Genomic DNA, 72,089 nt, shown 5'->3' on the forward strand with positions numbered 1-72,089 from the left:
AAATTTGCATTTTAATCACACGAAATAGGTTGTGTAGATCCAGGAGTGGTAGCACCCATAATGATTTTTACCATGCCACACATACCTAGGACTTGTAACCTATAACAATGCCGAAGGTTCACTTACCCAAACTCATAGATTTGTTAAATGAAAGAATAAGGATGGGTATTCTAGATCCCTCATCTACACAATATTCTTCACAATGCTTAAGAAGAATGGTACACTGAGGTTTATACATGATCTTTAGCCATTGAAAAAAGTGACAATTCAAAATGTGGGTGCAAGGCTAGTGTTGGGTGGATGAATTTACAAAAGCATTCACAAGGTAGAGCTATTTATTCTTTGGGAAATCTATAATTAGGATATGAGTAGTTCTAGCTTGCATTGGAGAGAGTAGATACTTGTGACTACAATAAAGACTTCACTTGGCTTGCTTCATTTGTGTATATTGCCGCAAGGAGCTACTCAAAGATTATATTCCAAGTCTCGACTATGCCATTCTGGATGATATGCCCATTAAGGGTGTGTAAAGAAAGAGAAAGATGAAGAGCTCAATGAGCAAAGTTGCAGAAAGTTTGTCAAAGATCATATATTAGATTATGAGAAAATCACTTTCCAGGTTAGAGGAAGTGAATTTTACCCTCTTAGGTCAAAAATTAGTATTTCACATCAACAAAGTATTGATAGTGGGGCATATATGCATTGTGGTAATTTCTTCTAGTTGAAAAAGGGGTGCTGAGTTATCATCTCAAACATAGTTTACCTAACCTATCACCTTAGATGCATTGCATTCAATTTAAAGGGTTTTTTGCAATTGTATAGAATTTTGAATAGTAATATAGATTTTTCTTGCATTTATCTATTTCTTGGCATCTACAGTATATTCGAGTGTTCTTAGTCTAGTATTTCTAACTTCCATCTATCTTTTCTTTTCCTTGATCCCCAGTAGATTTAGCCTAAACATTTCCAACCCCCCTGATACTTTGTCTACCCAAACTTGAACTCATTAGAGTGGAGGTGGTCCTTTGTAGCTTACCCATCTAGTTAAGTGTAAGCCTTCTTTCCATTCCCAAGATGCGTCTCAATCACATTTGCATGGATCCTATGAACACTTCCCTTCATGGGCATGTCACTTTCCATCGGTGGGACTAGATTTCCAAGGACATCACTGCATTGGACGAGATGTAAATATCATGTCTCTTATTTTGCCTTATCAAGTGATAGAAGATGTTACTCTGTCATTTCAAGATCATTCTTCATCTTTTGGATCAAAAGGAGGGCATGAAAAAGTGGATACCATGACCATACTCAAGGGAGAGGGCAATGGTAGATGCCTCATCATTATCCTAAGGCAATGAGTGCAAGGATCATGCATTGTTTATCACTGGAAGGAATGTAATTAAATGTGCATAGTATCTCTAGATGATCAATCACAATCCATAGAGGTGTTTGTACTCAATGGCCCAATTCGAGCAATCACAATAAGTAGTTTATATGATACCATGATACCAGGTGCTTGTAATCAATGTACTATGCATCTCAAAAACAACGTGGAATGTCATGCCGTAGTGTGAAAAACCTTGGATTGTATCATCATCCAGCTTTCTTATTATTCTAGAGATTCAATGTCATATTAGTCATTAGTGTTAGTGTCCATAGTATAGTTGGTTCAAAAATATAAGATTTTTAGATAATTTTAGTCTATTTTGGATATTATTTCGTATAAATATCCAAAAAAGATATAAAAAACTTCTAGAATAGGGTGACATGCAAAAAACAAGTTACTTTTTAACTAGTTTGGGAGATCTCATGTAAAAGGAAGGGCTCTCAAATTTGTGCAACATGCGATCACACTTTTTTAGGAAGTAAACAACACTCCAAATGAGAGGAGAGGAGAAGGAGCGATCTGCGAGAATTTTGGCTAGGTATCTTGAAGTTTTACCCCCCTTTCAGAGCCAACAAAACCATCAAATTTACCGTCCAAGCAATAAAGAAGAAGCTAGTATTTGGTGCATGTTTTTGGTATAACAGGGAGCTCCATGAGATTTAATGCCCGAATATTGCTTTCGAGTAGTAATAGACATTGTCTGGATAATCCAAGAATCATTTTTTGTAGAGTTTATCCATCAAACAATTAACTTATAATTGTTGTAATGATAACAAAACAAAAGATTGAAGTATATTTGGAGTTCCATACAAGGATTTTTTAAACCTTCTCAAGTTCTATCAATACATACTACTTTGAATCATTGAGCTTTGCCTTTATATTATGTAAAGGCTTTGGTAGATTTGGTAGAAGATTTTATGATTGATTCATGATGTATGGACATGTCTTGAAGAGAACTTTATTTTCAAAATTCTTGGGTTTCATTTGAATCTCTTGCCTATTTTTTTCTTCTTTTTTATCTTCTATTTTCTACTTCCTTATCTCTCTAATCCCCTGATGGATACGACCTTTTGACTAAAACCCCTTTGACAGTGGTGCCACTGAGAGAGACTGGATTTTAAGGCTAAAGTGAAGGAGAAGATGCATGGATTCAAGCAAGCAAGTAGCTTGTAAGAAACTCTCTCATTCTTCTACTCTTTCTCTTGGATAGTGCCTGTGGAGGCATCAGAAGCATGGCGAGAGAGTGAAAATATCAGATTGCTGTGAGATTTAGTGTGTAAGCAGAGCACTGTAAATTCTACAAATAAGTACTTTAAGGCTTTTTTGCCATCTCAAGTTCGTTTAGGCCCCATTTTGAACATATGAGGTTGCGGACAATGGCTTCAGGGCATACTCCGATTTTGGATGTGTCGGCCGAAAGTGAATGCACAAGTTATAGATTTTAAATCTATAATTTTTAAGGTGTTTAACAGGAAGTAAACATAAGTATTATTTGCAAATAGGTTGCAGATTACATGTATAATTGAGCCGTCAATGAAAAAGGTTGATTGGTATATTGTTTTGTACTTGTTGTGAAAGGTTGTAGAAGAATTGCTTGCTATTTTGTATCACTTTTGTGATAATGGCAGAGAACATTAGAAACCCCATCATTGAGATGCTGGACAAGAACAACTACCCATCATGGAAGTTCAATATGAAGAACTTTCTTATTGGAAAATGCCTTTATGAGTTTATTTTAAGTAAAGAAAAGGAGCTAGAGCTGAGTAACCTTGGGACTATGGATGAATTAAAGACATGAAAAGAATAGAATGCAAAGGACAAAAAGATGATGTATTGGCTATTTGTAGTCATTAATAGTACTATGTTAGGACATATAAAAAATACAAAAACTTCACATGCAGCTTGGATAAATTTTAAGAACATGTTTTCAGTAATACAAAGACATGGAAGATTAAAATCAAGCAAGAGTTGAATTTTTTGAAGAAAGGAAAATTTTCTATCAATGAGTATGTTTTAAAGGTGAGGAGCATTGCAGATGATTTGGCAATGATTTATGCAATGCTTGATGATGATGATTTGGTTCCATCTACTTTGGGTGGCCTTAATAATGAGAAGGCTTTAAAATCATCTTTCACTTCTGTATATCTACATAAGCCATTTTTAGATATTAATGAGTTGGTCTCTCTCATGATTAATGAAGAGATCAATATGTAGGGTGACTCATCTGAAAGAAATGGTAGACACATCCAAGCATTTACTCAAGTTTAGAAAGGAGACATGGTAGATCCTCTTTCAAAGGCCATGGTATAAGATATGTTGGTGATAAGTAGAAAAATATGTTGAATTAGCAATTCAGTGAAATGTAGGTTTTAGGAGGCTGTGGAAACTTTAGAGGCAGGGGGAGCTCTAGAGAAAGAGGTGGATGGCAAAAGAGAGGCTTTGACAATGCTAGTATTGTTTGTCACTATTGTGGCAAAACAACTCAATTGTAATTCATTGTTATGCTAAGAAAGATAATATCCATAATAATAAATTGTAGCAAGAAAACTATGCATCATCTTTATGATAGAATGAAGACAAAAATGAGGATATGTTTCTTATGGAGCATATGATGAATGATGTTACAAGATATGGAGCACATGATGATGTATGGTATGTTGATTCAGGTACATCTAATTATTTGACTAGTCATCATGCTAAATGGATTGGAGAGATGTAGGATTTACAAAATCGAGGTTATGTACAGATGGGTCATGATTCATAATACCACCCAATTTTACACATTGAAAATGTTCCCTTGTCCTTGCATGATGGCCATACAAAGATTCTATCAAATGTATTACATGTGCCATCACAATCACAAATAATTTAGTTTCTATTAGCCAAATGGTAGAGCAAGGGTTGTAGGCTTGGGGAAGTTACTATATGTATATCCTCTACATCACGTGCATTCAAGGCCTATTTATAAATATCCTTATCTCTGAATTTTTTTTGAATAAAACATAGCCCTTTTCTATTCAAACTGTAAATAATCCCTTTATATTATATCCTTTTTTATGTAAAAAATGTATAAAAATGGTATTATAAAAATACATTATTTTGAACCCACATGATGCACACATATATTCATGAGTAGCTTACCCGAGGTTGTAGGCTCAGTTTAATATAAAAGGTTTTTTTGTAGAAGACTTGAATGATAAGTGCAAGTTGATTGCAAAAAGAAGCAGAGTGAGATACATGTTTACTTTAGATGCTAGAATTCTTGCAATGAATGCTGCTATGTATGCTAAAGGAAAATAAGTGCATGTAGACATTGAAATATGGCATAAATGTATTGGACATACAAATGTACAAAAGCTGAAATTAATGCAGTCCAAAGGATTGATTATAAGGTTGCATGTTTTTAAAGTTGTATAATTTCATAAAGTGTATGAAGCATTGTTAGTTTGGTAATAAGCAGGCAAGACAACTTTTTTGCATGACATAGATGTGAGTAGAAATATACTTAATGTTGTACACACAAGTATTTGGGAGCCTACACAAAATATGTCTTGGTGGTAGCAAATATTTTGTTATGTTCATTGATGATAGTTCAAGGAAGGTGTGGGTATATTTCATGAAGAAAAAGAGTGTTGTATTTGAGCATTTCAAAACTTTCAAGGCTGTGGTTGAAACAAAAAAATGTTTTAAAGTTACATGCTTGAGATTAGACCGAAGAAGAGAGTACCTCTCTAATGATTTTGCCTTCTTGAGGTCTCATGGGATAAAGAGACCGTTTACTTGCATGCATATCCCATAGAAAAATGGGGTTGAAGAAAGAAAAAACAGGTGTATTGCAAAAGTTGCATGAACATTGATAGATAAAAAGAATATACCAAAACTTTTTTGGTTTAAAGTTGTTCATACTATTGTCTATATTATGAACAGAACTCGACAACTACAATTCAAGGCATACCCCCCAAAGAATGCTTTTCAAGCAAGAAGCCTGATGTGTCACACTTGAAAGTGTTTGGTTGTATTGCATATGTTCATATGCTAGATGAGCTACAAAAGAAGCTTGATCCAAAGGCTAAAAAATATATTTATTCTTATGACAATTTTACGTTTGTATCCAATATGTAGTCCAGCATTCACCTTCCCTTCTCCTTAGATGGAGATCCCATAACATATAGGCATAATGTCTCGTAATACACACATAGGGAAGCACCTCTCGGCGGCTGATTGCCGCGGTTCCACTGCGACTCTCCTACACCTCAGGGATTAGCCCCAAGATACATCCCTAACACATAAAACATTCGTACATACTCCACTTTTTCTAATTTAGTGTTCCAAGAGATTTGAAAAATAGATGTTTTCTCCATTTTTTGTTATTTTTCTCTATTTATTATTCATGAAAAATAGATGTTTTCTGCTTTATTTGTATTGACTCATTGTTTTGACTGAGATTTAACATTTTCTCTAGTTTTATTCCATTTTTATCCCTTTTCTCCAACTCAAAATAGAAAAAAACCACTAATTTCCACTAAAAACGACATTTTACGGGTTTTAAAGCATTAATAACGACTCTAAATCATTACGGGTTCTGTGTTTCTATAATTCCAGCCCTCATTCATGATGTAAAAAAGGTTCAAACAAAATTTCATTGCATATGAACAACATTTGGACCATGAAACAACAAAACAATCAAATTTTTTTGTAAAATTGAAGCATACCACGTATCTTGCATGTTGCAAGTTTTTTTAATCATTATTCTGAGCAGCCCACAGACTGACCAACAACCATTCTTCAGTGCTGAACCTCTTTTCTTAGCCTCCTCTTCATCTTGAAGCAATCCGATCACGGCTAGACAAGCATTCTTCAGCCCCTCTTCTTCTTGACTTCTTGCACGCGAATTCCCTCTATGCAGAAGAGAGAGGGAGGAGAGAGAAAGACTGATTTTTGTTCTCTTCACTCAGTACATCATTCTCCAATCGGTTTGTGGCAATGGAGGGCGAAGGATAGATGCATTCCAAGCGCAGGAGCATTCCTCCTGATTCACCCGGTCAGAAATCCATGATTTGGGGAGAAAAGAGGGGGCACAAAAAACTGACGCCCCCCCCCATCGTTTCAAATCGTGGGACCTTTTCCCATAAGCTCTTTTAGTTAGAGCTTCTAAACTCTAATACACTTAACTAGTTCATGCTTTTGCATTCACACTCGCGGTCAAGTGGTTTTTTCAGATTTGAGGGGGCAAACAACATCGGAATCGAGATCCGTCTAGATGGGTGGCTCCGTGACGTCGAAATCTACAAAGCTGGGGCCCCTCACGCTCTTTTGGGCTTCCCGATCCAGTAGCTACTTCTTCACAACCCTAAACCTTGCGGGGATTAAATGGGGGATCAAACGATCTAAAGATGCATATACCAAGCTTAACCTTGAACCCATTATCTAGGTCCCTACAACTGAATGCCTTTTGGGAGGGTACGAAAATGCATGCAATCTTACCTATTATTGCATTAGGTGATGCCACACGAAAAGGAATTGTGGACATGGGAGTAGGAGTTAGTGTGCTTAGCCACACAATTCTACAAGCTTGGAAAAACCTACTAGTGGAAACTACACAGTTTAAATTTACACTAGTGAATAGAATAAAAGTCAAATCATTTGAAGTGCTAAAAGATTGGCCTCTAAAGATAGCAGGATTTCGATTCTCAATTAACTTCATAATCATGAAGGGAGTGGACTATGATATTCTGTTGGGCGGCAGAAGATAGATGAGAAATGCTCGAGTGATAGAGGATTGGGGTAATGGCCTAATATTCTTGGGCAATAGAATAGAATATGTTCAAGTAGAGATGGACACTTGGAAAACCTCACCAGTTGACCTTGATGCTATCTCTGCAAAACCTTGCCTAAGTCTAAGAAGAACAATGGTACAGTAATGATGATCAAACAAGTAGACGTAACCAGGAGTGTGGAAGTTTTACTTAGCTTGGAGTTGGTTGAGAAAGCTCTAGGGTTGGAGGACAAGCTAGAAAAGAGGCCAGAGAGAGACATGTAAGGCATGCCGGGGATAACTAAGCAACAAGTGTACACAAATGATGGAATCAACATAGCCACTACAACATGTAGACCCAATAGCATCGTTTAAAGTGATAGAATTATTCATTGAAAAATTTTCCCCCGTCATCGCTATTAAAAAGAAGCAAGCAAACAAGGACAAGGTCAACCTGAGGTGTCTAGAGTGTGAAGTTACACATCTGTATATGTTGTATCCTAGATGGAAATCCTCCACTAGTATGACAATTGTGCCATCAATACAAGTGGGACTCTTTAGCATGGAAACACATGGTGATGAAGCCACACCAATTCCACTCAACCTCATGACCCGAGCCCATACAAACTAAGCTGGTATCTCATTACTTGGTCCTAACAACTTAGATGCAATGTCGGAGTAGGAGAAGGAAGAGGGTGGATGCCAAAATACTAGTGGAAACTGCACGATTTAATGTTACACTAGTGAATGGAATAAAAGTCAAATAATTTGGAGTGCTAAAAGGTTGGCATCTAAAGATAGGAGGAATTAGATTCTCAGTTAACTTCATAATCATGAAGGGAGTGGACTACGATATCTATTGGGCAGAAGATGGATGAGAAATGCTCAAGTGATAAAGGATTGGGGTAATGGCCTAATATTCTTGGGCAATAGAATAGAAGATATTCGAGTAGAGATGGGCACTTGGAAAACCTCACCAGTTGACCTTGATGCTATCTCTACAATGCTGAAGGGTCACTCACAAGGAAAGCATGAACATGGACCCTTATCTAAGTCTAGGAAGAATAGTGGTACAGTGATGATGATCAACAAACAAGGAGATGTAACCAGGAGTGTGGAAGTTGTGCTTAGCTTGGAGTTGGTTGAGAAAGCTCTAGGGTTGGAGGGCAAGCTAGAAAAGAGGCCAAAGAGAGATGTGTATGACATGTTGGGGATGAATAAGCAAGAAGTGTACACAAATGATGGAATCAACATACTAGCAAACATCCCCGATCCTACTATTAGATTGCAAACCAAGATGATGCATGCTCTCTTTTCGAGCCAAAGATAGAATGCACTCATAAATAGAATAGGGGTACCATTTCTTGAGAGCATTGTAGTCAAATCCATGGACAAAGTAAACCTGAGCTTCTATGTCTGAACAACAATCCTGGCCTCGGCAAAGGTAGTGGCATCAGCTCTAAGAGTCATGGATGGCAGAGAATCCCTAGTGTGATGAGGACTGAATCAGAAAGGAAAGAACTAGCATCCAAGGCATCAAACATAGGTTTTGGAGGAGTGCTAACAACCCTAATCCAAGAGGCCGTGGGGGAGATGGACTGAGAAAAGGAAGGGGAGGAAACAATAGAGTGTTCCTTCTGAAAGATCATCTATGTATCTCAATCACCTAATCCGGTCTCATATGCATCTTCTTCACATGGAAAATGATATCGTGGCTACAGATACCCTTCTAAGGCTATGGATCCCAAAGATGATAGCACATCTCACCAGCATCCCCATATCCAAGAAAGATGTATTTGATAGACTTTGAATCCAACTTATTGCACTTGCCTTTGGGAATATAGCAGAAAGCCTCACATCCAAATACTTGCAAGTATGTATATGAGGGAGGCTTACTAGGCCATACCTCCTCTTCTACAAGTCTACCACCAAGAACAATGCATGGGATTTATTAATGAGATGCATGACAATAGTAACTACCTCTACCTAAAAGTGGTGTGGTAAGCTTGTCTCACTAAGCATACTATGGACTCTTTCCTAAAAAGTCCTATTCATGCACCCTACAACACCATTTTGGGGTGGGGTATATGGGGTGGGCAATTGATAGTTAATATCCCTCTTATCACAAAGCTACCCAAAATCCTTAGAGACATAGTCACCCCCATTGTCAAACCATAGGTATCAAACTATAGGCGTTTCAGCCTATACCAAGAAACTGGTTCTCAACCATGGCAGCAAAGTATTGAAATATAGGCAAAGCATCTAAAACCTCATGCAAATAATCATCCATGAATGTAACAAAATACTTTGCTCCACCCAAGGGCTGACAAGGCATGGTACCACAAATATCAGGATGCACAAGAGCCAAAGGCTCATCCACGTGTGTAAAACCAGACTCAACAAAAAACTTTGTAACAATGTGATCTCCTTATTTGAATTTGATCTAGCTTATGTCATTTTGATTGAAAAGTCATTGAATAATGCACTTAGTAGTTGAGATCAATAAGCACTTGAGAAAGATAGGGTCTAAGTGTGAAGGGTGTTATGAACAAGAGTTGAAGATTTTTCCTTGGACAACGCTTTCTAAAAGAGGCCTCTCAAACACTATTAAGATGTTGATGTTGACCATTAACACTAGATTCAACGAGTGTGAGCTATGTCCCAACAATTGTCTATTCCATGTACCTCTCATAAACCCCTTTAAAATCTATTTGTTTGCAAAGGTTGATATTGCATCACTTTGACAAGTGTTGCAACTTATATAGTGTGCTTTGTCTTAGTCATGTCTTTTGAGAGTGCATCTGTTGAGTATGTCTTTTTAAAAAGAGTTTTACTCCTTCATCCACCTCTACTTTGATAATAGTATCATTTCTTTTATTAGTCAATGGATAGAAAAGATCTTGTGTTGGTGGTAGACACAATGCTAGAAAACCAATCTCTTCAGTGCATGTCACATGTACGATGGTTAAATACAAGTTTCTAACGAAATCTCTTTTCATTAATATTGGAACATTTCTATGTTTATTTGCGTAGGGTTATTGTTTGAGAAGACTTTCCCACAAACTTAGCCCCTTCATTATGGTTGAGATATCCACAAACATCGTATTAAGTTGTTCAATGAGCTTATATTTGTTTTTTCTTTCCTTTTCATTTTTCATTATCCCTTGTATACAATATTTGTTGTTCACAAAAAAAACCCTTTGTCATAACGTGTTCTCCTTACGTGAATTGGATCTATCTTAGGTCCTTTTGATTGAAAAGCCACTCAAAAACATAGGTCCTTTTGATTGAAAAGACACTAAAAAAAATACTTCCCTTGTTGTGGCTACTTTTTAGGAAATAGTCTAGTAGATCGTGTATAGGTGATTTGGGAGAATGAGGAGTTGAGAAAAAAGGGATTTAATTGTGATGGGTGTTATGAACAAAGAGTTTGAGATTTTTCCTTGGAAAACTCCTTCAATAAGAGGCCTTTTGAAACACTCTTAAGATGTACTTCTTCGTCCACCTCTACTTTGACAATAGTCTGATTGATTTTGTTAGTCAATGGATAGAAAATATCTTGTGTTGGTGATAGGCATAATGCTAAAAAACCAACCTCTTTATCAGTACATGTCTTTTGTACAATGGTTAAACACAAGTTTTTGGAGAAGTTTATTTTAGTTGATGTTGGGGCATTTCTATGTTTCTTTGCTTAGGGTTATTGAGAAGATTCTTTTGATGACAAACTTAACCCCTTCATTATGGTTGAGATGTCCACAAACACCTTATTAATTTGGTCAATAAGCTTATATTTGTTTTTTCTTTCCTTTTCTTTTTTCATTATCCCTTGTAGGTAAAATCTTTGTTGTTCACAAGGAAACCCTTTATGACACATGTTCTCCTTATGTGAATTTGATGATCCATATGTTAGGTCATTTTGATTGAAATACCATTAACTAACATACCTAGTCTTGTTAAGGGTACTTTATTAGAAAATAGGATATTAGATCAGCTCAAGGTGATCTAGATCAATGAAGAGTTGAGAAAAAATGTATTTTAAGTGTGAAAGTTGCTATGAACAAAGAGTTAGGCATTTTTCCATGGAATCCTTCAATATGGGGAGATTGAAACAATATTGAGATGTTGATGCTGGCCATAAACACTAGGTTCAACAATTGATGAGGGTGAGATAGATGCCAACAATTGTCTATTCCATGTACAAATGTCTATATTGCATTACTATGACAAAAAAAGTGTTTTTACTTATATAATGTGATTCTCTTGTTCATGTCTTTAGAGAGTGTGCAATTGTTGAGTATGGCTTATAAAAAAGAGTTGTACTTCATAATCCACCTCTACTTTGACAATAGTCTCATGGATTTTATTACTGAATGAATAGAAAAGATCTTGTGCTGGTTATAGGCACAATGCTAGAAAACCAACCTCTTTATTAGTGCATCTCACATGTAGGATGGTTAAATGAAAGTTTTTGCAAAAGTTTCATTTTATTGATGTTGAAAATTTTCTATGTTTCTTTGCCTAGGGTTATTGAGAAGGATTTCCCACAAAACATGGCCCCTTCATTATGGTTTATAGATCCACAAACTTCTTATTTACTTGTTTAATGAGCTTCTTCATTTTCTCTTTCCTTTTCGTTTTTCATTATCGATTGTATATAATCTTTGTTGTTCACAAGGAAACCCTTTGTGGCAATGTGTTATCATTATGTGATTTTGATGTATCTTAGTTCCTTTTGATTAAAAAGCCAATGATTAATATGCTTAGCGTTGTTGACACTACTTTATTAGAAATTAGGATATTAGATCTTCTAAAGGTGATCTAGATGAATAAGTTGAGAAAAAATGGATTTAAGTGTGAAGGGTGTTATGAATGTGTATAACCTTTGTTGTTCACAAAAAGGAAACTCTTTGTGACAGCCTATTCTCCTTATGTAAATTTCATGTATCTTAATTCATTTTGATTGAAATACCATTGACTAACATACTTAGTCTTGTTGAAGTTACTTTATTAATTAATAGGATATTAGATCATTCTAAGATGATCTAGATCAATAAGGAGTTGAGGCAAAAGGGATTTAACTGTGAAGCTTGTTATGAACAAAGAGTTGGATATTTTTCCATGGAAATTTCCTTGAGTAAGAGGCCTTCAAAACAATATGAAGATGTTGGTGTTGACCGTACTAGACACTAGGTTGAACAATTGAGGAGGGTGAGATAGATGCCAACAATTTTCTATTCCATGTACTTCTTATAAACTCCCTTAAAAGGCATTTCTTTGAAAATGTCTATTTTTCATCACTTTGACAAGGAAAGTGTTCTCACTTATAAAGTGTGATTTTCTTAGTTATGTCTTTTGAGTGTGCAATTGTTGAGTATCGAGTTTTAAAAAGAGTATTACTTCTTCATCCACCTCTACTTTGACGAATAGTCTCATGGATTTTATTAGTGAATGGATAGAAAAGATCATGTGTTAGTGATAGGCACAATGCTAGAAAACGAGCCTCTTTATTGTGCATCTCACGTGTATGATGGTTAAATACATTTTTTTGGAGAAGTTTCATTTTGTTGATATTGGAAATTTCCTAGGTTTCTTTGCCTAGGGTTATTGAGAAGGCTTTCCCACAAACATAGTCCCTTCATTATGGTTGGTACATCCACAAACTTCTTATTTAGTTGTTTAATGAGATTATTTGTTTTCTCTTTCCCTTTCTTTTTTCACTATCACTTGTATACAATTTTTGTTGTTCACAAGAAAACCCTTTGTGAAAAAGTGTTCTCCTTATGTGAATTTGATGTATCTTAGTTCCTTTTGATTAAAAAGCCAATGACTAACATACTTAGCATCTAAAGTTTATCTACATGAATGAGGAGTTGAGAAAAAATGGATTTAAGTGTGAAGGGTGTTATGAACAAAGAGGTGGATATTTTCTAATGGAAAGTTTCTTCCAGGAAGAGGCCTTGGAAACAATAGTAAGATATTGTTGTTGGCCATAAACACTAGGTTTGAAAATTGATGAGGACGAGATAGATACCAACAATTGTCTATTCCATGTACTTCTTATAGGGCCCCTTAGAAGACCTTTCTTTACAAAGGCCTATAATGTATTACTTTGACAAGGAAAATGTTTTTACTTATATAGTGTGCTTCTCTTAGTCATGTCTTTCGAGAGTGTGCAATTGTTGAGTATGGCTTTTAAGAAAGATTCTTACTTCTTCATCACGCGCGCGAGGCGAGCCCCCGAGGGGGGGGGGGGGGGGGGGGGGGGGGGGGGGGCATGAGATTTTCAAGTCACCCCTCCTCACATTGTGCAAGTCCAATTATGAGCATGGAGCCATTTAATGCAAGAGGGACCTCTAGAACCACGCAATGCAAGGGGTAGTGTTAGTCAAATTTTTGCTTTTTACACTAAAAATATGGGTCCCCAAGACAAGTTTGGCAAAAACTAGGGTAATTTTTTAGTCCGCAAAATCATAGTGATCATAGAAGCGTACACAAGACTGACAATAAATATCACTATCTAGCCTCTTAAGTTGTTCAAGAGCCTCTTTGTTTCTGTGCCTCAACGAATTTGTCCCAAGAATACCTAAAAATATTTCATGTTGAAAATTTTTAAGAATGAGATCAAACATTTAAAAAATAAAAATTCCCATTTTTACCATAGTGATAGTTTTCTCCTTATTGGTTGAGTCTTTCTCTCTCTAAAACTAAAAGGCCCAAATGTGAGTCCAAATCTCCCCTAATAATGCAAGGTCAACCTTCATGGCATGTTGCCCCAAATGTGTGAAGAGCCTAAGATAATTCTAAGCCATATGAACCATGTAGGAGATAAAGAAGAATGACAAAATCCTTTTAGACCCCTAAGACTTGAAATAATGCCAATAGAATATAATCTAGACAAACTGAATGGAGAAGCTAAGAGTAATGAAATACCCTTTTGACTTGATTCACATCTAGGTGAATATGAAGGAGATCTTTTGAAACAAGGGTTTGAAGAATTAGAGACTTCTAATAGAAAGAACGATATGGAGACCATAGAGTTAGAAGAGGTCAATGAGAAAGAAAGTAAATGAAGTGGATAGCATATGGGACTAAGGATAAATAAATTCAAGATTTCCCTATGGGACTAAGGATAAATGTGAACTCAAGTTAGAGCCATTTCAATCAAGATGTTGAGGTTAAGGTTGGATCTAGTGAGAATAGGCTACTAGAGTTGATTGTGTTAGAGCCATCATACATTGTGGATGAGTTGCCATGTGTGTATATTCCCATTGGAAGAAGGAATGAATTAGAGATGCCTAGTATTGAGACGTGGTGAAATCACGAGTGGGAAGTCATAGACCTTGGGGCTTGGATCATATAGATTCCCTTAGCATTGAGTTTGCTTTATAGGAGGTTAGGTTCCCTAGAGAGCCTCAAAATTGTGTTGTGGATGGGGTCATAGATCAATCCATGGGTGATGAGAGTAAATCCTACCTTGAACCTCCCCGTATTGGTCAAGTTGAGGTTTGAAAAAATGGCAATGATTGTGATTTAGATCCTCAATTATTTGGCTCTAAAGATACTATCAATAATTTTGCTAACTCTTCTGAGTGATGCAAAGCTAAGAGCACCAATTTCACTCTTTGTGACGACCTTTAACTTCAATGCTTGTAAACCGATTCCAAGCCCCATAAACCCAAGTTCCAAGTTGTGCCAACATGTGGGTTTTTGATATGGCTCATTAATACCCAACCACATGTTTCTTTAGCAATTAATGTCTTATGTTTATTCATGCAATGACTTCTTCAACCCCATTAGCAAGGCCTTTTACGAGTTTCACGATACTTGTGAGGCAACACAACGATGATTTTTTATTGAGCAAGTCACTCATTTAGATTGAGCTCATCACAAACTCCCAAAGATCCACCACAAGTTTTAGTTTTACATTGAGATCATGTGCCATTTCTTAGAGCTACAAGCAAAAGCCAACTATCACTTCCCAAATATGTACTAATAAGTTTTAGTTTTACCTTGGGATCATGTGCCTTTTCTTGGAGCAGCAAGTGACATCCAACTATTACTTTTTCTTCCACAAAAAACCGAGCACGAGCTACTTATGTGACTGCCAAGGATGTTGGGTTGACAATGACAGTTGAGATTGGATTTCCACAACCACAACCCACTGACGTGTGGGGATAGTCAAAGCTATCTAGTCATAGCTAGGAATCACATGTTTCATGTTCACATGAAGCACATTGAGATCCAGTATCACTATATTCGAGAGCACATCAATGACAGGAAAGCCAAAGCTAGTAGAATGCCCCACAATGAAGATTGTGACAAATACCTTTAAGGCTCCTCCATTGCCATTGATTCATCTTTTGCATCCCTTGGGAGTTCAAAAGGCCTACACCAAGTCAATGACACTCCATTCACACCAATTGAAAGTATTTTAGGTTTCTTTCCTATTTATAAACACACCAATTAGTTGGTCATTATCACTTCCTACCTCCTCATTTCCAACGCCCTCACTACAACTACACACTGTAACACATACACAAGCTAAGCCTTGTATCAGCTTTCATCACTCAACTGTACTCTTATATCTTCATCCTCATCTTGCTGGAGTGTTCTTTTCCCCCAAGCTTGTGTGGTATGAAACACCATCACCTTTATCTTCCCAAGGATCATTGTTATGTATCAACCAAGAGTGCAACTACTCCCCTAATATATCCACATAATCTAAATGCCCCTCAACATAAACACCAAATAGAGTAGGTGAAAGCAAGCACGCATGCTTCATTCCAATAGTTCTCTCACCGTATCCAAAAGCCCTCCTAGAGCAAGGACGGTCCCTGACACTAACTCAAACAAAATCATAAATCCCTTGCTGTAGATCCTCAGGAAATGCCATCCTATAGCTGCAACATGAGTCTAGGACTCCACACACACACAAGTTATAACATAGCTTCAAAAGAGAGAGGTGTTGTTGAAAGCTTTAGGCATTCAATTTATTCTTCTTGAGATCTTTACTTTCCCTCGTAAGCACCACCAGCAGGCCAAACAAGTCACGTTTTTCAATGACGTGCCAATGACAAGTGGTCAAAATGCATCTCAAAAATTTATCATTAATTGTTGGGTTCATTTCCAGAAAGCAAGCTGCATCTCACCAGAGAGAGCCCAAAAAGAGATGTGAAGTGTTTTAGAAGCACGAGAGACTAAAATTTAATAAAAACGTATTTAGGGAAATGATACCAGTGATGAAAAATAAAAAGCATTCTTACTACAAAACTAATATTATCAGCTTGCAGTAAAACATAAAGCAGAGATTGTAGCTCTGCCCTCAGAGCCATAAATGCCAGCCAAATCCTACAAGACCTCTCAACCGGAATCACACCTGCCCTCAAGCCCCGGCCACCATTATTTGGCAGCTCCTGATGTACCAAATGCCAGATGTGGCTCAAGAGGAGTGACATATTGTCACATGCACAAGTTAACTACTGCAATGTATCATTCACCTCCAGCAATTTGACAATCAGTTTTGGATTGCGCTGTTTCTGTTAGCTGCATAAAGTGGCAGCCATGTCATCTCTCCATGTGTAGTACAACTAGCATGACATATGGTCATGTGCACATGTTAACAACTGCAATGTGTCGTTCACTTCTAGCAATTTGACAAATCAGTTTTGGATTGGGCTGTTTCTATTTGCTGCATGAAGTTGCAGCCAGGTTATCCCTCCATGTTAGCAATCACAGGACACTGCTAGAATGTCAGGAACTTGTAACGAGAAGCAATGTCGAAAAGCACAAACAAGAAAAAGATAACCAAACAAACAAAGAGATCTGCTAACATAAAAAGAGATTAACTGCAGAAACTTGCAAAAGACCAACTTTGTAGCTAAAACATGTCAACAGTCACAGGACATTGCTAGATTATCACCAACTCATTGGGCAGAAGCTTTTTTTTTTTTTTTTTTTGGGTTAAACTCTGCTAAGATAGACAGCAGAAACTTTTGAGGGAACAGCATTCCAACCAAATGTAGGGAACCTGTTTATCATGATTGCTGAGCATGGATGGCCTTCCGTCTAATGGAAGTAAACTTAGTTGCCGGGAGCACACCATCTCAAGAAAACATTGTTGTAACTTGTAAATTTAGCACCCATGGGCAGAAAACTTCAGCCTTGAGTTAGACAGTCAGAATGGTCAATCAGGCTCGCAAGATTCTCATTAAGATGAAGCTCAGAATTCCATCCCACCATGTTCTCATGTCCTAACTACTATTCTTTGGGTCTATTAAGACAAAACCTGTGTACAGAACTTGTTTTTTCTGCAAGATCAACTCTGTACAGAAATACTATTTGTGTACAAAAATACTTCCTGAAATCCTCACTTTCAGTGGATCAGAAAAACACCCTTATACATACACTTGCCTTGTCTTGAACTCCAAAAAAGCACAGCCTTGATGTCTCCAAGAACGGTTCATCTCATAAATCCCTGGTCAGGTTATCACACTAGCAAAACAGCATTGATGCAGCCATCGTTCTCTGGATTATTTGTGACTTGTGCATACTTCCCTGCACAAAACCATCAAAAACAGGCATGTTTCAACTACCATTAACAACAAAATCACTCTGGTTCCGTCCTCATATAAACAAAATGGAATGTGCAACAATAATAGGTCAGGATCACTTACCCCACACCACTTTACCAGCTGGAGTCACCAGACCAAGCTCACTCACGTTTACCTGTAAGACAGAATTAATCAATAAAATCTGGCTTAGGCACAAAACCATGGTGAGGAATGCCCCAAATCAACATAATAAATGAAGGAAAACATAAGATCTCTTACCTCAATAACAGTTCCTTTAGTGATAACACCAAGAGATGTGTACATGGGTCCATTTGGATTTTTCTTAATGCCTATAATATCCAGGTTAAACGTGCACTTCAACTCAGGATGCGTTACATGTGCCTTAGTGAAACGAAGTCCAGTAGGTCGGATGAAACGTTCATACTTTGGTGGCTTCCTTGTAAACCCAGGCCCAACAAAAGTCGCTTTTGTCACCATTCGCTTCCATTGCTTGGCTGCCATACACATTTAGCAAGGACAAATTCCATCTCTAAGTTTCTCCAACCAAGAAAGTTCCATGAGCTCTGCAACTCGCTAAAGAGTTGAACCAAAAGTAAAAATTCATGAGGTGCGCCTCCAAAACCAGCATGTATTGTAATCCATCACCTAAAGGCAACTGCAGTATTACATGAAGCCTATTCCAGGGTCCTAAAATGTACTCATGAATCCAATGCTTCTTTTAACTCCCTGAACTTTAAGGTAGGTTATTAATCAATGTAACAGTTGCCGTGAGGAGCACCATACATTGGTAATGCCCCAATGTCTTCTGTCTAAAGTATTTGATGTGAAAAGATTCCTCATACAGTTTACCCACCCTAAGGAACTTCATAAACTTCTAAAGCTAGCATCAAGTAATCCAATTACAACACACTCATTACGAAAATGCATCAATTATGTCTGAAGTTAGATGAGAGACATTTGTCGAAGTTCTCTTGGCACAGCTGGAGGAAAAGTCCCTGCATTCCGATGTATGAAGCCTGTGTATGGCATGCAACCATGTTTATGAAGCCTGCATGAAGAAATGCTACCATATGGACCTGTAAGAGCAAAGATTGTTTCCCAACACCTGCTACAACGGCTGTTTTCAGTAGTCAAGCCCACTCAGGCAATTTATCATAGTTAAGCCCAGTATATCTTGTTTCCGCCAACTCTGTTCCTGCATTATGCTTTGCCTGCACAGGTTCAGTAAGTATTTGTAGCAGCAGCTCAGAGCTTAAAAACTTGCACACCAGAGCAGTGGTAGCAGTTCAGAAGAGGTAAATGCCCAAACGCTATCATTTCCGTGATCTACCAATTAATAACCAAACTGAGCATCTCCTCTAATTCTCATCAAAATCAACTCGATGCCCAAACCAGGTAAAAAGGGAAGGATTTTCTAAGGTGACATAAGATCCTACCACACTCTTAAGTCTCGTCTCCTTTGGGTCCAAATGCATTTTAGCACCTGTCCTCTGGTTCTTTAGATTTTTAAAGAGCAGTAGAAATTGAGTGGGCAGTGCATACATATTTTGCATTACCCAAGTTCCGATAAAGCTATGCTTCATTTCAGTAAAACCCAGACTTCTTTAAGTGGTTTAATCCATGGCTGCATGACACAAAACCTATTCTATCGCTTGACTTTGCCCTAGCGCAACCCACTCCTTCATCAAAGAATGAACACAAAGCAACTTGCCCACAACTTTTCTTCACATGGCTAGAATGGGGCTAGAATAGGGGGTGTTAGCCTACCTATCTTAGTTATGTCAGCATGTCATCTCTTGGTTATGAGCTTCTGCCAGAGTCTAACGGAGACATAGGAGCTTTGGCAGTTTAGATGCATTTTTTTTATTTGTTGGCTTCATGTGTGTATTCCTAGTCCAATGACTGTTTTTCACAATCTGCCTACGCCTATTGAACATTGCCATTGTCATCTATGAACAAATTCACCATTGTGTAGCTTGTCACACTGGCAGATACCAAAAACCATCAACGGGAAACTGACCTTGACTGAATTGCCTAAACATCCCTTTCTGCCATCTGCTGCTTTAGATTATTAAAGAGCAGTACAACTTGGGTGGTAAATGAATCCACCCTTGCATGCTTTGTCACGCTGGAAGACACCAAAATCCCTTAACAGCAAACTGACTTTCAGACTGAAATCCCATACTGATTTTGACTCGATACAAAAACAGTGACATACTGATTATGCAATGTGCCCATGCAACACAATCAAGGCAGCTAGACAACACAAATTCAGGGATAAACTTACTTAGGAGCAGGCAGTGATGCAGAATGAAGCAATTGGACAATTAGCGCTTGTCACAACAGACAGTAGATACAAAAAAATCATATTTGCCAGACACCAAGCAGCAAAGACAACAAACAAAAGCCTTGACTGAAAATCCAGACCTTGTAGCCTCACATGCTCTAGACTAGAAGTTGTTCACTTACCTCACCTTGCTTATGAATGTACCTAAATAAAATAAACTATTGTTCTAGACAAGGCTTAAAACCCCCCCACCTTTTTCCTTCTCTCTTTCAATATACAGTAACAGTGTAACTCCCCATCCTCCAGGTGGGTGTTACAATTGTGGACCATCTAACTACTCAGTGGCCCATGCACATTCATAAGACTGTTCTAATCAGCTAGAAGACTGTTTCAGTGCCACAAAAAGCCATTTTACAAGCAGACAAAATGTTGATGGAAAGAACTGGATACATCTGAGCTTGCTGAAGAGTAAGAATAAAGGCCTGGCAATAATGATTTTGATTTTCTACTTACTTTTACGCTTTCCTGAGCGGATAACCCGAAACATTTCATCTTCTGCAATTGGTCGAACCTGAAGCATAAAAAATTAACAGCTTACATACCACTATAAAAATTGCATTACCTTCAAATGTTTCACTCAGTAAAATTTTGGCTAAAATAGCTGATCTGAAATTGTACAATCTACTAAGTACTGGAAGACAGAAGGAAAGGACAGAATACCTTGGGCAATGGTACCTCCCATTTGCCAGCTTTCTCCTTCCTTTTCTGCTTGATTGTATTGCTCAACACCTAAGAAAGAAATTAGCAGATCAACTAAGAACGGTTCCAGAAATGAACAGTCCATGTTTGGATTCAGGAGATGAATATAATGAATAATAACAAATTACAATCGAAATTTGGCCAAGAATTCTGGAGTACATACGTAGTAAAGCCCAAATAGAAAAAATCAGATGCACTCACTTTTGCTCTGGTTGTAGCTTCACGATCAAGAAGATAAGCAGGGATCGCACCTTCCTGTACACTATCCTCAGCTTTTCTTCTATTCGTTTTCTCACTATGCATGGCAAGTCTGATTTGCATAAAAAAGCACCTCGTTAAGAGTCAAATTTGTGAAACCAAGTACCATACAACCAGACATCCAGTTTCAGCCACAGAGAAAAAACATTTGGACCCAGCCTTAGGTATATATCCAAACCTTACTTCATACTTACGTTTTCTTCATTAAGGCCTTTTCTGCATAGCGCTTCTTTGCAAACATCTTCCCCTTGATACCCAAGGCCTGGCATCAAATCATGCAATAAATAGAATAAACATTTAGTTACTGTATCAAAAAGTATGCTTCTACAGTAGGAGAACACACAAGGTTTTCCTATACTTCTGGACCATCAACATACAATCCTAGAATAACACACAAAGTTCTTGGAAGAAAAATGCACAAAAGAAAGATCACACAATTTGGTCTTAGTAGATAAATCTCTATCACCATCTACCACTCCAATCATTCAACGATGCAAGGATGGCTTTAAAAATAGGTGCATACTAGATTTAAGGTTTAGGTTAAAGTTTTCTCTCCAACGGCAGGGCAGGAGCTAGGCGATTAACTTAGCAGTTAACTGGAGATTATGATAGCTGAATTTTGGCAGTTCCTTAAGCACTGAAGATTTCCGTGTTTGTGTTTGGCCACCAAAAACATCCCACAACAAGTCTTCATACACCATTGCAACATATTGCAAACCTGTAGAGATTCCATCTTTATGTTCTCTTCTTTTGAATAAATGAGGTACATTTTACATATTATCCACTTTAAGAGTTCCTTCTTTGAGCTTCTTTTTGGAGATTCCTTAACATGCATTATCCACAAGGACTTGTCTTCTTGAGCCCAAGATCTCTAGTTATGCATTCAAGTTTTATACTGAACTTCACTATGACAAAACAAATTGTTGTTGTTTCTTGGAGCCTACAATTTGCATCAACACTTACCACTACAAGTAACTATGATCATAATCTAGTAATTTCATTGAGCTCACGTAACCTTTCAATGTCATATGCAACACCAAAACAAAGCTACAATTTTCCTTCAACTCACTCCCAAGTACATCGCAATGCCCAAAGGTGATTCAAGCTCTTAACATTTGGGCCATTCTAGGTGAACTATAATTTCATTGGATCTAAGTAGGCCACTCCTACTACAAGAATCTCTAATGAATGAAACTGAGAGGAGGGAGAAGAAGATCTGAAGAGAGAGAAAAAGAGCAAGAAGAAGAGAAAAAAAGAAGACTAGAAGCGGAGAGAGAGAGACAAAAAAGAGAAGAGAAGGAAGGAGGAAGCCATGGAAGCTGGAGATGAAGGTGAAGAGTATGTTCAAGATAATAACTTGTTGCTCTAGGACTCTTGCACCTCATATACCCCGGTCAGTGTGACTGGGTGTCTAACCCCTAGTCAGTGTGTATCCCGCTTGTTACAATCCATCCCTATCCTGAAGGTTTTTGCCCTCAAAAACAAGGAGAAATAGAGGGGAGTGATGCGTAGGCTAAGGAAGGGTTGTAGAGTACTACTCTGAGCCCTTTTACAATGAAAATTGGGTAGGTAAAGACTAGGGACAGCATGCTGTCCAAGACCGGCCTACTGAAGTAAACGGATCATAACTTTTGATAGGCTGCTCCAAATAGGGTATACCACATGTTGAAACGGAGCTTATAATGAGTATTTTCAGCCTATGTAGAATGCACATGCCTGAGATTTGGATAAGTACAAAACTGTTCTAAAACAGTGTGCAATCTGCAAGTAGAGGGTGGTCAAATGGGGCATGACCGGCTTGACCGGCTAGTCTTTAGGCCGTGGGGCCTCTTGGAGGTAGGGGAATTCATTGACAATGGTTGCCAAGTGCCAAGAGGCTTCTTCCAAGGGTAGGCCTTGCCATTTGATGAGGTATTCTTTAATGGATCAAGATCGTAAGTGCTTATCTCGCTGCCCAATGATTGCCTCAAGGATATACTAAGTGATGCCTTCTTCATCTATGGGGGAAAGTTCTTCCACATAGTCCACTAAGGAGCCCATAAAGGGTTTCAGCTAGCTGACATGAAACACATTGTGGATTTTGGTGGTAGGGGGAGGTTCTAAGCGATAGGCCAAGTCACCAACTCTCTTCAGAATCCGATATGGGCCATAGAAACGGTGGGCCAGGTTGTTACTGCTGCCCTCTTTGAGAGTCGGGTAGCGGGACTTAAGCACTTTCAAAAGGACCAATTCCCCTTCCTAGAATTCCAAATGCCTTCGTTTCTCATAAGCATAGAGTTTCATATGTGTTTCGGCTTTTTGAAGGCTCACTTTACATTGCTAAAGTAAGGCTTGCATGCAATCCAACTCAATCTGACTCTGAGATCTTATGATTAAATAAGACTGTGGGGAGAGGAACCTTATACCCATATAAGGCCTCAAAAGGGAAAACTCCAATGCTAGAGTGTGTGGAGTTATTATATGCAAACTCAATCAAGTGGAGCCACATATCCCAACTCTGTTGTACATCATGGCAAAAGCGCCTCAAATATGTCTCGAGCCATTTGTTCACTCTTTGAGTCTGGCCATCAATCTGGGGTGGTATGCAATGGATGGAGCAAGCTTGGTCCCCATGGAGGTGAAAACTCTCTACCAGAAGTTACTCATAAACTTTACATCTCAATCATGTACTATGACTTGAGGTAAGCCATGTAACTTGAAGACATTTTCCATAAACTGAGTGGCCACCTGAGAAACAGTGTGTCAGGTCTTAGTGGGGATAAATTCGGCAGCTTTGGTGAGGCGATCAACTAGCACATAGATACTGCTCCACCCTTCCTTGGTCGCGGGAAGGCCAATGATAAAGTCCATTGTGATGTGAGTCCATTTCCCTTTAGGGATAGGGAGAGGCTGCAAGAGGCCAACGGGCCTGAGAGTAATGTCCTTGTTTTGTTGGTATGAAACACATTTGGTCACAAAGTCCTTGACATCCCTCCATAAGCCTTTTCAATGAAAGCTCTTGGCAATCCTATCATTTGTTTTGAAAACACCCAAGTGACCAACAGTGGGGCAAGAATGCATCTCTTCCATGATCTTCTGTGTGAAGGGGGAAGTGTGGGGGATGACAATCTTGCCATGGGACCAAATAAGGTCATACTTGACCTGATATTGGGAGTTTTCAACCATGACCCCATGGTGTAATTTCTGGAATATGTGGCTGAAGTGATCCTCTAACAAGCAAGCCTCTTGAAGCCCTTCAACCTAATCACTGTGCAATTCAGAGATAGAGGATACTCTGCATGCCCACATTTGAGAGAGTGAATCAGCCACAATATTATCCTTGCCTCGGGTGTGCGAAATGTCAAAGTTATAGTTTTTTAAGGTTGCCACCCATCGCCTTTGCTTAGGAGTCAAAGTGGACTGAGTCAAGAAGTATTGGAGGACTCCGTGGTTAGTGGTGCCATTCCATTTCTTGACGACATGGAGGATGGCCAACATCTCCTGGGTCATATACATTCATTTGCATCTCCTTCTCATCAAGCTTGCGGCTCTCAAATGCAATCACACTATACTCTTGCAACAATACTGCACCAATAACCCTGCCACTAGCATCACAATGAATAGTAAACAGCTTAGAGAAGTCACGGTAGACAAGGATGGGGACAAACGTAAGCACGTCCTTTAACTATTTAAAGCTATGATCAACAGTGGCATCCCAAAAGAATGACTCCTTTTTAAGCGATCAGTCAAAGATGTTGCAATGGTGGCATAGTGCTTAATGAAGTGTCTATAGAATGAAGAGAGACCAAGGAAGCCACGCAAAGAAGTGGTGGAAGGAGTGGGCCAGTCTCTAACACATTGCACCTTCTTCGAGTCAACCTATATGCCATTTTTGCTCACAATGTGTCCCAAGTACTGCACAAATGTCTGCATGAAGCTGCATTTGCTCTCCTTAGCAAAGAGTCGATGCTCTCTCAATATGTCAAACACCCTTCAGACATGTGTCAAGTGCTCCTTAGACAACTTGCTGTAAATGAGGATGTCATCAAAGAAAACAAGCACAAAATTGAACAGAAAGGGTTGTAAGATTTTGTTCATGAGGCTTTGAAATGTGACGGGAACGTTAGTCAACCCAAAAGGCATCACTAAAAAATGATAAAGTCCACGATCAATCCTAAAGGTCGTTTTGACCTCATCTCACTCCCTCATACGAATCTGATGGTAGCCAAAGCGTAAGTCAATCTTAATGAAAAAGCATGTCCCTTTTAACTCATCCAGCAAATTGTCAATCCGTGGAATGGGATAGCGATTCTTCACCGTGATTTTGTTCAAGTCTCTGCAGTCAATGCACATGCGAAACGAGCCATCTTTCTTCTTGACTAACAAGACAAAGGATGCATACGAGAAAAACCCATCTCCAAAAACTCCTTGACTTGCTTTGCAACCTCTTCACGCTCACACTTGGAGAGTCTATAAGGGGGCTTGTTTACTGGCTTGAAATGGGGCTCTAAATCAAGTGGGTGGTCCACTTGCCTCTTAGGAGAAAGGACTGTAGGCATCTGAAATAGGTCACTGTATTCCTCAAGTAGAGCTTGCACGGCTGAATCATTAGATAATGCAAAGGGCTGACCTGAATTGTCCTTATTTAATTGCAAAATAAGCATTTCTTAAACTCCCTTTTGAGTTGCTTTGCTATAATGAGCTGAAAATCAGCATGATCTTGAACTCCCTCTACGTGGATGGGCTGCCCATGTATCATAAGCTCCATGTAGAGCTGAGAGAAGTCCATAGCAATTTTCCCCAATTGTTTCAGCCAATCACACAACCCAAGACAACATCAATGGGGCCCATATCTAGGGCAATTAGATCAACCAATGCCACATATTTTTCAGCCAAACATAAGGGAACTGTGGGACATACATGTGTGTTGATTTCTTCTTCTCCATTTGCTACTTGGACCTTCAAGGGGTGGTGTAATGCCATAGGGGTGCATTTCAACCGATCAATGGCTGATTTATTGACAAACTGTGAGTGCTACCCCTGTCCACAAGGATGAAGACATGCTTTCCATGGATACTTCCTTGAATGCGAAGGGTGCTAAGGCTTCAAGAACCCGTCCAAGCATCCAAGGAGATAGAGCAAAGGGAAGTGATAGGTGGGTGGGATGTCAAATCAAGTATCCGTGATGGATCACTGCCCGGGTCGAAGGGAAACCCACGAAGGGAAGCCCATCCTCCGGGTCATAGAACTGCTCGTGATCAACATCCTCCGTAGGCTCATCCTGGTCGGTGGGCAGATCATCCTCATCATTGTGCCAATCTTCCATGACATACATGCTATGAACCTTGACCTTAGCTGTCTTGTACGAGCATTTGGAGGCATGGTCAACCTTGTACTTATCTCTGCATTTAAAGCATAGCTCCTTTTCCTTCCATTCCTTCACAGCATCTGGAGAAATGAAGCGTTGGCTACTAGATCCATGGGAAGGTGATGCAGTGGACTGTTTATTTTCAACATACTTATTCTCAGCATTAGAGCCAAATGATGTCCCAAAAGTGCCCGTTTTTCTTTCACCATGGAAGGAGGGGTAAGTGGAGACTTTGGGGCTGTTATTAAGCATAGAAGTGCCTCGGAAACCACCTCCGTATGGGGCTAATCGTGAAGGGATGCGGGGCTGTCCAGAACCTTGCTGAAAATGTTCATTCTTACAATACTTTCTTGCATCTCTCTCAACTAGTTCAATTGCATCAAACAGTGTGGTAGGTTTTTGGGCCATGACATCTGCCGATAGGCTTGGTTTCAACCCATAGATATACTTGTGCAATTTAGCATCATCGCTAATGCTCTCCACATACATTGTCGTTCATGAACTAATTTGTGTACTCACATACAGTGAGGTTACGTTGGTCAAAAGTGTACCATCGTCTTGCCAACCGCAGCGTATTTTAGCTGAATAACAAATAACTTCTCAAATACTCAAGAACACAATTTGCATATAGCTTTCTTATGCTTAGTCGATTATACTATTGCAAAGGTGCAATTCAGAAGCTATTTGCCAATGATAAGTATGAAAATTGGACTTGGGTTTGCCACTACTATTACTATGTTATGTAATGCATATGTCTCTAATAGAAATTTTTGGAATGAGGTGAATAGCACCAACCAAATGGTTGATTCTATCATTCACATATTGAGGCTTGCAGATGGTATGGATCCATGCATTGAAAAGATCTGTGAAGGTATGGATCACATGATTGAGAAGTTGAAGAGTTTGGAACCAAATGCAAACACGCATGAGCAAATCAAGGAGTAATGCATTAGCAAATGAAATGATTATGACTCTCCTATACATGTTGCAACATATATGCTTAGTCCCATGTTTCAAGGGAAGATGAAAGAAAGAGACCTTGAGGTGGTCAAGGCTTGGAACACATTGCTTGCAAGGCTCTATCCTAGTTGTGAAATGCAACACGAAATAAAAAATCAGCCCTATGTCTATCAACAGACATTAGGGATGTTTGGTACAAAGGATACACTAGAGAACATGACAAATATTGGAACTACTTTATGGTGGAAGGACTGCGGGGCAAAAGCTCCAAAGTTGTAGAGTTTGGCTATTCGTATTCTTAGCCAAACAATTAGCTCTTCTTATTGAGAGAAACTCTGGAGCTCATTCAATTATATTCACTCAAAGAAAGAAATTGTCTTGGTGCAATGAAGACGAATGACCTAGTTTATGTGAGCTCCAATCTTCGCTTGCTAGCTTGTACATCAACTGCAAAGGCTGATTCTTTTGTACAATGGAAAAAAGACGACAACAACAATGATGATGATGATGGTAATGGTGATGGCCAAGATGTTGTTCAGCAAGATGAGCATTCAAGCACAAGGGAGCCATCTTTCATGAATGAGAATACTTAGCCTCTCGAAACTTTTGAGTATTGACTTGAAACTAGGAGCTCTTGTAACTTGCATCTTTAGACTTTAGTGCATATTTTGTGGCTTTGCAATGCACATTTGTTGGACTCATCTAACATTGTTGATTACAATGCACCATAATCCATTGTTGATTACAATATTTTGAATCTTTATTATTGTTGATTATTATGTCTCTAATTTCACGAATTATGGTTGATATTGAAAAGGTGTTAATAGGTCAAATTTATAAATTATGTGTACATGCCATATGGTTGGTCAATGATTTTGTGATCAAATTACTAAAATCATTTCTAAATGTGCTTTCAATTCTTCATATCTCTAGATTTGAAGTGTTGATTTTGTGTGTGTATATGTGTGTGTGTGTGTGTGTGTGTGTTCAATGCTTCAAAAAGTGAGAATGAATCTGGTGCATCATCTTCTTTGCATTTAGCATCTTCCCTATCATTTCAATCTCATTCACCTAATCAAAATCAACTTAATGTAACACACCAATTTCAAACCCATTTATCCCACCCACTTCTTCCACTGCATCACCATTATCTTTCACACCATTCACTTTTGCATATCATTCACCACATGGTCTTGCACATACCACACCAGGGGACGGTCAAACATAGGCACAATCTTCAGGACCTCTTCATCCTCAATTCTAGGTGGCACTCATGCACCTTTGGGGGAGGCTCAACCTCCATCCCACACACCTTGGGGTTACACCTAGCATGGGGTCTTTTACACAGGTGTCGATCAAGTGGTACCACAATTTGCCTCTATGACTTTACTTATTGGTCGCTCTGTTGTGCCCCAACCAACATGACTAGAACGACCTTAAGGTCAAGTTGTCTAAGTATTGACGACTTCTCATGGAGTTCTCTACCACGAGGACTCCTAAGTCCTTCGATGACCATGTTACACTGTTTCTAAACAAGTTGCCAAGGAAATACTTCCATTTTGCGCAACACGTGATCTCATAGCCTACCATACCCACCTTCTATGAATTTGAGCATCAACAAATGCATTACTCTTGGTTGTTTAATCAATTTCATAGTATTTCATCTTTAGAAGGGGCCTCCCTGCCACTTCTCAGAAGGGGCACAAGGGAAGGGTGTTGAGAAACCCTTCGCCCTTCACCCGCAATTTACATTTTTGCATTTTTGTGTTTCTGTGTTTTGCGTTTAGGGTTTGCAACCCCAAAAAGGAGCGCCATCCCAAACTAACTATGCCTATTTATAGGCCACTCTCTCATTCATTCCTCACGGCTCATTCATTCAAACCGTCACCTCCGCTCTTCTCTAGCCTCTCCACTGCCCTAACACCCCTTTAGGAGGACATTGTGGTTCATGGTTCGTGGTTCGTGGCTGTCTTCATTATCTTCCTTGTGCTGCGGCATCCTTGTTCCCTTGTATCACATTCACTCCATGATTCAAAACTTCATCATTCCTTTCATCAGAGTTTCTTATCTCTTCTCTTCTCCATGTTTGCCGAGTTCACTCCGTGTTCCTCCCCGCAAACCCTATTGTCTCGCTGGTACGTCATCTTTTGATATGGTATCAGAGCTAGATCTACTCAAACAGTAGCAAAGATCCTCCACTCCAATGACGGCAAAGACTGGTGGTGGGTTTAGCATCCACTTCTCTTCTTCTTCTGCTACATCAAAATCCCGTTTTGCAGGTTTCAGGTGTTTTCAGCTTGCTGCCCACACCCTTCCGCAGAGGACATCGCAGTCTTAGCTCTCCCTTGCTGTCATCTACGGTCTGTCGCTCGCCTATTCCCAACCTTCTGCCCGCAATTTGCAGCTTTTACAGCAAAGCGACTGTTGCTGATCACTCTCCATTCAAAAAACAATCTCGTTTTTGCAAATTTCAGGTATTTCAGCTTGCTACCCACACCCCGAATGCAGAGGACATCACGGTCCAAGCTGGCCCCATTGCTGTTTACAACAGTCTGGTGCCTATTTCCAACCTATCACACACTGTTCAGAGCTGATTTTAGCATGCTGACTGCTACTGCTAGCTTTTCCTGCGTTTTTAGTCTTTCTCTCTCCTCACTTACGTTTTTCTAATGGTTGCAACCTCTTACTGCTGGTAGCAATCTCCTCCCACTGGCAGCTCACTTCCAACCCTTCCACTGCCCTCCCACCCCTTGCGGCGGACATTGCGGTTCATGCTTCACACTATCCCCACACCCCTTGAGGCGGACATTGCAGTTCGTGATTCGTGGTTGACCTCTTCCACCTCTTCTTTATTCAGCAAGGCACACTGGTACCCATGGCTTCTTTACCAACAGATGACCAAACTACTGGGTGCTTCTACTATGGCATCACCAGACACACCACCGATGCTTGCCGACTTCGACCTTTGCTCCCCACCTCCCATAGTATATGTGTCTTTCACTAGGTACTCCTTGTGCTACCTCTCCTTTCTAGGCCACAAAGATCGTTTTGCATCAGCTATTAGAGTATTATGCTCAAGACAATAAGACGCATCTGATACGCACTAAGTCCTTTCAAGCACATGGCGGATCGATTGGCGCTATGACCTCCTGCAGATCATCGCATGCCAGCAGCAATCTTCTCCCACCTATTTTTGGGTACAATGACTACCACGGCCCACGATTCTGCAGCCCGCTTCATCAAGAGACAGTGATTGTTTGATACAGTCTCCTCATCAGTCCGCTTCTTCAAGAGACAATGGCTGCTCGACTCCTTCCTCTTCTTCGGCTACTCGGTCCCCTCCATTGAAAAGCAGCGCGACTGTTGCCCACTCATTGCCCAATCTAAGCCCCACCCTTCAACTCGTCTACTCAAGTTCGAGAGGCCACCTCTAGGAGTTCTTCACTACCCCAGATACCTTCTTCAGCACGACCGACGGCACTTCCTTCATCCTCAGATATTTTGGAGTCCGTGATCCATGAGTTTTTGGATTCTCTATCTACCTCAGAGTGGGATTAAGAGGGGGATGATCTTTCTTTGCCCTCCGAGGGGGCATCTACATCTACTGCGACTTCAGAGGGGACTCCTATTCCTCCAGTTTCAAAGGGGGAAGGGAATCCCCACCCACCGCTCAATCCTTCGCATACCCTGGCAGAGGCCTTTTACCTTCTTTTTCTACCCTTGGATGCAGTGGCTTCCTTTCAACAGTCATCTCACCTATTGATTCCCAAGATCTCGATGTTGGAAATAAAGGGCCATCGTGCCTTTTATATGTATACGGGTGTAACCACACCCTTAGCACATTTGTACTTTCATATATATCTATCTAAAACCTAAAGAGGTACAAAAATTGGTAATGAGCAAACCGCTCTGCTGGAAGACCCTTCGTGAGAAGATCTGCAGGATTATCATCTATATACACTTTGATAAGCTCAATGCTCTTGCTCTCAAGCACATCTCTAATGAAGTGATACTTCACCTATATGTGCTTCCTCTTTGCATCAAAGACAGGATTCTGTGCTACCATGATAGCACTTTGACTATCACAATGGAGAACAGGTAACTCTGTAATGCCAAGCTCTCCCACCAGACGTGAAAGCCATAAAGCCTCCTTGCATGCCTCAATGGCAACCACATACTCTGCCTCTGTAGTAGACAATGCAACACACTTTTGTAGCCTGGAGATCCAAGAGACTGCTCCTCCTGTGAAGGTAACCACATATCCAGAAGTGGACTTTTTGCAATCCGCATGACCAGCATAGTCTGCATCCGTAAAGCCAACAACAGATGCCTTCTGCTTTCCAAAGCAAATGCACAACTCCTTTGTGTCTTTGAGACATCTCATAATACCTATAACTGCTTCCCAATGCTTTTTACCAAGGTTTGCCATGTATCTGCTAACCACTCCCACTACAAAGGTAGTGTCAGGACGTGTAGCACCCATAGCATACATCAAACTGCCAACAGCTGAAGCATATGGTATCTTGGCCATTTCAACCTTCTCATCATCAGATGTAGAATTGTCCTCTACATTGACTTTCACATATGGAGGCAATGGAACCCCAATTGTTTTCCCCCCCTCCATATTGAAACGTCGTAAAACCTTGGAGATATACTCCAATTAAGATAGATAGAATAATTCTTTTGACCTATCTTTGAGTATTCGCATGCCAAGAGTGTGATTTGCATCACCAAGATCCTTCATGTCAAAGCTGCCATGAAGACTTTGCTTTAGTGAGTCCAAGGCATGAGTATCCCTACCAGCAATCAGCATGTCATCAACATACAGAACCAAGATAATCTGGTTGCAATCTGCTGCCTTCTTGGTGTACAAACAATGATCCACTTGACTTCTATGAAAACCTTGAGACTGCATAAATGTATCAAACTGATGACACCATTCTCTTGGTGCTTGTTTCAGCCCATACAAACTCCTTTTGAGTTTACATACCATCTTCTCTTTCCCTTTTGCCACAAACCCTTCAAGTTGCTGCATATATATGTCTTCATGCAAATCACCATGTAAGAATGCAGTCTTTACATCCATCTATATGAGCTCCATGTCTTCAGCTGCAACCAAGTCCAAAATGGTTCTCAATGTAGTCATCTTGACTACAGGAGAGAAAATCTCATCAAAGTCAACTCCATGTTCCTACTTGTACCCTTTCGCAACCAATCTTGCTTTGTACTTTGGCAAGGAACCAAAAGTGACCTTTATCTTGTTAACCCATTTGCATGGAAGGGTTTTCTGCCCTTTAGGCAACTGCACCAAGTCCGAAGTGTCATTTTACTCAAGAGATTACATCTCTGACAACATGGCTTTATACCATTTCTTGTTGTCCTATCTATCCATTGCTTCCTTAAAGCAAGACAGTTCACCACAGTGTGTCAACATGACATAATCAGCCACATTGGTTACACCAAGAACGAATCTATCAAGTTGTCTAGTAGCCCTAGGCAATCTCCTAACCCAATGATCATTGTTTGTTGGCTGTTGAGCCTGCGAATTTCCATGTTCAGCTTGCTATCCTAGCATTTCAACCTGCAAATCAGCATTAACAGCTAGCTGTCCTAGCTGTTCCTACACATCTAGTGGCTCATTGTTATTGGCAATGGCTGGCTAGTCATTTCCAACATTATTTTCTGCATTTGCGCGTTCATTTGCAGTAGGTATTTGCTAATATACAGCAGGCACATTTTGCTATCCAAAAGGTATTTCTTCCCGAAATACAACCCTACGGACCTCCTCAATCTTTTCGGACTATTTATGCATGCAATCTTCTCGAAAGATAACATCATTGTTGTGTACCATTTTCCTTTTCTTGGGATCCCATAATCTATACCCCATTTCACCCTCGTCACCATATCCTAGAAAAATGCATTTACAGGACTTTGGCTCAAGTTCGTTGTGTTCTTTACGAATGTGCACAAAAGCCTCGCAACCAAACACTTTGAGGTGAGCATATAAAGGTGGTCTGTTCAATGACCGATTAATCAAGTGTACGGCTGTCATAACAACCTCTGCCCAAAAACCATGGGGTAAAGCAGCATGATACAGCATCGTATAGACCTTATCCTGTATGGTACGATTCATACGCTCTACAACTCCATTTTGGGGTGGATTATGAGGGGCAATGAGCTCCCTCTTTATCCCTTTCCTATCACAAAATGCCTGAAAGGCCTTGGACACATATTCCCCACAATTGTCAACAAAGTCGCTCAAGTGTCTTATCAGTCTGATTTTCAACCAATACCAAGAATTTTTTAAACTTGTCAAGCACTTCGTCCTTGCTACGAAAAGGGTAAACCCATACCTTCTGTGTAGCATCATCGACAAAGGTGACAAAGTATTTCTTTCCCCCTAAAGATAACCCTGGCATCTGACATACATCAGAATGTACTAACTCTAGAGGAGAAGAGTTTAGCGAAAGAGACTTCTTATGAGACGTCTGTCCATGTTTACCATAAACACAATGATCACAATGCTCAAAATCAGCATAACGAAGACAAGGCAAGTAACCCAAACAAGAAGCACTTTCATTCCAATTTGACTCGTGTCCCAACTGACCATGCCACAAAGAAACACTTGGCTGCTCGGTCACAACATGATCACTCATACTAGATACATGGAGAGGATACAAGGTATCACTTTTACAACCTCTGGCAATCACTCTAGATCCCTTACAGATCTTCCATTTCCTATCACCAAAGGTGGTATGAAATCCATCGTCATCTAGTTGCCCTGTGTTGATCAAGCTCTTCTTGAGCTGAGGTACATGTCGTACATGCTGAAGTGTGAAGACAGAACCATATTGAAACTGCAATTGCACACTACCAATACCTGCAATGTCACATGCATAGTTGTCCCCAAGATGAACAACACCATGTCGACCCCCTGTATAGGCAAAGAACCACTCACGATGAGGGGTGACATGAAAGGAAGCACCTGAATCGAGAATCCAAGTATGCATGTCATCATCTGTATCTCCAAGTAAAGCATGTGCACCAAAGTGTGAAGAGATCAAGAGTACATCATTCCCACTGTTATTGTCATGAGTGACTACATTCACCTCTTCAATTTTAACACTACTCTTATTAGGCCAACTCTCTTTCTTCTCTTCCTTGCTATCATCTGTCTTCTTGCCATTTTCTTTCTCTTTCTTCCATTTGTAGCAATCACGTTTAAAATGACCCTTTCTTGCCACAATGATGGCATTCAACATCCTTACCGCGTGATTTACTACATCCCTTGCTATCAGATTTGCCTTTCTGCTGTGATCTGCCCCTAGTATGTAAAGCATTGGAAGACTTACTAGATGCATTGTTCTGCAATTTATTTCTTCCATGAGTAGAGCACTCTCTACATCAGCATACAAAAGCATCGCATTAAAATTGCTCATAGCAGTCCTGAATGTATCCCAACTCTCTAGCAGAGTGCAAAGCAAGAACATAGCCTTAAATTCTTCATCAATCAAGAACTTCGAGGCAACCAGCTAGCTGAAAATGGAGTTAAACTCACTCAAGTGAGTAGACATTGCTGTACCCTCTATAATATGCAAATCCATAAGCTTTTTCAGCCAAAAAACTTTGCTTGCGGCACTCTTCTAGGCATACAATTCTTCCAATCGAGTCCAAATAGCATAGGCAAAATCCAAACCTTCAATGTTAAATAGCAAGGCATCAGAAATAGATAGCTTGATGGTTAAGCATGCAAGCTCATTTAACTCATCCAGTCTTCCTATTCCATATCTGCTGGCTTTGCCCCTTTAGTCTTAATCGGCCTTGCCTACTTCTTCTGCAACAGGATATTATAGCACTGTTTTTGCCAGACTGCAAAGTTATGTGCTCCTTCAAGCTTCTTAATGTGCATGAGATGACTGCTGTCCCTACTGCCAGCCATGATTTTCAGCCCAAATGTGACCAAAAAATTCAGCAAATGCAAGCCCAAACTGTCACATAAGTGACCAAGGTAAGGTACAGACAAGTACCAACCAGCAATAAATAACCACATAAAAGCAGAAATTTCAGATCTGCAAATAAATTTTCAGAAGCACTAAACCTTGTGCTACAGCACTCCATAAATGATTACAATTATTCCAAGGACAAATACATTACATTACATGATAAGTCCCAAATTTTAGCTGCAATTTCTGTTGTACACGCACCCACGGGCACAAAATTTGACACGCCCCAAAATTTTTGTGCTCAAAGCATCAACCATACATCTGCACTGTCTCTGAAATGCATAGAATAGGCCAATTTTACCAAAATAGAGCAATTTCAGCAAAACCCCCAAATTTTTCCAAGTGCTAGATGTCCAAATTGCATGGAATTAAACCCACATGTACATAAAATGACCAAATGGCGCACAAATTTCGCCCAAAAAGTAAAAGCCCCAAATTGCACGAGATCCAATGTGCATCAATGTCGAGAAATTGGGTAAATTTCAGCCCATATTGCATGTAAATGAAAAGCCCCAAAGGTCAAAGGTAAAATGTCACAAATTCCTACAATTTTTTAGACAAATATCATGGTTGTGTCTTGCTCGCATCAAATCTGGACAAATCCCCAAATTTTTCGGGTCTGGTGTGCACAAATTTCAGTGAGATTGAAAAAATTTCACTAAAATGTGAAAAGCTCCAAAATTCCCGGGCAAATGTGTACCGATTTTGCAATTTCCAAGTCGGATTGTCAGGTTCTACAGTAAAGTCCCCAAATCCGAGAAAAGCCCCAATTTTTCAAGTCAAGCTTGCACACTGTGCATGTGTGCACGCACCCAGTTGTTGAAGGGGAACAAATTTAAAATATTTTTTTTTAAAATGACAGAGATTTGACTGCCGATTCATGACCTGTGGCATCTAGCCACGGGTGACCTGTCAAACACGTCACAACATGTCCCGTCGAAATGCCCGTCGCAATCACGTGCAGGTCCCGTGTGACCCCATGTCGACCTATCGCCTATCGCCTACTCTCCAACAGCCCACCTGAACCATTGTGTAATCTTCGCCTGGCCCCCCATCGACCACACTGACCTTGCGCTGACTTGCACTTGCTGAACACTAACTATACTGATGTTGACACCTCTCACTTGAGGTCGCCTGACTAGCCTGTGTCTATCCAGCTTCGAGAAGTGTGCACTCCTTGTGCTCTGATACTAGTTTGATGGAACCTCACTGAGCTGAGAGTGAACACGACGGATAACACACTAGTCTTTTGTACCGAACATCAAAGGGTGTCATGCTCACTCTCCTTTCTACTGCTCTCTACTCTCTGTGTGTGTTATCCGTCGTGTTCACTCTCAGCTTAGTCAGGTTCCATCACTTGAGGATCTACCTGAATCGGGGCCTTGGGAGGTTGGTGGCGAACTACATCCTCACCTAGGCGATAATACCATGTGAAATTGTGCAACGGAAGAGGAACATAAACACGAAGAGAAAAGGAGAAGAGAAAAGACAGCAAGAATGGAAGAGAAATCTGCGCTGAATCTGGAAAGAAAGCTGAATACAATGATGGACTGATCAGTCCCTACACATAGCCTTGAGCGTCAATGAGAGGCACTAAATAAGGTTGAAAATCATGGCAGCTAAAGATGGAGACATACACATGATGTGCAGTCTGCAACAACCTGCAAAAGACTAAAGAAGATGATGATCTGTCTACTGCCAAGTGTGGGCTCTATATAGCCAACATCCCCAAAATCTGGCCGATCAGCAAACATGCAAAAAATATGAAGAAGGACTCCATAAAATCTGGCCTACTGCATTAAATGCTGCAAAAAATGCTAACGCGGCGGCAAACGCAGTATACAAGGGCCGATCGCAGCCTACAAAGGCTGCCTTGACTAACAAACACCTCGGAAAACATAAAGATGCATGCCTAAAATTGATTGGGGAAGGAAATGCACACAAAACCAAATGGAAAAGACTATCAAAGCTCCAATGTCTCCATCAAACTTTGACAGAGATCATGACCAAGAGATGACAAACTGATAGAAGAAAATGGCAAGTTAACAAATACATGCCATCAACAAAAAAGAAAGTGGCATCACATTTTGTGTCACATCACAACATATGACATTTTACATAGCATACCATCAAGTTGTGACAAAAAAGAAAGCTATGTCACTTTCAAATGTGACAATTTTTGTGATGCACACATTTCTCGGATGGCATCCCAACATCCCACGGCCGAGTTCCCTCTGTTACTTGTGACTATGGAACAAATTTAGCATCACTAGGATGGCATCCTAATATGCCGAGAAGAGATACCTAAAGTTGTGTTCCTTAATAAAAAATCAATGTGTGGACCCCACAGCATGTTGAAGAAGAGGATTAAGGAAGAGATAACTGAAGAGCATTGAATCCCTTTTATAGAACATGTTGGACCAAAAGAAGTCTAGAGTGTCATACAAATTCTCTAGAGTGTCGTACAAACAAGTAAAAAATGCCCCTTCAAGCCTATTCAATGAGCCAAAAGAGTACGAGAATTTGGGAGGCACATTTTGATAGCTCAACATCCCCTCTATGCCCAAGAAGGGAGACCAAGCAACATGAAGCATGTCACCAAGATGTGTTTTTCTAAGTTGGAGATTGCCATGTGATTAACTCCTAGCTCTTTGTGCAAGTGAGACATTGCATAAGTTGTGCCAGACCTAGGCAAGTCGATCATCCGCAACAATTCAATGTTAAGAAACCAAAACTTAATTAATCATTTAATGTGTAAGATTCCCATGCACATTTAAATAATTTGGAGCTTTGTGAACCTTAATGCCAAAGTTTCCATTAAATTATTCAATTTTGAAAGTTTGGACCAAGATTGGATTTAATAATTTTTGGATGACCATGTACTTCTTAAGCAAAAGTATGGATAAAAAGTTGGGAAAAATGTATCCAAATGAGCACAAGTTTTTAGGGTGGTTGTGACAACAAACAAGCAATAGTGGCATGAGAAAAATGTTGTGGATGTATTGCATGCATCATAAGGGATTTCTCTCCTCCTCGCTAGCTTGCTCACCTAAACTGCTTGTTTTTTAACTCCCAAGCTTAGGTCAAAGTTAGACAACAACAAAAAAATAGAATATAAGATAGCTGATGCAAGGGTGGAGTCTAATCCTGAGCCCCTCTAGCTGTACGAAAGAGAACATAAATGATCATGTGAAGAGGAAGGGATGGTTGAGAACTAAGAATGATTGTATGTAATAAGTAAACCTAAAGATGCGCTCCAATCACCAGAGCCTCCTCTATGCTGGTATCATGGTCTCGGTGGTAACTTACAACTGGATTCTACACAACTTGAATAACAAAGGGGTTCCAAATCAGGCAAATTAAATGTATTATGTGAGCCTACACCAAAGTTGGGCTGAACGCTCAGAAGAATGAACAATGAAAGAGAGTACACAAGAATTCAAACAATGAATGAACATACAATGAAATCCACAATACAATATACGAGATGTATCATATAAATCACACACATGAATGGCACATGGTGACCAACAATACCCCCGGACTCTCTCTCTCTCTCTCTCTCTCTCTCTCTCTCTCTCTCTCCATGTGAATGTGATCCAATACAACAAGAATGGAGGAGTGGAGTATATATAGACTATTATGAGACCTAAGACAAGCCCTAAATGGACTGCCCAACTATCCATAAGAGCACCCAAATCAAAGCCTAATAAAGAGCCTAACACCTAAATAATATATATTGCGAACACCCTCTCTCAGATCATGGGTGGTCAATATATTAAAATATACAATGATGGGAAACAACAAGCCCCTAGGAACCATCACCATGTCCCATACCATAGCAATGATCTACCAAAGTCTACCACCATAGCACATACAATAATGACAAGCGATACTCGAAGTACCCAAATGCACCATCGGAAATACTCCAAGATTTTAGCTCTAGGTCATGACTCCTAGTCCAAAAGATATCGAAAGAATAAGCACCAAGTCAACGTCAATCATACTCAAAACCCTAATCATAGAAAATGTAAATAGCCAAATCCTATGTCTAGTACTAATGCCCTGTAGAAGCACATCATGATCATGGATTCCCCGCCTTCAACGAAACTGCTGATGTGTCTCCCCGTGTGGGAATAAACTGTGAGCAACCACTCCTCCAAACCTCATCATGAACTTGAAAGCGAAGCCAGCTCTAGGATGTGAATAACCAGACGATGTTGAAGCTTTCTCAGGGGATATATTTGATCTCACGCACCCATGAAACACCCACACGCGCAAACCCCCCACTTGGGCTACAACCCCATTGGTAATTAGTTCAAATAAAGAGAAAGTTTACCTTCTGTGCAAATTCTGAGCGCTTATGCACCTCTCGAGCATCACGCTTGCGCTTCCTCTCGAAGAAGTCCGGGCGGTATCCATGCCGCTTGCGGTGAAGCTCAATGTGGTCTCCCTGAGGCTGCAAAGCAGGCCAACAAGAGCACGATAGGCTCAGACACAAATCGAAACACTAAGGAATCCTAACATGTTTGCACCATCAGAGCTGTAGCACATACCATGGTCACTGAAATATACGAGCCGTGTCGCAACGGGGCTAAGTGCAGGGTTTAGGGTGCAAAAGCAGTTGCACCGGTCGCGCTATGCGCCAGCAAAGCGAAGGCGTCTTTGCTTGCAGTGACCTGAGAGCTTCGACACCGTCTTTGATGCTTAGGAGCTCGTTCACCTCTACCGGCTTTGCCAGGTATCCCTTTCGAGACCCTTTGTTTTTTTAAATTAACACGTGCAACTAGATGATTTTTAAATCTTTTTTCTCCTTCCCCTGAATTTTTTTTATTTTTAAGATCTTAACAAAAGTGAGATTTTCTTTTGATCTTTTTTCTCCTTCCCCTTAATTTTTTTACTTTTAAGATTTAACAAAGGTGATTCCCCTCAACTTCTTTATTTTTAAGATCTTAACAAGGGCGCACTACCGCGCACTAAAGCATTACCCTCTTTTTTTTTCCCCCACTTGAAAGAGTGTCTAGAGTAACTTGCTTTGCTTGCTTGCAGATGCTTCTTTTATATCTCAAGTGCTTTCAAACTAGCATCGATAATTCATGGATACAAGTCAAATAGTGGAATAAGCCAAGCGTGGTATTTATCAATCACTTAGGTATCAAGTAGCTTAGAGCTTTCAAATACCTTAAATGGATGACGATAGGGATGTGAACATTTCGTGATCCTTGTTGACTGGTTTTAAGAATCAAATTCTTAGCTAGACGAAAACCCTTTTAATAGATCTACTTACACAGGAGAATTAAAAATATATATAAAGAAAACCTTAAACCTCATCTAAAAAACAAAAGCATTAGAGCTTTGTTTCATCATTGATATCGAAGACCTGTTAAAATTATTCAGTCTATCAACACCAATCACATAAATGAGTTGTCCTAATCTACTCTTACTAATCTATTTTTTCAATGTGTCTAAAACTTCATGTGTGTCAAGGGCAAACATTAGATAAACCAACAAGAACATCATAGATTCTGTTTACACGCACCAAACTAGCTTGCCCAAAGCATATAATTAGTACAACCTTCTCCAAATTTAGCAATAGAAAGGAAGGTAATCTTGTTTGGAATAATCCATATTCTCTACATTTAAGCAAACATGTCAAAAGCCTCAATCCCATTCCTAGTCTGTGCTATGAGCATTGCATTCTATGAAATAAATTTCTCTCTAAAGTACTACTAAAAAAATTTTGGGCATGTTCTAGTTTATCATTCTCGCCATAATTGTTGATGAGAGAATTCTCAACAGGAACATCTTGTTCCTCCGTAGCCCTGCATGTAACTAGTGAATGTCATAATTGGAAGCACTCCCTCCTCCAACATCTAATCAAATAAATTTAAGCCCACACAATCATAATTGCCTTGGGCTAACAGTGTTGTCATAGTGTTCCAAGACACCATATCCTTTTCTTGGCTCCTAGAAAACACATCAAATCTGACTTTAAATAGGAGCATTTGGCATACATACTTAATAGAGCAGTGGCCACACTAACATCCAACTCATGTTCAAAGATGAGAGAGAGAGAGACAGGGAAACTCAATCTCCATGAACCTTCAGGTTCCCATAGCTTTCTTCGTTATTCCACACTAACTGAGAAGCACACAATACAATGTAAAGTAACCTAGTCTTAGTGTTGACTAGACTAACTAACTCTAGTCAGGTCACCTACTAACACAAACCCGACTTATTCAATGTAGTCACATGGAGACAGCACACACCTAGCTATCACAGATGTCGGTCACACATAAAGACGTACCGACTAAGCTTGACTTCTAACACTCCCCCTCAAGCTCAAAAACAAAACTCAAGTCATCTGCATCACTCCAAGTAGCTGTCTAAAGTGAATGAACTTATCTTTACCAAGTGATTTGGTAAAGATGTCTGCTACCTGGTCTTCAGTCTCTTCACATGCTCCAAGTCAATCTGATATGCTAAAACCATTTCCCTGATGAAATGGTAGTGAACCTCAATGTGTTTCGATCTTGCATGATAAACAGGATTGCTTGCTAACATGACACTGCTCAAATTGTCACAATACAGCCTGACTTTGCTGTCCAAGTGTACTCTCAAGTCATTCAACAATTTCAGTAACCACATAGCTTCACAGGCTGCTAAGGCTGCACCACGATACTTCGCTTTCGTACTGGACAGTGCAACTGTAGGCTGTTTCTTACTCTACCAACTGATCATGCTACTATCCAATCCAAATGCATAACCACTGGTTGACCTCTTGTCATACGTGCAACCAGCCCAGTTAGCATCAGTATACCCCATCAAGTCAAGGGGTTTCCCATATGTATAAAATAGCCCATGATCTTGATACTCTTTACATATCTCAAAATTCTCCTGACTACATCCAAGTGTGGTTTGCGAGGCTTCTACGTGAACTGACTGATCAGCCCCATAGCATAACTCAAGTCAGGTCTAGTGATCGTGAGATAGATCAAGCTGCCTACCATTTGTCTGTACATGGTAACATTCTCAATCGCTGTCCCAACATCAATCTGCAGCTTGACATTCTGCTCTAAAGGCGTATCCATAGGCTTGCAATCAGCCATACCATATTTCTATAACATGTCCTGAGCATACTACTTCTGTAGCAGCCATATGCCTTGAGGTGTAGAGACAACCTCAATCCCCAAAAAATATTTCAGCTCTCCTAGGTCCTTGACCTTAAACTCAGCCTGTAAACATGTCTTTACTTCAGCAATCCTGCTTTCATCATCTCCTGTAATGATTAAGTCATCAACATAGACCACTAGAAATACATAGCCACGATCTGTCTTCTTCACAAACAAACTATGATTAGCATTACCCAATTGGAAACCATGTTGCTGCAAATAACTGATTATGCGAGCATTCCATGCTCTGGGTGCCTGTTTCAGCCCATATAATGCATTTTTTAGCCGGCATACATGTGTTGGAAATTCTAGATGCACATAGCCTTCAGGCTGTTCCATGTAAACTTCTTCCTATAACTCTCCATTCAGAAAGGCATTCTTTACGTCCATCTGCCATAGTTTCCAGCCTCTAGCTCTGCTGCCAAAGCAATCACAGTTCTAACTGTAGCCATCTTTGCTACAGGGCTGAAAGTCTCCTCATAATCAAGACCATATTGCTGCGTGTACCCTTTTGCAACCAGCCTGGCCTTGTATCTTTCCAATGATCCATCTGATTTACATTTTACCTTATAGACCCACTTGCAGCCAATAGGTGTTTTTCCCTCATGCAACTGTACCAAATCCCATGTGCCATTTTCAGCCAAAGCTGGATATTCCTCATCCATAGTGGCACGCCGATCCTCATCTACAACTGCCTCATCAAACTTACTTGGTTCTCTAAAACCTGTTACTTTCGTCATATAAGCATAATGATGGGCTGAATATCCAGTGTAAGTATACCTATCAACAAGTCATCTGACCCTCTCTGATCTCCTGAGCTGTGGCTCACTGTGAGCTTGCCTCTCATGAGGCGGCACATAACGACTCTGTCTAGTACCTGGCGTCATAATAGACGGAATCCCCAATTCACTATCTAAGATGTCACTGCTAGATGAATCATAACATGTAGTGAGTGGACCTGTTACATCTTCAAAAACCTTTTCTTTTCCCTTATCTGTTCTCCCCCTCACTGACATATCCGTGTCAGTGGATGCAGTAGTGTGATTGCGCAATCGTCCTATCCAAGGACTCACTATAGATGATACATCACATGTTTGACCACTCATGGAAGTACTCTCTGCATGAGTATTTTCAACATGACTCATACTGGGTGAGCCATCAGTAGGCACTGCAACAGGATTCCCATACCAGGATGTTAACTCATCAAATACCACATCTCTGCTTATGAGTGTTTCATGCGTAGAAGGTACATAACACTTATAAGCTTTCCGTTCCCGTGCATATCCCACAAACACACTCTTCACTGCCTTAGGATCCAATTTCTTCCTCTTCTCATCCGGTATATGCACATATGCAATGCTACCAAATACCTTCAAGTGCAAAATATCAAGTTTATGACCATACAGCCTCTCATATGGAGTGACATCATGAATCCCTGCTGTAGGGGTTCGATTCAGCACATAGACAGCAATCATCACTGCTTTAGCCCAATAACCAGTTGGCAGACATTTCTCATTCAGCATAGCTCTAGCTAATTCCATTAGGACCCTGTTTTTCCTCTCTGCAACACCATTTTGCTGTGGTGTATAGCTACATGTGAGCTGTCTTCTGATCCCATATTTAGCAAGATACCTGTCAAAGTAATTAGAGACATATTCACCTCCTCCATCTGATCTCAAACAGGATATGTAGCAGCCCAACTCATTTTCAGCATGCTTCTTGAAGTCTTTGAATGCATCAAACACATCATCTTTATGCTTCAAAACATAAAGCCAAGTGTACCTGCTGAAATCATCAATAAATGAGACATAATACCTGTTAACCCCCCAAGATGTGCTATTTTTGACATAATTTTTGAGCTTCAATGTAACATTTTGTCTTACATACATAATTTGCTCTTCAAGTCAAATCCAAAATAATGTATCATGCCATGGTTATTAGCCAATCCACAATTATAAAACCATGGTAAAAAAAGCCTTCCACATGAGATGAGTGTGCGAAGTTCTACTTCTTTTCATTTGAGCTAAAAGACCTAGTTCAAAGGTCTAGCTAATAATGTAAATTGTTTTAATAAATAAATAAACAAAAGAGAAATTAGAAGAGCTGTGTGAAGGAAGGTGGTTGAGGGTGTAACTACCTCTCACCTTTATCTTTGCATGCGTTCTCTTTTTCTCACTCTCTCTCTTGGCTCAAACGTGACCTCTCACCTCCTCCTGTGCTTCAGTTTTTTCATGGATTGTGATGAGGATGAGAGTGAAGATGTAGATCATTGCGAGATTTTCTGTGAGCTTGTGTTCTTATGTGATGGTTGAGAGCACTCTCTTTGGAAAATTTTCATGGACCGGGCATTGTAGATGCCGCTTCGAGGCTTGGTTCTCTGACAGATTTTGATGCATCCTTGGGCTTCTCATTTTTTGGCAATCCTGCCAGGGGGCCTGCTCGAAGTAGTTCTGAAGATTTTAGGGGAAGTGCCCTAATTGAGTTTTGTAAGTTTGGGATATGCTTCATGTATCTGTGAAAGGTTTAATAGAAAAAAATATTGTAAATTCTTCTTCTCTGCGAGACCAGTAATCCCCATATGAAGAAAAAAAAAAGAATCCAAGGTCCGCATGAGGCCCTTGCTTGCTCTGATCTAAGATGATTAGAAAGAATGCAAAGAAATGACTTGGCAATGGACGTGTGGGTGTGAAGCCACAAATCCTTGTGGATGTTTTTCAAGCTTGCTTTCAATTAGAAGCTACTGAGCATCTTAAGCAATGGGTAGTTTCTCAGGAAGGCCATGTGGTGCCAAACCCGTCAACCTCTTAGAGATATTTGAGACTTTCCACGGCGGTTATATACAACAGGTGTGCCCCAAAACTCTTCAGGATCCATCTACACGCACGGAAGAAGAAGAAGAAGAACATTGTGATGTTGTCCTGCTGTCGTCCTCCACCAGACAATCCACTCATGGCAATACCCTCCTTAGCCCCTGCAAACACACGACGATCTCTACATATCGACCTTCATCTTCCTCTTCATGCTCCACATACTGACCCGTTTGACAGAGATAGATAAGAAAGCCTTCTTTAAAAAAAAAACCCTAAGGATTAATATTCAATGTGAAGCGACCCCACTCTTCCAAACTCTTAACACCTCACACTTGCAATTCGGTAGGTCTAATCAATTATCAATAGCAAAACATCCACGCTCATGCCTTTGTGGAAGCAGGCGGGAGGAGCACTTGAATGTCAAATCTATTGCGAGGGTAATTTGCAATGTTTAATCTTGTGATTGGGGTCCAATCCATGGAGTTTTTAGTGCTTCAATGGTGGGTGTTCTCATAACTCCTTGTGGAAGATTGTGACCTTTCTTGTGTTCATATGGGAGGAAGTTTGCTTTGCTCTTTTGAAATCCAAAAGCAAAGGAAAGTTAAGGAAGAAGTAAAGCTTTGAAGAGTTCAGTTGAAGTAAATTTGGGACGGGTACTGATGGAGGTGGTCCCAAGGCAAAGTGAAGTGAAGTATTCGTGATGTGGATTTTTCAACATGTTTGAAGTGCTAATTTGAAGGCAAAGCTCTCTTCCACATGCTCGCGAGGACGTTCGCAATTCAAGCGAAGGAGAAATGTTACCCCCCCAAGATGTGCTATTTTTGACATAATTTTTGAGCTTCAATGTAACAATTTGTCTTACATACATATTTTGCTCTTCAAGTCAAATCCAAAATAATGTATCATTCCATGGTTATTAGCCAATCCGCAATTATAAAACCATGGTAAAAAAAGCCTTCCACATGAGATGAGTGTGCGAAGTTCTACTTCTTTTCATTTGAGCTAAAAGACCTAGTTCAAAGGTCTAGCTAATAATGTAAATTGTTTTAATAAATAAATAAACAAAAGAGAAGTTAGAAGAGCCGTGTGAAGGAAGGTGGTTGAGGGTGTAACTACCTCTCACCTTTATCTTTGCATGCATTCTCTCTTTCTCACTCTCTCTCTTGGCTCAAACGTGACCTCTCACCTCCTCCTCTGCTTCAATTTTTTCATGGATTGTGATGAGGATGAGAGTGAAGATGTAGATCATTGCGATATTTTTTGTGAGCTTGTGTTCTTGTGTGATGGTTGAGAGCACTCTCTTTGGAAAAATTTCATGGACCAGGCATTGTAGATGCCGCTTCGAGGCTTGGTTCTCTGATAGATTTCGGTGCATCCTTGGGCTTCTCAATACCGTGCACCTCCAAAAGAAGCATTATGTGAAGGACCCCAGACATCAGAGTGCACCAACTGTAAAGGCCTAGTGCCGTTTTTTACATGTTTCATGAAAGGAAACCGTGCCTACTTCCCAAACTGATATGCAGGGCATACATGACCAAAGTCATTATACTTGAATTTAGGTAATCCAAGTACTACTTCCTTCTGTTGCATAGTTTTCAGCTTTTGTACATTGACATGTCCAATCTGCTTGTGCCAAATCTCTACATCCCGAATGGCACTCTCATCATGAGAAAACATGGTTGCCTTAAGTTTTGGAATGGTCGCATCCAATGTAAGCATCCTGCCATCCCTTCTGCCCTTGGCAATTAACTTGCAGCCATTTCCATACTCCTCAATGAAGCATCCATCTTTGTTAAATCTCACTTGCAGATTCTGTTCTGCCATTTGACCCACAGACAAAAGATTCTTTGTTATAGTTGGTACATGTCATACATCATGCAGGCCTTTCTTCTTGCCATCAGGCATCATAAGAGGAACAATCCCTTTATGCTTTATGTCATGTTGGGTGTCATCCCCAGTACATACATGACCATGTGTACCTTCAACCATCTCATCAAACCACTCTCCATGCGGTGTCATGTGGTTTGACGCTCTAGAGTCAATGTACCATCTATCATCTCTATCATGTCTCGATGCATTTTTGGATACATACTGCATGGCAAAGAGTCTATCAACTTACTCATCATGAGCACCACTGGTAGATGCATAGTGCCCATGCTGTCAGCCCTTTGCCTTCATATCTCCCTGCTTCTTGTAGCAATCCTTTGCAATGTACCCATACCTGCCACAATAATGGCAATCTTTGTCCCTGTTGGACTGATCAAAAGACTGCCATGAACTAGATCCACCACCTCTACCTCGGGGTAATCTCCCCCTGACTCTAAACCCACCAGATCAATGCTGGCCTTGTGTATTTGTACCATGCCAATTACCCTCCTGCTGCTGCTGTCCATAAACATTACGAGTGTCACCACGACCTCGAAATGAACCATGACCTCGAAATCCTCTGCCATGCTAGCTAGAGTATAACACAGTGTCTCTACTCTGAGATGCATTGGAACCAGTATTCAAACCAAGTTTGACCTCGAAATCCTCTGCCATGCTGGCTAGAGTATAACACAGTGTCTCTACTTTGAGATGCACTAGAACCTGTATTCAAACCAAGTTTGACCTCCTCATGCAGCAACAAAGCAACTAGCTCTTCCCAGGTAGGGGGCTCTTCTCTAACAGAGATGGATGTGTCAACAACTTTGTACTCTTTCCCTAATCTATTCAAGGCAACAACAATCATATCATCTTCTGATACACTTGAGCCAATGGTAGCAAGTTGATCAGTTATGGTCTTAATCTCTGTGGTATACACCTGGATGCTCCTGCCATTCCTAGACACGTTGTTGAACTGCTGTTTCAACTGGATCTTTCATGCATGTGTCATGGTTCCATAATTTTTCATCAGTATGTCCCAAGCATCCTTTGGAGTCTCACATCCAGTGATTTGAATTACCATAGCATCAGATATACATAGAGAAAACCAATGCAACACCTTGCATGCTCTCTCATTCCATAGCCTATAAGCTCTTTTCTGTTCATTAGTTGGATTCGTTGCAGGCAACTCAAGAGCAGCCTCATCTCCTGTACATAGATCCCAATAACCTCTGCCAACTAGAAAGTTTTTCATCCTGAATTTCCATAATGCAAAGTTCTTGTTGTCTAACTTTTCTCCAACTATCTGAGTGATATTGTCAGTCCCATGTGCATTAGCCATGATGCAATAGACTGTCTATCAAGTGCCTGACTCCCTGCAAGTCGATAAGTATCACTGACCAAGTTCAGTCCACAACAGTTTATGACAATTTTCTGCAATTAATTGCAGTAAAAAACCAGGGTATTTCAGCCCACTAATAACCCAAAACAACCCTCAAACAAGTGATCTCAGCTGTAGGTATAACTGTCAATACATAAGCTATGTACTTGCTTCAGCTTAAGCTTCTGCAACCTCACTTGCCAGGGTGAATACATACAGTCTGAAAACTGTAAACTGTGAGTAACCAGCAGTAATTCCAAGGTCAAAACTGAGTGGTATTCATGTCATACATGTCCCAAAACTTCCCAGATAGCTGCTTGTACATTTGGCAGTCAAGACATAAGCACAGAGGCACAAAACAATGCATAACCAGCAAGTATAAGTGACATAAATTTGCTTACAGATCACCAACAACCAATATTCTGGCAACCAAGATGTATTTCAGCTTCAAAAGTCCTCAAGACATGTCATACATTTACTTTATAGTGGCAAGTTCAATACATGAGCATTTGAGTAGGCATAGACAACCTATCTTCATTAATCACTGTCAAAGAGTACATGACTGTTCATAACCATGACTATTCACAACCAGCTCAAGCACTGTCAAGGGACTTATTCATGTTCAGATTTGAATATTCAAAAGCATCCAATGCTTTCCTCAATCCTCCATACATTCAGCATGCATATGTTAGCTCATATAGGTGATAGAAGCTCCAAAGTGACATGTATTGCTTCAGCAAGATACAATGCTTGTCATTCACTGTGTATGACAATTTTCAGCATTAATATATTTCATATCTGAATGATTTCAGTGAGCAACTTCAGCTCAAATGCATTTCATCAAGTACATATGCCCTCCTGCATATACCTTTGCTCCATCGATGCTTCTGGGTATGTTTGAGGGCTCCAGATTCATGTCATAAATGCATACATGCTTTGTAATACCTGTATACAGCAGGTCATTGTTTGTTGCAGACCTATAGTCTCTATTCTCAGCTCATAGGTGAGCTCTCACATAAGCATTTACACCTTGTACTCTTCAAGTAGCTTCCACTAGTCTCTGTCAGGCATTTAGCCACTTCATATCACTTGCATATGATGTTTTTTAGCCAACGAAGATGTCTGCAGAATACAGGCGCAGTTTGCGCAGATCTGTCCTCTGCTCCAGCAGCTAGATTTGATGATGGTGATGATGATGAAGCACACACTAGTGCTTAATACCCCCTTCACAAGGCTCTAAACAAGCCACAGACAGTAGCTTGAACCATAGAGTAAGCAATCACACAATGCCTACCTTCCATCACAATGACAGCTTGTTTGATCTTTGAGAACCCTTGATCTTCCACTCCTGCAAGTCTTCTTGACTTCCTCCTGCTCCAGAGAGCTCAACCTGGCAACGCTCTGATACCATGTTCAAAGGTGAGAGAGAGAGAGACAAGGAAACTCAATCTCCATGAACCTTCAGGTTCCCATAGCTTTCTTCATTATTCCACACTAACTGAGAAGCACACAATACAATGTAAAGTAACCTAGTCTTAGTGTTGACTAGACTGACTAACTCTAGTCAGGTCACCTACTAACACAAACCCGACTTATTCAATGTAGTCACATGGAGACAGCACACACCTAGCTGTCACAGATGTCGGTCACACATAAAGACGTACCTACTGAGCTTGACTTCTAACAACTCAAGCCCCTAGTTTATAATGCTAGAATGCAATCGTTTCCCATGGTTTAGAAATAAACTTCCTTCACAAACACTAGATTGCAAATAAAGCAACCTTTATAAAAAAGAACACCCTCCCAATGAAACAATTGAATTGCACTGTGTTTAGCCATGAGATTGAATACTTTATGAGCATCCTTCAAGCAGCCGGAACTTATCATATAGTAACTACAAGAGCATATGCTACATGGACATTAGAGTCATGGATCCATGTGCTCTCAATTATGGCTACTTTGTGAGCACATGCAGTAAGCATGCCATAAAATGTGATTACACTAGGAATAAACTTATTTAAGTTCATTTGACTAAAAATGTCAAGAGCCTCCTCTAAATCACCATTCAGGGCATGGGCAAAATTTATGTATTCCAAGTTACAACATTCCATTTTGGCATTGTGTCAAACACCATTCTTGCATCGTGGATAACTCCAGTCATGCTATATGGATTTTCAAGAGCATTTGATAAAATTAGATCCACCTCTAATCCCCTACTGATTATATGCATATTAGTACTTTGGACAACAACATCAAGAATGGAAGTCAATGTTACTCTTATCAGGAATGGTTCCTTTCTTATGCATTTGTTCAAAAAGTTGAAAAGCCAGCTTACCCTATCCATGTCACACAAATATTGCAATCATGGAAGAGCATAATTCTAAATCATGGTCTGTCATTTTTCTAAACAATGAACAAGCATGTTCTAAACTAGTACACCTGCCATACATATTTAGAAGTGAATTGAACAAAGAAACCTCTCTATCAAGAGCAAACACAATGATGCTTGAGTGGAAACATTTTCCTTTATAAAGGTTACCTTGAGTAGCATAAGTAGCATCATTGAGGATCTCTTAGTCTAATAATAAATGATTCTCAACAAAAAGCATCTTAGAAATGTGGTTTTTTTGTCCTAGTATCGCGTATTAAAATTAATGCCATCTATGAAATTTATCAACTATAGTAATAAAATTTATTTCAATCAATTCTACTCATAGTCATAAGACCTGAGAGAAAATATCCTATACTCAATTTAAGGGATTCTTCTTCTATAACAATACTTTTGGGTCCATTTTGATGAAGTACCGTAATGACCATTAGCTAGGGTATCATTTTCTTTTAGTCCTTCCGTTGACTAGTTGGCATGATTTCTAATTTGTTATGCCTATAAAGTTAATACAAAAACAATGAATTATGCATATCACAATTAGATCCCTTACTTGGACATTATGAACGACATGACCAATTTTAAGCCATCTTAAAGAGTCGCCAATGTACGTGGCCCATGGCAAAGCACATTGCATACCATTATCGATAAGTTTATTATCTTAAATTTCCTTCCCCTCCCTCTCCCTCTCTTTCTCTCCCTCTCTCTCCCTCTCCCTCTCTTTCTCTCTCTCTCTTTCTCTCTCATTTCCTCTCCTAAACAAGCAAAAAAGAAAGTGATTCAAACATTAAACAAGCAAGAGGGAGAGTGAGAGAGAGAATGCACACTCTCTCTCACCCTCACCCTCTCCCTCTCTTTCTCTTTCTCTCCCTCTCTCATTTCCTTCCCCTCCATCTCCCTCTCCCTCTCTTTCTCTCCCTCTCTATCTCTCTTTCTCTCTCATTTCCTAAACAAGCAAAAAATAAAGTGATTTAAACATTAAACAAGCAAAAGGGAGAGGGAGAGAGACAATGCACTCTCCCTCTCTTTCTCTTTCTCTCCCTCTCTCATTTCCTTCCCCTCCCTCTCCCTCTCTCTCTCTTTCTCTCTCATTTCCTCTCCTAAACAAGCAAAAAATAAAGTGATTTAAACATTAAACAAGCAAAAGGGAGAGGGAGAGAGAGAATGCACTCTCCCTCCCTCTCCCTCTCTTTCTCTTTCTCTCCCTCTCTCATTTCCTCCCCCTCCCCCTCCCCCTCCCTCTCCCTCTCCCTCTCTTTCTCTTTCTCTTTCTCTTTTTCCCTCTCCCTCTCCCTCTCCCTCTCTTTTTCTCTTACTCTCTCGTTTCCTCTCCTAAACAAGCAAAAAAGAAAGCGATTTAAACATTAAACAAGGAAAAGGGAGAGGGAGAGAGAGAATGCACTCTCCCTCTCTTTCTCTTTCATTTCCTCTCCTAAAGAAGCAAAAGAGAGTGATTTAAACCTTGAACAAGCAAAAGAAAGAGAGAGGGAGACTCACCGATGAGATATGGCGAGCGTGGGGCGGCTTTTCTTTGCGATGAAGGCTCCTCCTCTCCTTTGCGAACAACGGCGGCGGCAGCGGCAAGTCTTCTTCCTCTCCTTCTCTCATGACGGTCGCTCTTTCCCTCGCTCTCGCTCTCAAAACTCTCAATGGAGCAAACAAGAAATGAAAATCGCGCTCGGTTTCGGCCGCGTTTTTTCCCTGCGGCCCAACGCTATTTGCGTCGATATTAAATAGCGATGCTATTAGCGACACCAATAGTGACGCCGCTATCCGCCGTCGCTAATCGGCGTCACTACTAGCCCAAATCCTTGTAGTGATTGCTTCTGGTATGGACATTCTATAATGTCTCTTTGCAATTGGTGCAGCTCCAGGCACTAACCTAATCTCATGATCCACTTCTCTTTGAGGCAGAAGTTCAGTCAACTCTTCAGGGAATACGTCCGCGTATTCCTTTAGCCAAGAAGGTCCTTCATGAGACTCTTGCTTTTGATCTAATTTGTTGAGTTTGATCAAGTAAACAGGTAATCCTTTTCTGACTCCTTTTATGATCCTAGATACTTTGGCCAATTGGATTCTTGGCATTCCAGCCTCGCCTTGAGTTGTGACTAATTTCCTTTCAGAGTTTCGAAAGGAAACTTGACCATTTCCACAGTGAATGTGGGCGTCCTTGGGCTTAAGCCAATCCATTCCGAGTAGACACTCATGGATACCTAAATTCATGACTCTGAATTTAACCAAAGTCTTCTTTCCTCCTAGAAAGAATTCCACCTTAGCAGTTTGCTTGGTACAAGTAACCTCACGACCATTTGCCAATTCCACAAGTAGGGTAGGTGCTTCTACTGTGGCTATTCCTAATCTTTTTGCACATGCTGGTGAGATAAAGGAATGTGTGCTGCCACAATCAATCAAGGTCTTGAAACCTTTACCTTAATAGTCCGACGGTGTCTGAATCACCGAGAACTGGTGATTCGGCCCTTTCTTGTGTAAAGCAGCATGGACTGTCGCTCTTTCGAATTCTGCTTCCATGGTCGGATCTTCCTCTTCTTCTTCTTCGCATCTTTGCCTATTGCCAATGCAAGCGGTTCTTCCTCTTCCTCGGGTAGCGGCTCCTTGACCATGGCCTGTTCCTTGGAAAGGCACTTGGCGATGTCCTCCGCCAAGCTTGAGACATTGCCTCTTGAAGTGATCGGGTTCGTTGCAGTGGAAACAACGGAGGTTTTGGCCATTACTTTGAGTAGGAACAAAGTTGTTGACGTTATTCGTCCTTGCTTTCTTTCTTTGTCCCTGATTATGACCTTGAACTTCATTTGAGGTCTAAATGCTCCTCTATTCGGGTCATTATAAGACCAAGTTTTGTTACCCCTTGGTCTAGCTTGCACCTCCTGAATTATAGGCGCCGCTCGAATGAGTGCATCCTGAAGATCTGATGAACGCATAGATTCGAGATGGGTATTTACTGGTGGATTTAAGCCCGCACAAAATTTGGACACCTGTTGTGTCATGTCCATCTGTGGCGCATATTTTAAAAGTGAGACAAATTTAGAGTAGTATGCATCAAGAGTGAGTTCTAGCTGTTTTAGCTCGTAGAACTCGTTCATTTTCTGCGTGCGATATGCAGGTGGTAAGTATCTTCCCTGCACGGCTTTCTTCAGCTTCTCCCAGGTAACGGATCCCTCTGCAATCCCTTGATCCCTACATCATTGCTTCCACCAAAGTCTGGCTTCGCCGGTGAGTTTTAACTTGGCGAGCATAGCCTGATTGGTGGGTGCAGTACCGACTGCTTCGAAGTAATCCTCCATGGATTCAATCCAAATTTCAGCATCAGCTTGGACGAATCTGCCTCTCCCGTAAAACTCAGGTGGCTTAATCTACTTGAGAAGAAACTTCTTCTCTTGGATCACATCAGTACTTGACGTAGGAGGCGAATTAGGAACCTGTATTTGGGGTTGTGCCTGAATAAAGGTTTTCTTAATGTTATTATATAATAATCGATGTTAGCTTATATTACATTTATAATTCAGCTATCTCGTAAACAATGTAGCTACTTAACTTTTTATCAACTCTTATGCGCAGCCAGACATTGATAAAAACAAGTCTTTATTTGTATTTATATGGGCATAGCCCTTTCAAATACAATGTTTCATGTGATGATAAGCCAATTGTTACATTTAGTTTGGGGAGAACAACGTTGTATTGTATTTATCTACAGGAACTGTGTAATACTAGGGTTTTTGGTCATGGATCTTCAGGAATCGATAAGTCATTGGAAGTTCAGGCTATCCTTTCCATTGGAATCCACACTTCTCATGGTGGCCCAACACTTTAATCCTGTCGGCGGGGATTACACGGGTTACTTCCTCATATACATATGAGTTCATCTCAATCCTCCGACCTCGAATATGTAAAGTCGAATTTACGTGAGCTTCCACAAAAACGAACAGCTTCACGACTTTCAGGTCTTCCAACCACTTGATCCTCTTTAGGTTGGTTTGCAGATAAGCAAATCGGTGGGCGGCTATATAGTAGATTCCTGAAGCACCCGTCCATCTTTGTTCCATGTACAAAGGTGATGGATTATAGATCTTCTCCAGGATGTTCATCGTCCCACTTCTTTGTCTATAAAGCGGAGAATGCATTGCAGTCATAAACATGACCCGAAATACCAAAAACTTGTTCCACGCTTCGTAATTCTGCAAGACAGCATTGAAGGTAAGGAAATTTTTGGACAGAAACAATTGCTTTACTTCATTTCTTTGAGATTTCATAAAACAATTCCGTTGTTGGTCGGCTTTGATACCAACTGTAACGTGTCCACTAGTATCATCCAGGACACCTCTTAACAGTCCATCGAAAAGAATGTCTAGAAAGCTCCGCCCGGCACTCCCATGGAATGTTACGAGGTTTGCGATTTAGGGCTTTCCGCGTCTGTCACGTAGCGGAATTATTCTGGCCATTCCCACTTAGGATCGACCGGAATTAGGGTTTTCTTGATTGGTCGTTTCCTAACAGCAACTAGCGTCGGACCCAAGCGAACTACTTTACGCAGAAATGCCAGGTTTGAAGTGGATTTATGCTGCACTTGGTTCAAGGAGAATGGGAAACGAGAGGGATGCAAAGCTCAACCTCTCTGCCATAAGGCATAGTCCCATTCCGTTCCCCTAAAACAACGTAAAATAGGTTAAGACATAACTCTAGGTCAACGCTTTTGTTGTTCGTGTCCTTTGACGATCATCCCGCTGTTCTTCGAGATTTGAGAAAAGTTCCCAGCCGACTGGGACCACCGAACCGTACGACGGACCCATGGCCCATCCTCCGCACTTTCCTTGGTTTGTTTTAGTTAGGTAATTATCTAACACGTTAGTTGGACATGTAACAATCAGCTTCTTTAATTAAACCGTTAAGCACTGGTTCCTTCACGTAATCTTATCACGTGACATAGAAAAACAATATCAAACAAGTTCTTTATTAACATATCATCATATTTATCTTTGAAATACAAGGAGTTCCGCCCGTAGGCTTGTCCATAATCCGCCCGAAGGCTATCCAGTAATCCACAGGGATCACTATTCCAAGCTTCCGCCCGTAGACTAGTATGCGGGCCTCGAGATCCAATCCTGAGTCACGTTAGCCTCTTGTGCAGGACCCGAAAGGCAAGGGATTTACGGCCAGAGCCCCCCTGGCACCCAAGCGTCCTCCTACTCCAAGTAGTGCTCAACAGAGAGACCTCTCGCGGCGGGTTCGGTCCACGTTCCCGGCACGGTCAACAACCCCCTTGGTTAGGGTCAGGCAGGCAGTGGGGGGTAATTGAAGCTGCCTCTCTCTTCAGGCCTTCAACCTGAAGTATAGATATTCATTTATTTTGTAATTCATAAATCAAACAGTGCTCTAAAATCTCTAGCAAGCACAAACATTTCCATTAATCGATCTTGTTGTTGGCAAACAACCAAGGAAGGAATCTTTCCTTTTGAATGCATCTAGCACTCAATCTGGGGTAGCTTGCAACTTGGCAAGATCCTTTATATTCTGGGTTAGGGTGTACCCTATTAACCCAACTTGGTCAACCCTAAAGTTCATTGGATACTTTAGTTTCCGGTTTTTTTTAACCTTCCTTAGAAGGATATCAAAGAATACATCATTTTTCAAGATAGCTTGCATAAGGATCCGCCATCCTAGTTGAGGGTATTTAACCTTTCTTCTTGTGAATCAATCACAAGACCATATGACTTCGTACTTGCCGTGCAAGTCATGCATCGTACTATGTGGTAATGGAGTTACGGAACAATCCGTTTTCATTTTCTTTAAGCTGACGTTTGTCGAACCTAGGGTTTCCTAGCTTTATTATTTTCTCATGGATAAACCCTAGTTCTTATTTTTCGATTAAAATTTACTGACCCTATATTCAGGGATCCTTGCCTTCCAACGATCAAAAAGCCTTTGAAATCCCTAACATTCCCCCAAAATTGTCCAGGAAAAGGAAAAAGCTAAAGGTTGAGGATATAACTCACCTTTACTCTACAAGGGGTGCCACTCAACAGGAGTCTATCTTGAGTGAAAAAATTCAGGAGGTATTGGAAACTGAAGATGAAGTTTACAAGAGGAAAGCCGCATCACTTGCTCCTGTCAACAACAAGAGGATGCGTAAAGTGTATGGGCAAATAGTTGTGAATGTTTTTGCAGAACCTGAGGAGGATTACCTTAGTATATCTCCCGAGGACAAGCCCATGTTGGAGAAAAGGGATGTCCAACTATTTGACTCTGTTGTTTTTTGTTGCATAAGGTAAGGCTTATAGATTCAAGTATATTTTATATGTAATTTGTATTGATTTTGATCGATTTAAATAGCTTTTGCTATCGACTGCAGGACATTCATCTCCTCTCTCACTCTCGATATCCGTAGAGCCGTATATATTGTTGATCCACTTCTCTCAGTGGAATTATTTGCAAGATCTGGGTCTAATATTGCACCATTCTTTCGTACTTTTGATAGTGTGACAAATTACCACATCTTTTTCCCTTATGTAGAAATGTATTTTTCTTTTCTGTAGAGGAAAATTTATATTCATTTGCTTTCACCCTTCTGCTCACCTCTATTTTGAATTTGCAGAGGGCATTGGAGTCTTATCTATATTAACTGTCTTACTAGAGAAATTATCTTTAAGAACTCTCTCAGCGGTGTTCATGGCCAAGCACGAATGTATGTTGAAAGAAAATTACTTGCTTTGATTATATTTACAAAAAATATTTTGAACTTATAAAGCTTCCTTTTGTAGTGCTGGTAGACTTGTTTCAATATTTTTGGATACTACATACGAGGATCTTGCTAATCCTCAAAAGCCTTATACGTTTCTTCTATAAGAAGTTTCATTGCAAAGCGATGTGCATTCTTGTGGATGGAGAGTTATATCAAATATTTGTAGAATAGTGGATTCAAAGTTGTTACAAATAGTGAATGTAAGTTAATTTCATTTGATTTTTGTGTAACCCTTATCATGATGTCTTTTCACTAACTTATAACATTTATTCTTATAGTGTAGAGACTATCCTGATTCGTATGTTTGGTGGATAAGGGAGAGATGTATTGAGCTGATTTTGGACAAGGCAATCACACCATATGATCCTGACTCCCCTCTTCCTCCCAAAACTTCAATGGCCAATGGCACAAGCAAGGGAAAGGGTAAATACAATGGTAAGGGCAATGGCAATGGCAAGGGCAAGGGCAAGGGCAAGGGCAAGGGCAAGGGCAAGGGCAAGGGCAAGGGCAAGGGCAAGGGCAAGGGCAAGGGCAAGGGCAAGGGCAATGGCAATGGTAATGGTAAGTCAGCCATAAAGACCACTACTGCAGAGTCTAAAAGAAAAGGAATGCCAATGCTTTCCCCTTTGAACCATCCCCTCTTAAACCCCAAGAAAAGAGAGTACCTGTAAACGTGAAATTCTTTCAACAATCAAAGAAAGACCCTATGAGAAAAAACATATTTGAAGAAATCGATAAAGAAGCCACAAAGCCAACAAAGGAGAAGGCAATAGATAAAGAATCAAAAGAGCAAACATAAGCATACACAAGCCTTATTATTTTGGCTTTGTACTTTTATATGATATTTTTGTACCTCATGATATAATGACCTTTTCACTTATAAATCGAATGTAATGTACATTTATTTCTATACATTCGAAAGGCAACTTGCTTCATGATAGCTTATGAGTTCCCACTAAGAAATATCTTAAGGATAGTCAACTAAGATAAATTCCTGCAAAGTTTTCATTCTCAAGGCTCAAAACTCACAATTGTGGGAGACAAACAACTCGTACAAGAGAAAGAGCGCTCGGCTCTTTTACCAATTGTTACGCCATTCACTTTGAACTTATATCTAGGGGATGTATTGTCTAGCAATTCCAAGGTATCCCTCACATCTTTCAGACTCCAATTGGAAGTAACATTCACATTCTTTACTTCTTCATGCGGCAAAACGTGCACCGCAAGTTTATATGGTGTGCAATCTGTATCGGAATCCAAGGGAACCCAAATACCCAATCTTAGTTTGTATCTCCTGTAATCAAAGCCCAAAGTATAATTTTGGTGAGGGATACTGTAAGCCAAAGCCAAGGATTGAGGGCATGCATTGCACCTCAAGATATCATCCTTATGGTCACACTCTCTAGATTTCCAAAGCGTCCCTATAGTGTTATCCAAATCCTCTTCCGAAAAGTTTCTACTTAGCCAAGATACCTTCATTCTTTGTAAATTTGCTGTTTTGAAGCAAGCCGCGAGGATATGGAGGGGTACAAACCATGATAAACGTATTCTTCTTGAGATCCTTCCAACTGTCATGGACTTTTGAATATCCTGAGATATTTTGACTTTGAAACTCTGCACCATTACCTTGTCAGGAATCTCCCAGTTTAGAGATGAAAGCCTTGGCAATGGCAAATCTTCGATATTCCCATACCTATCCGCTTTAGAGGGAACCACATACTGTGCATAATATATAAAAACCTTTCATTCACTAAAAAAAGACACAGTTTGATCGGCATAAATAATGTCTGCCAATACCTTATGAATGGAATGGAAAGTCCCACTTAGGCTTTTCACATGTTGCCATTCAATACTTGTTGACGGAAAGATATTTGCAATGACGAATCGGTTGTTAGTACTTGCCTAAATGGAAAAGAATTACATACGTTATTCAACTAATAACTTATAATGTATTTGTTGGGGAACATGTTTGTTTGGAGGCAAGTGCATATCCTTGGCCATGTAAACATGTTGCACCTTGACAAACCACCCTTCGGGCATAATTTTGAAGGCAATGATACGCCCCTTCCAGTGATGTTTTATATCATCTCGTTTTCTTCTTTTCACCTTATGAGAGCCCTTGCAAGATGGCAGCATGGTAACCCAATCGTTTACAGTAAAGGTTTTGGGCTCCCAATTTCCATCTGCTCCCTGGCTATAGACTGTGCAAGAGTGTATTAAATGAGAAGGGCGCCTAGAGGAAGCCATGAAAAGAATGAAAGCGCAGAGAAAGAAGCTCAAAGAGGGTTGAATGAACTAAAAAGTAGCACCAAGAACACAAATGAGTATGTATTGGGTGCCAAAAAGAATATTGAAAGATCTCTCGACTTTCAAAAAACTCATTATTAATTTCATCACATCTCTGTCACGTATTTTGTCAGATTTGTGAGTAAATAACGTCTTTGGGACTCCAAAACATGTCAAACTTTAGGGATTTTGGCTTAAAAAGAAGAGAGAATCACGAAATGGACTCCATTATCTCTAAAAAAGAGGAGACAAGAATACCATATTCTTGCACACATGGCAAACTCTCTTTGGCCTATTTCTTAATCCCGTGATTAACAAAAGTGCATTTTTAGAAGTGTTTTTGGCCCTAATGGCGATGGGTATTAAAAACTCATACAATGATGTTATTATATAGTCTTTACTCCCCTCGGGTATGTTCTTCCAATAGTCCAAGGCGTGCCGAAAAACTTGTTGGCACAACTCTCTCATACGAGCCATCACCCTCCTCCCCTCATCATTCATGATCACGGCTCCTGTCTTGTCATCTACAAGATATCCATATCCCTCTGGGGTATGTCTAAGATGCGTCCTCTCCCACCTACGACTGTACTGCTAGGCATAACTAGAAGAACCCTATACATTTGGCGTACCCATGGGGGTGGTATCTCTTGGAGTAGCACCCATAGGGATGCCACCTATGGATGGCTAAGCAAAAGTTGGAGTCATTGGAGTAGACATCCCCACAGGTGTCATAAATCCTATGGGTGACGCAACTCCACCAGAAGAATGAGATGGAGACACTGGATCGGTGTCTCAACAATAACCATCTGAGCCACCCTCTCAAACATGCATGAGAGCTAAGAGTAGCACCTGCATCTCAAGCAAAGCGTGGCCTCACCACATCCAAGTCTCCAGAGCATCCCCTAGAACCACTCCCTCCATCTGGCCTAAATGTGGAGCATTGACCTTGTCTACTAGAAATCGAAGCATCAAAGCGTGCCGATATAGATCTAACAGAACAGCGTGATGGCATCCGAGACAGCTCCTAGTCCGCCATATCTCTGAATCGAGCCATTTGATCTGGAGACATACGTGTAAATGTATCTTGCAACTTCTCATCGCTCATCCCTTGACTCATTGTGCTCTCCAAAATATCGTCAAAAGTCACATGTATAGAGAATGAGTGATGTTAGCATAATCAATATAAAGATTCAGGCAAATGATAGTAATATAACCATGAAAAAAATGATGTTACTTCAAATGCATTTTTTGACCTACATACGTAACCTCCGTTTTTTGAACATAATATGATTATATTAGACATTGATTATAATGGATATGTATACTATAGCATTTATAGCTTGTTAGAATCATTTGTTATTCTTATAGATCTCCATTAATGATGCCATTGGGGGATGTTAATGTGCATTTGACTAGTGGTTTCTTGCTTTTGATAGCCGATTATTGGTCATGAATCCCTTTGATTATTGCTATCCTATTCTCATGTGATCATGGATCCCTTTGGTTGCTATCTTGTTCTCATATGAACTATAGTTGAGATTAAATACAGTGAAAAGGGAAAAATATCCCATGTCCATTTATCCACTATTAGATTAATAGGATAGCAAGCATGGTTGAGAGTTTCATGCCTAAGAATTGGGAATGGATAGTTGTTACAATTGCAAGAAGAAATCATGTTCTATGACCAAAATTACAAGATATTGGCCTCATACTGACATTCAAAGCAACAAAAATGTTCATTAAAGAATTTGCTCCCATTGTCGCTAAATGCATCAGTATAAGCATCTCCATAGAATCTTCGTTATCAGCATCGATGCAAATAACGACACAAATACCGACATTGATAGCGACGTTTTGCGATGCATATTGCAACATCAATAGCGGCGCGTGCACATAAATTTGCGACGCTAATAGCGATGGTTACAGAGAGAAAAAAAAAGGTTAAGTGTAGAATGATCATCAAAACGAGTGCAAAATGTACTAGAACCCACAAGACTTAAACATAAAATAAATACAAAATCGTTGATGAATACTCATGGAATCATGGCAAGATACAAAGGATGATAATAACATAGTAAATAGAAGATGCTTGCATACATCATAGGACCAAAAAGGAAGAGGATGTGTGATTCACGAATCTTAGCATGAGGTATAGATCTTTGCTATTAGAAAGCTCGTCCCAAGGCAAAGGAGTATCGATTGGAGTCTGCAAAAAAAAAAAAAAACTACACGTTAGTCCACCATACGTAATACATTTTAATAAAAATAGTAACTAGGGACAAGAAAGATGAGTGACTTATTGAGCCGCCTCATGCATACAATCTATCGATCAATGGAGTGAGATCGTGTCTCTTTGCATATTATTGAGTCACTAGGCAGGTTGGATCACGGTGTAATGGAGTGTTGCAAAGAAAACAAAATACAACTGTTAGAAACATGATTGTCAGTGCAAGCAATATTGCAAAAAAGAAAGTGAGAAGAACAAAAGAAAAAATTACAAACTCCTTCAAATAAGTCCTATGGCCATCACTTCCAAGATGATGGACCACCCATGCCTCTAATCATGCCCTCACTGCCTCGTGCTACTGTCTCTAATGTCTTGGAAAATCTATAGCCTCATCCCTGAGTCTCTGCCACTCATCTGCATCGAGCCACTAGGGCTTTGAGGCTCCACTCTTGAGTACCTTGTGTGTGTTCGATTGTCAGTGTGACATATACACACGCATGCTTTCCATCATCCAGCCTATGGAAAACCTCTCTACCACGATGGGTATCGAAAACTCCTCATACAATGATGTTACTATGTAGTCTTTACTCCCCTCAGGTATGTTCTTCTAATAGTGCAAGGCGTGCCGAAAAACTTGTTGGCACAACTATCTCATACAAGCCATCACCCTCCTCCCATCATCTTTCATTATCACAGCTCCTTTCTTGTCATCTACAAGGTATCCATACCCCTCTAGGGTATGTCTAAGATGTGTCCTCTCCCACCTACGACCGTGCTCCTAGGCATAAGTAGAACAATCGTGTACATTTGGTGTACCCACGGGTGTGGTATCTCTTGGAGTAGCACCCATAGGGGTGCCACCTATGGATGGCTAAGCAAAAGTTGGAGTCATTGGAGTAGACATCCCCACAGGTGTGATAAATCCTATGGGTGACACAACTCCACTAGAAGAACGAGATGGAGACACTCGATCGGTGCCTCCACAACAACCACCAGAGCCACCCTCTCGAACCTGTACAAGAGCCAGGAGTAGTAGCTCTATCTCAAGCCAAGCGTGGGCTCACCACATCTAAGTCTCTAGAGCATCCCCCAAAACCACTCCCTCCATCCGACCCAAGTCTGGAGCGTCGATTTCGTCTACTAGAAATTGAAGCATCAAAGCGTGCCGATATAGATCTAACGGAACGGCCTGATGGCGTTCGAGACAGCTCATAGTCCGTGACATCTCTGAATCAAGCCATCTGATCTGGAGACATACGTGTAAATGTAGCTTGCAACTTTTTCGTCGCTATCCCTTGACTCATTGTGCTCTCCAAAATATCGTCAAAAGTCACCTGTATAGAGAATGAGTGATGCTAGCATAATCAATATAAACATTCAAGCAAAGGATAGTAATATAACTATGAAAAAAATGATGTTACTTCAAATGCATTTTTTGACCTGCATATGTAACCTACATTTTTTGAACGTAATATGATTATATTAGACATTGATTATAATGGATATGTATGCTATAGCATTTATAGCTTGTTAGAATCATTTGTTATTCTTATAGATCTCCATTAGCGATCCCATTGGAGGATGTTAATGTGCATTTCACTAGCGATTTCTTGCTTTTGATAGTGGATTATTGGTCATGGATCCCTTTGATTGTTGCTATCCCGTTCTCATGTGATACTGGATCCCTTTGGTTGCTATCTTCTTCTTATATGAACTATAGTTGAGATTAAATACAGTGAAAAGGGAAAAATTTCTGATGTCCGTTCATCCACTATTAGATTAATATGATAGCAAGCATGGTTGAGAGTTTTGTGCCTACGAATTGGGAATGTATAGTTGTTACAATTGCAAGAAGAAATCATGTTCTATGACCAAAATTACAAGATATAGGGCTCATACCGACATTCAAAGCAACGTAAATGTTCATTAAAAAAATTGTTCCCGTTGTCACTAAATGCATCGGTATTAACGTCTCCATAGAATCGTCGCTATCAGCGTTGTTGCAAATAATGACACAAATATTGACGCTGATAGCGACGGTTTGCAATGCATATTGCAACATTAATAGCGATGCATGAAGATAAATTTGCGATGCTAATAGCGATAGTTACATAGAGAAAAAAAAGGTTAAGTGTAGAATGATAATCAAAATGAGTGCAAAATATACTAGAACCAACAATACTTAAACATAAAATGAATACAAAATCGTTGATGAATACTCATGGAATCATGGCAAGATTCATAGAATGATAATAACATAGTAAATAGAAGATGATTGCATACATCATAGGAAAAAAAAGGAAGAGGATGTGTGCTTCACGAATCTAAGCATGAGGTATAGATCTTTGCTATTCGAAAGCTCGTCCCAAGGCAAAGGAGTATCAATTGGAGTCTGCAAAAAGAAAAACTATACGTTAGTCCACCATACGTAATACATTTTAATAAAAATAGTAACTAGGGACAAGAAAGATGAGTGACTTATTGAGTCACCGCATGCATACAATCTATCGATCAATGCAGTGAGATCGTGTCTCTCTACATATCGAGTCTCTAGGCTGGTTGGATCACGGTGTAATGGAGTGTTGCAAAGAAAACAAAATACAACAGTTAGAAACACGATTGTCAGTACAAGCGATATTGCAAAAAAGAAAGTGAGAAGAACAAAAGAAATACTTACAAAGTCCTTCAAATAAGTCCTATGGCCGTCACTTCCAAGATGATGGACCACTACAAGAGAAAGGCCCTATAGACACGCAATGTACATGCGAAATAGCGGGCATGTTTATCACCGCATTTGTTGGCGCTAGTATATAGACACAAAAAACGCGTCTATATACCCGCATTTTTAAACACTCTTATAGATGCGAAAATAAACACACATATTTTTTTATTTATTATAAAGTCCCTAAATATGATCAGACATCTTAACAACTAGTATTTTTTAGAATACATTACCAACTTTACTTCTTTCTGAGTATTACAAATATACATCCAATCATTCAAAGCTAATTATATGCTACATTGAATGATCAATCTCATCTTCAATGAGATCGGCCCTTGCTAGACTATCTACCTCTAGGTCTATGTTACCAATAGGCAATGAAACAAATAAGTCTATCCCACTGTCAGATGTATTGCTATGCTCAATTTCTTCATCATCATCTGCAACCATATTGTTATCCACTTTTGCGCTTCCTTGAACATCCTTGCGGGGATCATGTTGCACTGCATCATGTATATCATCGATCATGGCATCATCATGTACATCATCATTGATTGTTGGATTGTCATCAACCATATCTATATTGGTAGCATTGCCATATATTGGTTTTGAACGATTAGATATGAGGATGACATGCCACCATCGGTTATTGTTTACCATTGGGTGATATACAACCTACATTTAAAAAACAAAAAGTAAGCAACTTAGATATTTATTGTATTTTTGAGAATGTATCAAGAAGTAATATATTTGAAAATAAATAGCTTCTAATATACCTGCTTGCATTGTTGAGGTAGTACGAATGTGTCATTCTTGCCTTGGTGAAATTTTGTTCACCAAAACAAGAATGACACATTAGTACTATCTCAACAATGCGAGCAGGTATATATGCAAAAGCTAATTTTTTAATATGTATACATGTGATACATATACACAATATAATAAGTATTTAAGTTTCTTGCTTTTGTTTTTCAAATACAGGTTGTGTATCATCCAATGGTAAACAATAACCGACGGTGGTATGTCATCCCTATATCTAATCGTTCAAAACCAATATATGGTAATATTACCGACATGGAGATAGCAGATGACAATCCAACAATTAATGATGATGTACATGATGAAACCATAATGGATGATATGCGTGATATAGTACAAGAACCTCGCGAGGATGTTCAAGGAAACGCAGAAGAAGACAATAATGTGATTGTCTATGATATTGATGAAGTTATTGAGCAATATAGCAACACATCTGATAGTGGGATAGACTTATTTATTTCGTTACCTCTCGGTAACATAGACCTAGAAGTAGATAGTTTAGCAAGGGCTGATCTCGTTGAAGATGAGATGGATCATTCATTGTAACATACTTAATTTGCTTAATGATTCAATGTGTATTCTTAATTCTATGGTTTTTATCATGGGCACACGTGCATACTCAAGAATCAATAGTCAAGTTTAAAGCTAAATTGATTTTTCCATAATAAAAAGGAAGTATTTTTTATCATCTTCAAGTAGAGAAATTACGAGATACATATTGCAATGCTTGCTACTAATTGTATAATAAGGTTTCTGTCGCTTACCGCTAATTACTTATATTAGGCTTGTCAACTGGAGGAACTGCCATTCATTAAAGAGCAATGCAAAAATAATTATTAACTCTGGTTTTTTAATTCAATGATTCAATGTGTATTCTTAATTCTATGGTTTTTATCATGTGCACACATGCATACTCAAGAATCAATTTTAGGTGGTTAAATAATTATTAACTCTGGTTTTTTTATTATATTAAGTCCAATTTCAGGTGGTTAAATAATTGCGCGTCTGGAGGCACGTCTATATTGGCGTCTATTTACGCGGATATATAGACGCAAAATTCGTGTCTATTTACATGCTCTTTTACATGCACATATAGACGCAATGATAGACACGCTCGACTTTGTGCGTCTAACATGCGCGTCTATGCCTCTTTCTGTTGTAGTGTATGGACTTTGGCTCTCCACATTCTTTTACTTTCAATATAATAATCTTTCTCTGTTTTCCCTAAGCATACAATTTGATGGGGGAAAAAAAACCAGAGAGCATGTGGCTTGCAAAACCACATGCTCTTTGGTTTTTTTTCATACCTCTATTTTGTGCGTCTATCCGCGCGTCTAAATTGCAGGAAAAATAAGCGTCTTTAATTGTCAAAAAATTGCAGAGTACATGCCTTTTTAGACGCACAGTTACATGCGTCTATAGACACAGAATATGAATATATCTACTTTTTTATAAATATGATTATATATTTACAGAGCTTGTCAATACGCGCATCTACATGCGCGTGTAGTTTTCAATATAAGTGCGCTTGTAGACGTGAAATTTTAGACGCGCTAGTAGCCGCGGTAATAAATGTGCCCGAATTTTTAAACACAATTCACATATTGTATCTATAAGTGCATCTATAGAGCCTTTTTGTTGTAGTGGACCACCCCTGCCTCCAATCATGCCCTCACTGCCTCGTGCTACTGTCTCTAACGTCTTGGAAAATCTATAGCCTCGTCCCTTAGTCTCTGCCACTCATCTGCATCAAGCCACTAGGGCTTTGAGGCTCCGCTCTTGAGTACCTTGTGTGTGTTTGATCATCAGTGTGACATATACACACGCATGCTTTCCATCATCTAGCCTATGGAAAACCTCTCTACCACAATGGGTATCGAAAACTCCTCATACAATGATGTTACTATGTAGTCTTTACTCCCCTCCGGTATGTTCTTCCAATAGTGCAAGGCATGCCGAAAAACTTGTTGGCACAACTCTCTCATAGGAGCCATCACCCTCCTCCCCTCATCATTCATGATCACGGCTCCTGTCCTCTCATCTACAAGATATCCATACGCCTCTAGGGTATGTCTAAGATGCATCCTCTTCCACCTACGACCTTGCTCCTAGGCATAACTAGAAGAACCTTGTACATTTGGTATACCCACGAGGGTGGTATCTCTCAGAGTAGCACCCATAGGGGTGCCATCTACGGATGGCTAGGCAAAAGTTGGAGTCATTGAAGTAGACGTCCCCACAGGTGTGATAAATCCTATGGGTGACCCAACTCCACCAGAAGAACGAGATGGAGACACTTGATCAGTGCCTCCACAACAACCACTTGAGCCACCCTCTTGAACTTGCACGAGAGCCAGGAGTAGCACTTGTATCTCGAGCCAAGCGGGGGCATACCACATCCAAGTCTCTAGAGCATCCCCCAGAACCAATCCCTCCATTGGGCCCAAGTCTGGAGCATCAACTTCGTCTACTAGAAATCAAAGCATCAAAGCGTGTTGATATAGATCTAACGGAATGGCCTGATGGCGTCCGAGACAGTTCCTAGTCCACCACATTTCTCAATCGTGCCATTTGATTTGGAGACATACATGTAAATGTATCTTGCAACTTCTCGTCGCTCATCTCTTGACTCATTGTGCTCTCCAAAATATCGTCAAAAGTCACCTGTATAGACAATGAGTGATGTTAGCATAATCAATATAAAGATTCAAGCAAAGGATAGTAATATAACTATGAACAAAATGATGTTACTTCAAATGCATTTTTTGACCTGCATACATAACTTGCATTTTTTTAACATAATATGCTTATATTAGACATTGATTATAATGGATATGTATACTATAGCATTTATAGTTTGTTAGAATCATTTGTTATTCTTATAGATCTCCATTAGTGATCCCATTGGAGGATGTTAATGTGCATTTGACTAGTGGTTTCTTGATTTTGATAGCCGATTATTGGTCATGGATCCCTTTGATTGTTGCTATCCCGTTCTCATGTGATCATGGATCCCTTTGGTTGCTATCTTGTTCTCATATGAACTATAGTTAAAAAGGGAAAATTTTCCCATGTCCATTCATCCACTATTAGATTAATATGATAGCAAGCATGGTTGAGAGTTTCGTGCCTACGAATTGGGAATGGATAGTTGATACGATTGCAAGAAGAAATCATGTTCTATTACCAAAATTACAAGATATAGGCCTCATACTGACGTTCAAAGCAATGAAAATGTTCATTAAAAAAATTGCTCCCTTTGTCGCTAAATGCATTAGCATTAGCGTCTCCATAGAATCTTCACTATCAGTGTCAATGCAAATAACGACACAAATACCGACCCTGATAGCGACGGTTTGCGACGCATATTGCAACATCAATAGCAATGCGTGAAGATAAATTTGCGATGCTAATAGTGACGGTTAGAGAGAGAGAAAAAAAGGTTTAAAGAAAGAATGATCGTCAAAATTAGCGCAAAATGTACTAGAATCCTCAAGACCTTAACATAAAATAAATACAAAATCATTGATGAAAACTCATGGAATCATGGCAAGATACAAAGGATGATAATAACATAGTATATAGAATATGCTTGCATACATCATAGGACCAAAAAGGAAGAGGATGTGCGCTTCACGAATCTAAGGATGAGGTATAGATCTTTGCTATCCAAAAGCTCGTCCCAAGGCAAAGGAGTATCGATGGCAGTTTGCAAAAAAAAAAAAAAAACTACACATTAGTCCACCATACGTAATCAATTTTAATTCAAATAGTAACTAGGGACAAGAAAGATGAGTGACTTACTGAGCCACTGCATGCATATAATCTATCGATCAATGCAGTGAGATCGTGTCTCTTTGCGTATTGGATCTCTAGGCTGGTTGGATCGCAGTGTAATGGAGTGTTGCAAAGAAAAAAAAATACAACTGTTAGAAACATGATTGTCAGTACAAGCGATATTGCAAAAAAGAAAGTGAGAAGAACAAAAGAAAAAATTACAAAGTCCTTCAAATAAGTCCTATGGCCGTCACTTCCAAGATGATGGATCACCCCTGCCTGCAATCATGCCCTCGCTGCCTTGTGCTAGTATCTCTAACGTCCTGAAAAATCTATAGCCTCGTCCTTGAGTCTCTGCCAGTCATCTGCGTCAAGTCACTAGGGCTTTGAGGCTCCACTCTTGAGTACCTTGTGTGCGTTTGATCGTTAGTGTGACATATACACACGCATGTTTTCCATCATCCAGCCTATGGAAAACCTCTCTACTGCGATGGGTATCGAAAACTCCTCATACAATGATGTTACTATGTAGTCTTTACTCCCCTTGGGTATGTTCTTCCAATATTCCAAGGCATGAAGAAAAACTTGTTGGCACAACTCTCTCATACGAGCCATCACTCTTGTCCCCTCATCATTCATAATCACGGCTCCTATCCTGTCATCTACAAGGTATCCATACCCCTCTGGGGTATGTCTAAGATGCGTCCTCTCCTGCCTACGACTATGCTCCTAGGAATAACTAAAAGAACCCTGTACATTTGGTGTACCCACGGGGGTGGTATTTGTCGGAGTAGCACCCATAGGGGTGCCACCTATACGGATGGCTAAGTAAAAGTTGAAGTCATTGGAGTAGACGTCCCCACAGGTGTGATAAATCCTATGGGTGACGCAACTCCACCAGAAGAACGAGATGGAGATACTTGATCGGTGCCTCCACAACAAGCACCTGAGCCACCCTCTCAAACCTACACGAGAGCCAGGAGTAGCACCTGTATCTCAGGCGAAGCGTGGCCTCACCACATCCAAGTCTCTAGAGCATCCCCTAGAGCCACTCCCTCCATCCGGCCCAAGTCTGGAGCGTCGACCTCGTCTACTAGAAATTGAAGCATCAAAGCGTGCCGATATAGATCTAACAGAATTGCCTGATGGCATCCGAGAGAGCTCCTAGTCCACCACATCTTTGAATTGGGCCATCTGATCTGGAGACATACATGTAAATGTACCTTGCAACTTCTCGTCGCTCATCCCTTGACTGATTCTGCTCTCCAAAATATCATCAAAAGGCACCTATATAGACAATGAGTGATATTAGCTTAATCAATATAAAGATTCAAGCAAAGGATAGTAATATAACTATGAAAAAAAGATGTTACATCAAATGCATTTTTTGACCTGCATACGTAACCTGCATTTTTTGAACATAATATGATTATATTAGACATTGATTATAATGGATATGTATACTATAGCATTTATAGCTTGTTAGAATCATTTGTTATTCTTAAAGATCTCCATTAATGATCCGATTGGAGGATGATAATGTGCATTTGACTAGTGGTTTCTTGCTTTTGATAGCCGATTATTAGTCATGGATCCCTTTGATTGTTGCTATCGCATTCTCATGTGATCATGGATCCCTTTGGTTGCTATCTTGTTCTCATATGAACTATAGTTGAGATTAAATACAGTGAAAAGGGAAAATTTTTCCATGTCCATTCAAACACTATTAGATTAATATGATAGCAAGCATGGTTGAGAGTTTCGTGCCTACGAATTCGGTATTGTAGTGTGGCCTTCTCTTTTGCATCGGCTGCATAAGGGCTCGTAATCCACAGATCTTCTAGGCTTTGGAAAATTCGGTGAGATATGACCCTTTTATCCACATTTGTAACATTCCACCTCTGATCTCTGGCAATGGCTAGTAGACTGTCATTCTTTGTAACTTTGAGAGGGAAACCTCCTTGGACCAAAATTAGGACCAAACTCCCTAGGATTTGGTCTAATGTCTTGCGTTGTCATTTTGGATTCCAACCAGTTGAATCTTGTTCATTCATGCATCTCTTTTAGAGAGCATATATCCTCTGTATGGTTCTTCCTTAAACAGTGTGAACAGAAGGCTCCAGGAATGGTTAGTTTTTTAGTACATTCAGTGGCTAAATGTCACTGCTACATGAAGATCATGGTCTTCATTGTACTCTGCCTTAAATATTGGCAATGGGACTATATTTGCTAGCCTGTCCTCATAAATATTTGCAGGACAAATCTCATTAGGAAGGGGACCTTGAGTCGCCATGGGGACTTCTGTAAAGAGTGCTTTTAAGGCATCAAAGGAAGCTTTTGCTACAAGCTCGTTCTCAGCCTTGATTTTTGCCTTCTCTCTTCTCACATACCTCTGGACTCGTTCTATCGCTTGTCTCCTTATGGCATAATTCATGAGGGGGTTGGCTCCAATAAGTTGTTAAAAGAAAAACTTACAAAGTTCTTCAAATAAGTCCTATGGCCATCACTTCCAAGATGATGGACCACCCCTGCCTCTAATCATGCCCTCGCTGCCTTGTGTTGCTA

The 72,089-nt window shown here is 40.0% G+C and overlaps 1 protein-coding gene across 1 annotated transcript; it reads right to left on the reverse strand.

The window, feature by feature from the left end:
• Window positions 1–17,090: 17,090 nt before the first annotated feature.
• LOC148012712 (uncharacterized) lies at window positions 17,091–40,076 on the reverse strand. The gene is made up of 9 exons (XM_087669269.1): window positions 39,884–40,076; window positions 39,667–39,786; window positions 21,212–21,279; window positions 20,961–21,069; window positions 20,721–20,789; window positions 20,514–20,571; window positions 17,972–18,207; window positions 17,816–17,867; window positions 17,091–17,696 (listed from the first exon to the last, which is right to left on the reverse strand). The coding sequence occupies exons 1-9, from the start codon at window positions 39,884–39,886 to the stop codon at window positions 17,629–17,631; spliced, it is 783 nt and encodes a 260-aa protein (XP_087525395.1). The 5' UTR covers window positions 39,887–40,076; the 3' UTR covers window positions 17,091–17,628.
• Window positions 40,077–72,089: the final 32,013 nt, after the last annotated feature.

Source organism: Lygodium microphyllum, chromosome 27 (genome assembly GCF_053477565.2).
Source record: "Lygodium microphyllum isolate KBCC chromosome 27, Lygodium_microphyllum_v1.1.10, whole genome shotgun sequence".
NCBI classification, from domain to species: domain Eukaryota; kingdom Viridiplantae; phylum Streptophyta; class Polypodiopsida; order Schizaeales; family Lygodiaceae; genus Lygodium; species Lygodium microphyllum.

Bases quoted from the DNA above. Each gene is read 5' to 3' on its own strand.
- LOC148012712 (XM_087669269.1), bottom strand. The intron at 20,572-20,720 runs GTATTCTGTCCT...TTTATGCTTCAG, and splicing joins GGGAGGTACCATTGCCCAAG to GTTCGACCAATTGCAGAAGA. The intron at 17,868-17,971 runs GTAAGAGATCTT...TCTGTCTTACAG, and splicing joins CTAAAGGAACTGTTATTGAG to GTAAACGTGAGTGAGCTTGG.